The 70058-nt window shown below is 38.7% G+C and overlaps 9 protein-coding genes and 1 non-coding gene across 12 annotated transcripts; 5 read left to right on the forward strand and 5 right to left on the reverse strand.

The window, feature by feature from the left end:
• Positions 1–9488: 9488 nt before the first annotated feature.
• LOC145572688 (uncharacterized) lies at positions 9489–10758 on the reverse strand. Its single transcript, XM_081631659.1, has 3 exons — positions 10180–10758; positions 10000–10077; positions 9489–9891 (listed from the first exon to the last, which is right to left on the reverse strand). The coding sequence occupies exons 1-3, from the start codon at positions 10621–10623 to the stop codon at positions 9649–9651; spliced, it is 765 nt and encodes a 254-aa protein (XP_081487785.1). The 5' UTR covers positions 10624–10758; the 3' UTR covers positions 9489–9648.
• A 236-nt stretch (positions 10759–10994) lies between these two features.
• Positions 10995–11068, forward strand: TRNAI-AAU (transfer RNA isoleucine (anticodon AAU)). The gene has a single exon. It is a non-coding gene; the product is annotated as a tRNA-Ile (tRNA).
• A 96-nt stretch (positions 11069–11164) lies between these two features.
• LOC145570664 (uncharacterized) lies at positions 11165–20229 on the reverse strand. Of its 2 annotated transcripts, XM_081629802.1 has the most exons (8): positions 20173–20229; positions 19010–19841; positions 14127–14207; positions 13402–13476; positions 12763–12807; positions 12590–12679; positions 12081–12182; positions 11165–11519 (listed from the first exon to the last, which is right to left on the reverse strand). In XM_081629802.1, exons 2-8 carry the CDS (start codon positions 19730–19732, stop codon positions 11337–11339), a joined length of 1299 nt encoding a protein of 432 aa, XP_081485928.1. In that variant the 5' UTR covers positions 19733–19841; positions 20173–20229; the 3' UTR covers positions 11165–11336. The 2 variants fall into 2 exon arrangements, with proteins under 2 accessions (XP_081485928.1, XP_081485929.1); XM_081629803.1 differs by lacking the exon at positions 13402–13476.
• Positions 20230–20456: 227 nt separating this feature from the next.
• LOC145570666 (uncharacterized) lies at positions 20457–25537 on the forward strand. 2 transcript variants are annotated; one of them, XM_081629805.1, is made up of 6 exons: positions 20459–20600; positions 20789–20840; positions 21497–23989; positions 24096–24416; positions 24503–24602; positions 24712–25537. In XM_081629805.1, exons 3-6 carry the CDS (start codon positions 23973–23975, stop codon positions 25414–25416), a joined length of 1143 nt encoding a protein of 380 aa, XP_081485931.1. In that variant the 5' UTR covers positions 20459–20600; positions 20789–20840; positions 21497–23972; the 3' UTR covers positions 25417–25537. The 2 variants fall into 2 exon arrangements, with proteins under 2 accessions (XP_081485930.1, XP_081485931.1); XM_081629804.1 differs by lacking the exons at positions 24096–24416; positions 24503–24602; positions 24712–25537 and having other exon boundaries at positions 20457–20600; positions 21497–23973.
• A 2141-nt stretch (positions 25538–27678) lies between these two features.
• Positions 27679–30610, reverse strand: LOC145572689 (uncharacterized). Its single transcript, XM_081631660.1, has 4 exons — positions 30151–30610; positions 29919–30056; positions 29563–29764; positions 27679–28337 (listed from the first exon to the last, which is right to left on the reverse strand). The coding sequence occupies exons 2-4, from the start codon at positions 30024–30026 to the stop codon at positions 28087–28089; spliced, it is 561 nt and encodes a 186-aa protein (XP_081487786.1). The 5' UTR covers positions 30027–30056; positions 30151–30610; the 3' UTR covers positions 27679–28086.
• Positions 30421–31149, forward strand: LOC145571417 (uncharacterized). Its single transcript, XM_081630451.1, has one exon. The coding sequence runs from the start codon at positions 30421–30423 to the stop codon at positions 31147–31149; it is 729 nt and encodes a 242-aa protein (XP_081486577.1).
• A 1270-nt stretch (positions 31150–32419) lies between these two features.
• On the forward strand, positions 32420–33715 carry LOC145571419 (uncharacterized). Its single transcript, XM_081630452.1, has 2 exons — positions 32420–33205; positions 33470–33715. The coding sequence occupies exons 1-2, from the start codon at positions 32420–32422 to the stop codon at positions 33713–33715; spliced, it is 1032 nt and encodes a 343-aa protein (XP_081486578.1).
• Positions 33716–47418: 13703 nt separating this feature from the next.
• Positions 47419–48216, reverse strand: LOC145571420 (putative mitochondrial protein AtMg00310). Its single transcript, XM_081630453.1, has one exon. It carries the CDS (start codon positions 48214–48216, stop codon positions 47419–47421), a length of 798 nt encoding a protein of 265 aa, XP_081486579.1.
• A 479-nt stretch (positions 48217–48695) lies between these two features.
• On the reverse strand, positions 48696–50357 carry LOC145571421 (uncharacterized). Its single transcript, XM_081630454.1, has one exon. It carries the CDS (start codon positions 50355–50357, stop codon positions 48696–48698), a length of 1662 nt encoding a protein of 553 aa, XP_081486580.1.
• Positions 50358–53573: 3216 nt separating this feature from the next.
• Positions 53574–54341, forward strand: LOC145571422 (uncharacterized). Its single transcript, XM_081630456.1, has one exon. The coding sequence runs from the start codon at positions 53574–53576 to the stop codon at positions 54339–54341; it is 768 nt and encodes a 255-aa protein (XP_081486582.1).
• Positions 54342–70058: the final 15717 nt, after the last annotated feature.

Below are 70058 nucleotides of genomic sequence, written 5' to 3' on the forward strand. Positions count from 1 at the left end.
CTATCCGTTCCTTGTATTTATGTCTCATTGCGTATATTTGGGTCAAAATTTTAATATTTCATACTTCTAATTTGATTATGAAATCAATCATTTATTAATTTTAAATTTTAATCATTTATATATATATGCATTTATAGATTTGTTCTTTTCTAAAAAGAAAAACAACAGTGTCTTAAAGATTGTGAAAAATCAAATGAGGCAAAAAAATACTAATGAAGGATATTGTAGAGGAGTTGCGTCTTTTTTTTTTTTTTGCCATCACTTTATTAATTGAATATTCAATTGTTGCTATTTTTGTTTAGGCTTTGTTATTAATAATTCAATAGGTCACCACTCGATATGAGTTTCTAATTCACTCATTAATTAAACTCTTTTTTTGGTAATTGATTGACACTCGTTTAAAGTAATCCTTTTTTTAGACGGAAAAGTAATCCATATATGTTATGCGTAAAAGTTACTCAAATTTAGAACATGTATATTAGATTGATAGGATTTTCTTAATAAAAAATAATAATAATAATGGTGTAAACTGGCACTGCCAGAGTGGTACGGAGTAGCTCTTTATCATAGCAATATTAAAAGATTTTTATGTATACATTGAATTATTGAAAATTTGAAAGAGATTATTGTACTCTTAAGGATTAAGGAAGCTCTTCATCTTTTAATAGATATACATACAATACTTTTGTGATTTTGTCTTTCGAAAATAATACAATACTTTTGCATGCAATATCATTGACATGTGTTATTGGTATCAATCTAAATCACTCCCTTCGTCCTAACAAGAGTTGATAAGTTCGTTGAAGGACATTAGGCTAGTAAGACAAGATAAAATAAAATTAAAGTGAAAAGAAACTTTATTTTTTAACTCAACTTAAAGAGATATATTAATAAAAGATTATCCTTACATCAATATGAAATTAAAAGTGAAAAAAAACCAATTGAATTGGAATAATATAAGGCCATTTGTTTACATTATTTTGGCAAAAATATTGTACGAGTCTAGGCTCGAGGTGAGCAAACTTAACTTATTGGATGTTTCATATGAAATTTTAAACTTATCAACATTTAAAATTTAGATAAAAGTTTTTGGAATTATATAGGCTTTTTAAAATTTTATACTTTTGTTGTTTCATATTATGTGCAGTATTACTAAACACGGATGTTGCACATAATATACAACCTAACAAATATTTACATTTCGTTTTTAATTAATCTGTCATTTCTTTCTATTTCTCTCCACATCATATGTATCTCTATGTCTCTCTATTTACACTCACAAATAAATTTTGCCTAGCTAAAAACTCGTACAAACTCATTATTTGTTGCAAATATTATAAAATTGGGATTGTATAATATAACTTATTCGACATATCCATATTTGGAATTGGATGGATGGATGGATACACGCTTAAATGGACTCACCCATATGCCCAATACTTTGTATTTTTAAACTTATAATTACACTAGAAAGTAGAATTGTATTCAACTTAATAAATATACCCTTTTTAATTTCTTCCTTAAGATTTATTCTCCATAGGAAATTTTGTGTAGATCTTTAACAAACGAATTTTGAGTGCAAAAGTGAGGGATAGCTCAAGTGGTTAGAGCTTCTCTTCCGGTTTCAGGAGATTCTGGGATCAATTCTCACCCCCGCCCTTATGGCTCTCTAAACACCGAAAAAAAAACGAATTTTGAGTGCAATAGGTGAATAGGTCTCAAAGCTTTGATCCAAATTTAGGGGTCTAGAATTAAAGAAGAAAGCTAATCCACTAAGAAGGGAATACGTACCATGTATGGCAAAATGGATAAGCCCATGCAGTAGAATTATTCTCCTATTTATATGTTTGACGTGTAAAAGCAGAACTGTGAATGTGTGATTAGTCATAATACTATGTTTAATTCACGATGTTCAAGTTCAATACCTTATTATTTAAAGTTTTTATCTGATGAAAAAAAAATAAAAAAATAAAAAAAAATAAAAAAAGTTTTGTATAGATCAGATAAGAAAAATAGTAATATTTGGGATAATTAAAACTGCTAACACTATTAGCGATTTTATACTAAAACTAACTTCCATTACATGTTTGCCACCAATGTTTATGAAGGAGATAATATTTGTATACTCCCAAAGAAAATATCTTCACATTATTTTATTGGAATACATTATATATACTAGGTTATACATTAAGGCCCTGTTCTTTTGAGCTTCTGGACAGGGCAGAGCAGGGGTCAGCAGAGCAGAGCAGATTAAATTTCAGCAGATCAGATTTCAGGATAGCAGAGCAGAGTAGAGCAGATTTCAACATTATTATTAATACTATTATTATTATTATTATTTTATTTTATATCTCAAAAACAAAAGTTATACAACCTACAATAAATTAGTAGGAAGCCGAGATACAATCTAGGCCCCCACTCCTCTAGCTATAGCAAAGCCTACCCTAGTGAATATATGAGCTGCAACATGAGCCCCAATGTCTTGCGTCGCCGAGAACCTTTGAATCCGCTTCAGCAACGCAACAGCCTCCTTCTCTAAGTCCCCAAGCAAAGAAAAGGAGAAGGGAATGAAACCATATCCAATCGTCAGACAACGAGCTTCATACTTAACCCGTTTTCGATGAGCCGCATCAGCCACAACCCGTCCCGGAACAAAGTCAGATAGCCCTGTCTGTGTCAAAGGAGAGGACCCTGTGAAGTCGACACATACATCACGACCACGATCCCATGAATAAAGTAACACATCGGCAGGTCTGAGGACCCCGGCATTCCCTCCAGACAATCCTATGTCAACCTCCTTTCTTGCTGAAATCCCAGATCTGTAGCAAATATCAACAAATGTATCCCGAACAACATTGTGCCGATGTTTAATACCTACAATGCCATCACACGACACCGCATGGTCGCCGAATACATCCCCGGGAAAAACCCGAGAGCAAGCAGAGTACGGTGTCGAGACAGAGAACAATGGAACACCCATCGATAACACATCACACATCGGTATGTCTTAGCGTTCATCATCTGACCCAATCCAGAAATAGGGACTGCCCGAAGCCAAGCAGAGGTGTGATCACCCTGCTGCGACTTCCACAATGCCAACTGCCAAGGAGACAAAGAAAAGGTGGATTCTGCGGAAACGGTAACCTTTGTGAAATATATATCTGCCAATTTCTTCATGAGTTTAGGGGCATCGACCTCACAAGGATTACCTAAAATGTCAGACTCAACCATTCCAGTAAACAGACTCAACGCATCCTCGAAAGCTTGACCAAGACCCACAATACCAGTACGACGCAGAAGCTGTGTCTGCAACCCAACAGACTGCAACCGAGAAGCAAGAAAAGCATAATGACGAACATCACCTGCAGAATAAACACCAAGCCCTCCAAACGCAAATGGTAAGGTGGCAAGCTGCCACTGCCAATCACCAAACCCGGGCCCCAAAGCAGTAACAATACGCTCCAAGGAAGATCGAAGAGCCTCGTCGAAAACGCGCTGAGCCGCCTCGAAAGCACCTGGAGGACAAGTACGTAAGGCAAAGTAGAGTTTAGAAACTCCAGTATATGCCCTAAGTAACAACAGCTCACATTGAGGATCATCCAGCATAGCAACCTTATCCATAAGCGCAATGGTCTTGGTCATCCTCTGCATCACAAGCTCGCCACTAAACCTGGAATCTGAACTAACGGGACCACCAAGCAGCTTAACACCATGCAATGGTCGAGCAATAGAAGGGGGAAAAACACCCACAAGCCTGCTTCGAGGGTCTTCTGTAGGCCAGAAAACTTCAGTTTTTTCCACATTGAGATGCAACCCAAAATGAGGTCCTTCCTCCAAAATCAACTATAGAACCTTCCCTACCACCAAAGTGTCTCCAATAATAGTGCCGTCATCTAAATACCACGCCTGAAGACAAACCTCAAAAGCATCCTTGATTTTACACACAAGAGGTTGTAAAACCAAAGAAAAAAGAAGAGGACCTAGGGGATCACCCTGTTGCACCCCCTGAGACGACCATAAGGTGTGGTCCCCATAATACAATCTGGTTGGATTAGAGTAGCAGAAGTCAACCCACCGCGAAATACCCGGACAACGACGACGGACTTCACGTAACATGACCGCACGATCAACTAGATTGAAGGCATTTTGAAAATCCACCAACAACATAGAAAGACCAATGTCAGAACCACGATCCTCAATCAACCGATTCACAGCATGAAGAATGGGCTCACCCCCTGAAGAAACCCCAACGCCAAATTGAAGACCGTCAAAGTAACTGCCCAAAGACTAGCCAACCATAACAGCACCGACCTTCGAAACCAAACGTCGCCAAACAGTACCCACAGCTATAAGACGTATACCACCACCGGGCTTGATAAGTGGTGTGAGAGGAGCACTAGCAATATACTCTCCTAGTTCCATAGGACATCTGAAAACAAGAAAGAGATTAACCACCCCGGAAATAGAGGCAACCAACTCATCTGAGACAGCCACAGCAGCACCACTCAAGCAATCCATAAGGTGTTGAGCATGTAAACCGTCCCTACCACATGAAGTACCACGCGGAAAACTCTTAATCCGATCCAAAACAACAGCAGAAGTAGCAACGAGATGAAGTTGATTAACAGGTATATCAGTAGGCAAGGATGGAGCTGGAAAAGAAGGGTGTTTTGATTGTAAATCTGCAAGAGTGGCCTCATTATACGGAGCAACCCCCGAAGAAGAAAGAACCCGGACTGCATTAGTGTAATGGCCATCACAAATCTTCCTACGACATTGCTTGATATTACGCTCATCCAAATCAAGGTCCTCATCATCAACCACCGACAAAGTAGGAGAATCCTCTGCCAAAGTTTCCCTCACAAGCTGCTCACAACCACCTAGTGAACTCCAAGAGCATATAGCACGAGAAATACTCTCCTCTTGATGCCGACGCTTTACGGAAGACCTAGACTCACGACTACTCAGAGGGCGAAAGGTTTTAAGGGTGCAAAGAGGTAACACCAATAACGAGACCCAACTAGAAATGTCATCAGGCTTAGAGATCACCTTATCAAGAGCACCTTTAAGAACCCGAGAAAACCCCAAACGACATTTGGGAGGGATAGACTTCACAGTGCGAAACCCCTTTGAGAACAAACAATTAAGGAGAGCCACATCAAAACCACCGAACTGATCTCGCACTAAACTATCTACATGTCCAATATGAGCCGGAGAATAGGGAGCTTGTGGCTTGGAGAAATTATAAAGCACAAACCGAACAATACCATCTCCTTCATCAGGGGGCGACACATCCTCACCCACCCTATGACGACACTTAGCACGAACCGTATGAGTTTTGTAACAAACCCCACATAACCAAATCCCCATACGGGAAAAAGTAACTTCCGCCGTAGTATAAACGGCCAAATTAGAAGTAAGAGAATGCTGTGTGATATCCCGCGCACTACTACAACAATGGCGATCATGAAGATGCTTGATTAAAGAACTTTTAGTAAGGTCATTTCCATTTCCATCTTGACAGCCACTAAGACCCACAAAAGGACAATGAAACTGCACTATAGCAGTAGTCAAAGCTACACACAACCAACCACAAAGTTGAAAGCAAGAACCCCAACAAAAACCCACAATCTGATGGCACAAACCTGCCACAAACAAAGAGCACCAACACCCACCACTAGCCAAGAACAAGCCACACCAAAACAAAGAGCACCAAAACTATGCAAAAACCCCGAATGCACCCACAAAGAGAAGCACAACAATATATAGCAACACCAAACACAAACTGAACAGCGCAAGGGAATAACAAAGCAATGCGATAAAGTAATACCTGATCGCATAAAAAGACCGAACACCACAACTAGAAGCACCAAGCACAAGCAGTTCGAACCAACTGATCGCAAAAAAAACACCCACGCTAGAACAAAAACAGACCACAACAACCCATAACAGAACACCAGCAACTGCTACAGAAATGCACCAAAACTGCTACTGAAATGCACCGAAATTGCTACTGAATTGCACCCCGAAACTGCTACTGAATTGCACCCCAAAACTGCACCAAAACACGCCCTTAAAACTCCAGAAACTGCCACAAAATACAACCAATAACACCAAAAAACTGAACACTGCCGCAGCTTTAGAAAACCCCTGGAATAGACGCCAAAAATCAGCTTGAAAAACGCCAGAAATAGCCTGGAAATTCGCCCCTAAAACGCCTGAATTTCTACCTGAAACCCCCTGAAAACAGAACCACCGCCGAGAGACCTTCGCCGGACCTTTAAGGACGATGAAACCACCACCAGAAGCTGCCTGAATATCTGCTGGAAAACCGCCCGAAAATGAACGTGGAACCGCCCTAATCGCCCCTAACCTCTAATGTTGTTGTTATTATTATTATTATTATTATTATTATTATTATTATTATTAAGTGCATATACCATTGATTTAGGTGAGTGAAAATATAAATAAATGTGTACCATATTTAACATATGTTAATAGTAGAAATATAAAAGACAACGGTTTATTTATATTTATTTCATGAAAGTTTTAAAATAAAATGATTTAATGAGTAATAATGATTTTACTTATAAATTTGTCTTAATCATATTTTTTTAACCCTCAAATAATAATGATATACAAAGTACTACTTGAAAACAACCTCTTTTTTTAATTCTTAAATTGTATGAAAAGATTTGAAAAATAATTCAACTCAATGAACTAACAATCAATACCCACATAAAATGTTTATACACATTGTGATTCTAATATCAAATGTTTATAAAAAGAAATTGTTATTATTATTATTTATTTATTTGAAAGAATTGTTATAATTATTAGAAATTATTAATTAATAATATTATTAAATATTAATTATTAATAGTTTGAATTATTAAATATTATTATTGATAATTATTATTATTAATTACTATTATGATTAATAAATATTAATTATTAATAATATTGATACTTATTAAAATTATTTTTAATATTAATAATTATTATAATTATTCAAAATATTAAATTATTATCATCAATACAATATTAATTATTATTATTGTTATTATTAATTATTATTTGAAAATAGAGCAGAGTAGATTTCTTTTGAGCAGAGCAAAGCAGAGCTGATTTGATTTAAGTAGAGCAGAACAAAACAGAGGAGCTCTAAAGAACGGGGTCTAACTGATTTATTTCAATCCTTTGCTACTTATTAAGCAAGGCATGTGGACTGTGGAGTACTAAAAATAGAAACACAAGTAAATTTTTTAAACAGAAGAAAATAAACAGCGAGCGTTAATTACAATCATTTATTGAAATGAAAGTAGTATATACTTTGTATAAAACAATGGAATTTGTTTATATATCTACTTTTTTTTATTAACAAGAGCAAAGAGAAACTAATGAGACAGAGTAATCAAAATTAAAAAGATATTTGGCTACTAAAGGTCTGTTCACTTCAGCTTATTTTCAATTCAGTTCATTTCAGCTCCTAATCTCCTTCTCTCATAAAATATTCATTTCAGTTCAGTTTAGCTCCAATCAGTTCAGTTCAGTTCAGTTTAATTCAGTTCAGTTCACTCTAACTCATTTCAGTAAATGTGAACAAGACATAATTAAACAAGGTGATTATCTCTATTATTTAAGCCAACCAAATCTTTAATAGTTTGATATCCACACATAAAACAAGTAAGTAGCCTTGAATAGTTAAATAAACCCATATATAATGCAATCTTTGTTTTAATTCTAATGTAGACAATGTTAATATAATACGAGCTATGAGAGTGACATATAGCTCAAGTGGTTAGAGCTTCCCTCACGATCCTAGGAGATCTTGTGAGGGATCAATTCTCACCCCTGCCTTTGTGGGTTGTGAGTTTGTGACTCTCTTAACACCAAATAAATAAATAAATATAATACGAGATGAGCATACATGATCATCTTGTTGCCATTATATATGTGGCCTCCTTTACAAGTTATGTAGAAGATTGATGAAGGCAATCCCACATTCCCACTAGTCCACTACTACCCCAATAACAAAGAAAAAAAAAAGTGTCTTTTTCATTCACTAACATTATAGGCAAAGTAGCAAAATGGCAGACGCATAAAACAAGTTTGATTTGTAGTGCCGAAAGCTTTTGGTTGCGGCTCGGCTGATGTGATTTAAATTATGCGCAACAATCACAAATTCACAACCTTAGCTTGTTTCTTATTATGCCTTTTCATTTTGTATTCTCGTCCTTTGTTGCGGTTTATGTGGCTAAAAAATCAATCTTTAAATCTCCCAAATATGCAACTAAGAAGCTTGTAAAAGAACAAAGACTACATTACGTATATATACCACTATTTTTTTGTAAGATAGATTATTTTAGTATTATTTCGAATTAATAGTGCCTTCATTTTTGAATTATACTTTTTGAGGTCACGTTACCATTTGAAAATATTTGGACACGTTTTAGATTTGAGTAGGTAAAATTTTGATTGCGTTTTGTGAACAAAAAATTAATCTTTTCACCTAATTAATTCTATTTTTGAACAAATCTAACCTTAACTTAATTATTTTGTGATTTAAGCTTAATTTTTCGATTTAATCTCTTCACCTTGTATTCACTTATTTTGGATTAATAAGTTAATGTAATTATAAGATTTTTCATTGAGGGGAATTGTAATTATCTGCTAGTCTGCTAATAAGTTCAAATGTGTTCATATAAGATAAGATAAAAACTAATAATTAAATTGTAATAATATAGCTTTAGGCTTTATACGATAAGTTACGTGATACTTAAATGGATGAAGAGAACATTAGTTGCCTTATTCCCTTAAATTAAAAGCGAGACAAATATGCTTAGGAATGTTACTAAAAGATATTTCGTATAGTGTTATGTTGTTGCTTACAAGTACCTAATGTAAAATATACTTTCTCAGTTTTTTTTTTTAGTTGACACCGTTTGACGTTTACACTATTCACACAATACACTTTGACTTGCTTTTGTGGTTTATAGATATGATAAAACATTGTGAGATCTTATTTAAATCGCTTCAATGTATATTTTATTAATATCCACTTTTTATAATTTTACAATGTTGATAGTTAAAGACATTAATCATTTAAAACATGTGTTGGGAAGGGTGATAATAAAAAGGTGTCAACTAAAAAAAAAAAAAAAAAAAAAGTATATTATCAGCCACACACTAAATGCACCACAGTGACTTTCCCACTACATCCACTGACCCACCCTTTTATTAGCTGAGCTGCTGAGTTACTTGTTGGCTTGTTGCTACAGGAACATGCATGCTTGGTGCCTTGGTCAAGATGTTAAACTCCTATGTACGGTTATGGCTAGGAGGTCACAAGTTCAACTACTACCACTAGTACGTAGTCTTCGGCCTAAAGGCTATTAAGAATGATAGCATAAATAACAGGAAAACAAGTTGGCTGTGTACACAAACAACTACACATAACAAATCAAACATAATCCAAAGCAAATTGATATCACCATAAATTGCAGCATATATAACAAGATATTACATACGTTTGCCTAAGAATTAATTAGCAATTGGGAACATAATCTTAATTCAATCGATCAATCAATCAACCATGGTTGAAGTAATACTACTTGTATGTGTTTTCTTCCATATCTTTATACATTGTTACTTATCATCATCCAATGCACTTTCCAATCCCAACCCCAACCTTAACCGAATTGGCAACAATTTTGAACTCGCTGTCGACTTGGAATTGGAATTGGAATTGGAATTGGAATTGGAATTGGATGTGGAAGTAATTGATGTGGATGATTTCGAGCTCGAAAAACTCGGGGCTGGACTCTCTGAAGTGCTGTTTTCATCCACCATTTCCTCCTTATTTTCCCCTGATTTCTCAGACGACTCACTCTATAAAATTTAGAAATAATTTTACAAAATCAGCCTCAAAATAAATAAATCACAGTAATAAATAAAATGTCAATAAACAAATGTATACAACAATGAAACAACACTTACAATAGTGAGCTCTGGTTGAGATTCCTTGTTCTTCTTTTCCATTTCTTTTTCCCTCAATGACCGAATTGGAGACATCCTCTGCTTCGATTCAATTTAATAGTCCGCAAAATTTTAAAAATAAATCCAGCAATATTAAAATCATGTTGGGATTTTATTAATTTGCATAAGTTAATTACATACCGTGCAAGCGAGCTTGAGATGCTTCAATCGATAAAGTCGATCGACTTCGATTTCAAGCTCCTTCTGAAACTCTCCACGGTGATTAAGCTCAGTCATTTGAATCTCAAGAATACGGTCTCGCTCTTGAAGCAGTTTATCAGTCTTATCTTTCTCAAACTTGAGGCGTTCTAGCTTCTGCTTGACCGCGGTCAGCTCATCAGCTAAGGAAGCATCCATGGATTCAATCAGAGGGATGCTCGGATCCCAGTTCTCCTTATTAGAATCATTGACGATGATAATGGGTGATAATGTTGGGATGAAAAGTTGATTTGATTTTTGTTTTGGAGAAGGATCATAGTGATTGTTGTTGATGACAATGCTGTTTTTGGGTTGTAAAGGTTTTCGGCCACCGGGTTTTGGGTGGCGGAAGTGGGGAGATGCGGATGGGGGCTCTGCGGCGAGCATCGAGAATGGAAGACAGGAGAGAAAGGATGTGTGTAGGGAGTGAGGAGATGATAGTCAAAGAAATGAAGGTGGTGATTATGAAAATTTTGATAGACAATTTATATATGATTATTTTAATGTATAAAAATAAAGTATGATTGCTAATTTGAATTTGAATTGAGAGGGGCGGGTAACGGCTATTAGGGGATTAGCTGCAAATGTATGTCTTTTCCGTGAAACGATAATTAGTGTCCCAATGTTACGACAAAAAACACATTATTAAGGAGTATCAGGATTCTGTACTGTACAGTTTTTATAAATGAGAGAATCTGAAGAATTTGTGATATTACTGATTTACTGTAGTATGTAGCACTAGAGTATCTCAACATCAAGGCCTATTAGCTCAGCTGGTTAGAGCGTCGTGCTAATAACGCGAAGGTCGCAGGTTCGAGACCTGCATAGGCCATTTTTAATTTTTTTTTTCCAAATTAAAATAAATCATAAAAAACCAACAAAATTGAATTACAATCTTATTTGTAGACCAAATACTTGATACTTCACAGAAAAGAAATTAAATTGATTTTATTTCACCATTGAATACATAATTTTGTTCAAATAAATTAGGTAGTGAGAATGAAATTTTACACACTTATGGTTATGAAAATAATTACAAAGGGAGGGAAGGAGGAGAATATTTTTTTTTTAAAAAAATACTCCGTAATATTTTGTATTTACTACATGTAATCCATAGGGAGATCAAAGTCATTGTCCAGATCCCTAGTTCCTGGATAGTATTTTCGCTTACTCGGTTTCCTTCTTCGCTTACGATCTTTAACAGATTGTGTAGAATCTAATTCCATGTCGCGGTTTTTGAGATTAATGCTTGATGTCTCAGCGATCTTCGTGCCTAACAATCCCTGGCAAGCGAACAAGATAAGATATTCAACCAACATGGATGTGTAATGTGTAAAAACTATGCATATTCACTTTTGATCGCAGTTTAAAGGTTTAGGAAGAGCATTCCAGGGAAATTATTCCTTCAATTCTAAACTATAGCGTCTTTTGTTTATGCACATGTGATTTTCTGATATTACTTATTAGCATTAGTACTGTAGAGTGTTCCGGAACAGATAGGGAGCATTCCCTATCATCCTTAGAAAGAAAAAGGGGCGGAAGGAGTCATAAAGAATCCTAAAGGTTTGAGTAAAGTTTGCTGCAGTAATTTTCTCCATCAAAACAACTAGCCAAGTATCATTGTACATTGCTAATTTGCCGCTTCACAGCCTAAAATAATGGAAGGAGAATTGATAAGTGACAACCTAAATCCTAGGCAAGACATATCACAGCCTTGAACCCTAATATGTTGGACATGAGCCTAAAAGTTAAGGCAATGCAGTGATCTGAATAACGTAACCAACTCCTCAAATGAATGATCATAATTTTGTTCATTGCATTAGGAAAAACTCAAGAGTCATTACCTTGGTCAACCTTTGGATGCGTGAGGCTGCTGCTTCATGCACTATGATGAGATCTGAGACTACCTCAAGTACATCATCACTGAACAAGGCATAAGTACTTACCTGAAATCATCAAGATGAGTCAATAGCTCATTAAATAGGATAGACTGTATTTGATTTATATAAGAAAATCATAAAAAAAGCTTATGAAAGTTCCATTTTACATAATAACAGGTAGACATTAAATGTGGTCCCTCACTCTCGCTCAAAAATGGAAACCTTTATGCAAATCAATGAAAGGAAGAGATGATAATTGATCAACCATATGTCATAAAAAGTCATCGTCACCCATAAAATGATATTCAAGAGGTTTGTCAGCTTTTTTGTCACTTCATTATTGAAGTGCATGTTCAGAAGTGTGGTGGGCCTTGTCTAATAATCAAAGCCGGATTTATCAAGTTCCAATTAAGCCTATACTAACCAATGGTGTGCAAGTTCGAACTATGACTATAAAAGCACAAATGACCTACCAGACTTGAAGGAATAACTGAATACCCGAATGCATCAAGCTCAAGAGACTCCACAGTACCAGAGTTGATGTTGAAAGTGTAGCCACGAACCTACAAGAATGAGCAGAAATTAATTGCAATTGAGCCATGAGTAAATTTGTCCTCTAAATCAAGCATGGATCAGACACACTCACCTTTCCCAAATTTCTTTGTCCAGGTGTTACAACACTGTACCCTACCTAACAGAAAGGCAAAAGTCAGATCTCTTAACTGGATACGAATATTACAAGAATTCAAATGTATAAGTAACAAATCTCCTACAGTCCTACCTAATCACACAAATATATTTATGCAACAGATCACACTTACATTCTGTAAAAATTTATTTTGCCGTAATATTGTATTAGCAAGCAGTATTCTCACAGCAAATTTTTTTTTGAAGAGTAAATGGTATATTCCTACAAATACTGTGTATGACCCTCATCCCCCCCCCCCCCCCCCAAACAAAAGAAAAGAAAAGAATAAGGAGAGGTATCGAAAGAGAAGAGTACTTACATAGCCCCCTGCCCCAACCCTACTCCCCTGAACGAATTCAAAAAAGTTGATTGTAAATTAGTCACTTTAGCTCTAACCTATCCACCACAACATGTACTCAATGTGTAAGTTCATGAATTTAGGAGCAGATATTTTATATGACCACACTTCCATATATTGCAGTGCATGTTTTTTACCATGCTAACATCATTGTTTGTCAGCCGCATCTACCTTTTTTACTATAATTACCAGCTAGTTTACACTTCAAATGCAGTTGGAAGAGTAATCACAGAACATACCAAGGTTTCCAGTCCAACTGTTCTAAATTCATTTTGTATATAGTTTTCCTCCTGTACAAGCACCACATCACCAACCTGTAGACATTTAAAAATTCATACATAAATTGACAAGAGCACAATTACTATTACAATTAATAAAAAAAAAAGTATTGCTCCAACAATTACTTCCATTACTGTCAGAAACATGATACAAAATGGCCTGCGGGTGAAATAGGTGAATCTCATAACAAGGGAGACATAATTGAAGTCTATTCAGCATGACAATACTTGTGGTTAGCCACACAATTTGTCTCCCACCAATGTAACAATACTTAGCAGAGGGAACTGTCAAAGATAGAAAGTTTAAATCCATGATACCCTCTAAGCATATAATCTACATAGATTTCATTTGAAGAAGCATCCATGGTTGAGTACAATATGCGCCATGGCAACCCCCAGATCAGTCGCAAAACCATACTTCGTATGAAGTCATGAACAGTAGCTGAAATTTAAACAAGTGGAACAGAATCATAGGACAGGCAAACCAAAACCACGATCATGATCCAAGCATAAGTCCAGCTATAAACGTGAATAAATTACACAATCTGAAGTGGGCAGACGAAAAAAGAGAACTGTTATGGTGGTATAGGTGCATGCAACAATAGGCAGCTGAATTGTTCAAATTTGTATGCTATTTTACCTAGACATATTAAAGCCAAAACTTTCAAAAGAGAAAAGCTATATACCTTTTTAATATCTTCAAGAAGAAATTTTACTGATTCTGAAGAAAGCAAGTTTGGCCTGACTTCAACCTCCATTACTGCCCACTGAAAAACATAAGCAACAAGAGCAAAGGGGATTATAACAGGCCAAAGTACATGTCATAAAACCAAAATAAATAAATAAATAAATAAATAAATTGTGCAGTGTTTCAGGTGTGTATTTAGTCACAGAAGTACTGAATAAAATCTGCTAGAACTGAATTCAGATTTTCGATTCATACACAAAATCAAGATACAGGAGTGCCACCCCATTGATAAAATCCATAGTCAATAAAACAAACAGAGTATACTTATATCATTCAATCAATCAATCAAAGCCTTAATCCCAAAAGTGGGGTCGGCTAACATGAACCAAATTTGATTATTCCGTGTAGTCATCAACATAAATCTTTCTCCTCCATCCCTTACGATCCAAAACTTCATCCTCACGTAAATCCATGCACTTCATATCCTTCCTCACTCCTTCCAACCAAGTCATCTTTGGTCTCCCTCTTTCTCGTTTAATCCCTCCATGGTCCCACTCTTCCACTCTTCGCACCGGTGCACCCTCGGGTCTCCGTCTTACATGTCCAAACCAACGCAGACGATTTTCCCTTAATTTATCTACAATGCCCGCCACACCTACTTTCTTGCGAATAACCTCATTTCTGATTCTATCTCTTAAAGTGTTTCCACACATCCACCTTAACATGCGCATTTCCGTAACCTCCATCTTTTTAATATGCTCTTTCTTAGAAGCCCAACATTCTGTACCATAGAGCAACACTGGTCTTATGGCAGTCCTGTAGAATTTTCCCTTCAACTTTAAGGGAATGCTGCGGTCGCATAACACTCCCGTGGCCGCTCTCCATTTAAGCCACCCTGACTTAATCCTGTGGGTCACGTCTTGATCAATGTCACCATTCTTCTGGATGATCGACCCTAGGTACTTAAAACATTCACTCATGGTCAAATCCTTTCCATCCAAACTCACCACTTCATTGCTTGTCCCCCTCTGAGTGCCAAAACGACATACCAAATATTCAGTCTTACTCCAACTTAGCTTAAACCCTCTAGATTCCAACCTTTGCCTCCATTGCTCCAACTTGACATTAACCCCATCCTTAGTCTCATCCACCAAAACGATATCATCTGCGAACAGCATACACCATGGAACCTCATCTTGAATTGGTCTAGTTAATTCATCTAGAACCGTTGCAAAAAGAAAAGGGCTTAATGCAGACCCTTGATGCAATCCGATTGTAATAGGGAAATCTTTTGTCAACCCTCCGCATGTCCTCACATTTGTTGACACATCCCGATACATATCCTTAACTAGGTCTACATACCTTCGTGGGATACCTTTCTTCAACATTGCCCACCAAAGTATCTCTCTTGGCACCTTGTCATATGCCTTCTCTAAATCAATAAAGACCATATGAAGATCTTTCTTCTTTACCCTATAAAACTCCATCATTTGTCTTATCAAATGGATTGCCTCCATAGTAGATCTCCCAGGCATAAAACCAAATTGGTTATCTGAAATGCTTGTGCATGCCCTCAACCTTTGTTCAATCACCCTTTCCCACAACTTCATAGTATGGCTCATAAGCTTAATTCCTCGATAGTTAGAACAATCTTGAGCGTCTCCTTTGTTTTTATAAACCAGGACCAAGGTGCTCTTCCTCCAATCTTGTGGGATCCTTGTAGCCGTCCATATCTTGTTGAAAAGGTTTGTTAACCAATCAATACCAATCTTACCCAAACACCTCCACACCTCTATCGGTACCCCATCAGGGCCAACCGCCTTCTTAGGTTTCATCTTCCTCAGTGCAATCTCCACCTCTACTCTCCTAATCCTTCGCACATACTCCATGTTGATTTCTTCATCACTCATAGAGGTATCTCCTATCACAACTCCATTACTTCCATTAAATAATTCATCGAAGTACCCCTTCCACCTGTCCTTGATGCCCTCCTCTTGCACTAGGACCATTTGGTTCTTATCTTTGACACACTTCACCATGCCAATATCCTTCCTTGCCTCTTGTCTTCTCTTTGCCATCTTATAAATGATCCTTTCTCCCTCCTTGGAATCAAGCTTTTCATAAACCTCCTGATATGCCTTTTCTTTTGCTTGGCGAACAGCTGCCTTTGCCTTACTCTTAGCCTCCTTATACGCTGCAAAGGTTTCATCACTCCTACATTTTCCTAAGGCTTGATAGCATTCCCTTTTTTGCTTAATTACTGCTTTCACCTCTTCATTCCACCACGAAGTATCTCTCTGTACCGAAGTTCTTCCCCTTACTTCCCCTAAGACCTCTTTGGCCACTCTTAGGAAACAGTTCTTCATTCGTAACCAAGTCATGTCCGGATCCACCTCTCCATCCCAATCCGCTTCTTCAATTACCTTTTCTGTAAAAACCTTAGCTTTTGCATCCCTTAGGGTCCACCATCTTATCCTTGGTTCTTCTTGTCTAACTTTTTTCTTCGCCTTCTCTTTCAGACGAATAGTCATTACCAATAGCCGGTGTTGGGTGACCACACTCTCCCCTGGGATAACCTTACAGTTTATGCAACTTTGTCTATCTATGCTCCTTGTGAGCAGGAAGTCTATTTGAGTTGCATTTGCTCCATTCCGAAAAGTTATCAAGTGTGAATCCCTCTTCTTAAACCAAGTATTAGCCAAAATTAAATCATATGATTGGGCAAAATCCATAATAGCTTCACCACCGGCGTCCCTCTGCCCATACCCAAAGCCTCCATGGACACTCTCATAGCCATCTCGGCTCGCCCCAACGTGCCCATTTAGATCCCCTCCAATATATAACTTCTCTGAGTGGTGGACACCCTGCACCACCTCGTCTAGGTCCTCCCAAAATTGTCGTTTCTCTTCCGCATCTAAACCCACTTGGGGAGCATAAGCACTGATAACATTCACAATCTCCTTGCCACATAGCAACTTCAGCCTTATCAACCTATCGTTCTTCCGATAGACCTCGATCACCTCTTTTGCCAACCTCTCATCGAGAACCACACCAACTCCGTTCCTAGCTCCACCATTCCTTGTTCTGTGGCTCGTTTCTTGCCCAACATACCATACCTTATACCCCAAAACCAAGCCTCGAGCTCCTTCTCCTGTCCATCTTGTCTCTTGGAGGCACATGATGTTCACGCGTCGTCTTTTCATTACTTCTACCAATTCTGCTGATTTTCCCGTAAGAGACCCCACATTCCAAGAACCAATCCGCAAACTAAATTCTTTTCTCCCACGCTCCCTCCTGATCCCAACTCCAAGCCCTTGATTATTTGACACCACAATTGGGCAATATGGCGCGTCGCTTCTGGGCGACGACCTAGCAACCCTTACATACTTATCACTGCACCCGGGTCTGGGAAGTGCAGCGCGTCGCTCAGTAGGGAACGCCCCAATGGCACGCCCTTGCTCATTTGACACCACACTCGGGCAATGTGGCGCGTCGCTTCTGGGCGACGACCTAGCAACCCTTGCATACTTATCACTACACCCGGGTCTAGGAAGTGCAGCGCGTCGCTGAGTAGGGAACGCCCCCACGAAAATATCTGTTTGGCTCATGTCATGGGATGTGACGAAGTTTTATACTGGCTGTCACTGGCCTACCGTAACCCTCCTCCTTTATCCAGGCTTGGGACTGGCAGCGGGAAACCCACTGGCGGAGTTAAACAGAGTATACTTATATGCTAAACAAATAATTGCTTGGTCATTTAGCTTAAGATGATAAATTCATCATATCTGATTGACTTGTACCGCACCACTTGCTTATAAAGAAAAAACCTGAAATTTAAACAAGCACCTTATTCAATATTATCAAAGTATCAACGACCAACATTTTAAAGATAACAGTCATCCAGCATGAAATCTCTGGAAGAAAAAATATGCTAGGAACTGACATAGCTGACAGCTCTTACAATAAATTGGATGATAATTCCATTTTCAAGAGGTGGATTCTCTCCAAATATGAGCTTTCGAGAGGCTCACTCTCCCAAACCACACAATATTCAACATATCCTTCTTCTTTCTAATGAGGCCTATACATAGAAAATCCCTCCTAACATACCCTCCCCTAAATATTGATTCCTTGCAAAATACTAGTCAAAGAACAGACCAAAGTGCGAAGAGAACCACTAATGAGGCTAAACCACTAATTGTGTAGTGTAAAAAAAAAAAAAAACCATGACTGACATTATGAGAATGGAAAGTGCTAGTTTAGCTTTACTAAGAAAGTTTTTGGTTAACAATCAAAGAGAGAAGGCTGGAAGAGGAGGTGAGGGGAAGAGAGGGAAGGAAAAGGGATGGGAGGGGCAAAAGAGGGGACTTGCATTTTCCTGCTAAAAACATTAGAAAGATTTGATTAATTAGACCGGGAAAGAAAATAGATCTCTCTAATCCCCTTCCCTCCGTCAACTCTTCATCCAAACAAGTGAATATAGAGTAATGAACTCCTCACTCTCCCCTCACCAAAATTCTTCAACCAAAGCCAAACACACTGCATATTTAAGAAATTATGATGTATTGCTGTTAATTCTATGTTACTCACATTCTTTGCAGTCTTCCAATGATCTCTCTTACTGCATATTTCATGGATCAAATCTAACCTAAGTATCCATTTGAGGTGTCAAATAAGTGTTTATGTGACACAGCTGACACAAGTAATGCAATTTAATTGAAGAATGTGCATAATAGAGATAGTTCTTGCGAATCTTCGGGGCAAGATGATACTAATCAATCTTTCAAGAAAGCAAAGGGTGCATGTAAGTTATACTGAATATATAAATGGAGAATGTACTCAGATTTAAAATACATGAGGTAAAGGATAGTATGAGCATACAGTTGCAGTGTCAACCCATAGCTGTGAAACAAATCCCAAACTGCAAGCGGATTCAATCCCTATCACTTGCTTTGCAAGAATGCTTGATCTCTTTGCCAACTGCTTTCTACTCCTAGATTCTACCTTCCTCTCTAGCTTGTGTTTTGGCTTTGAGTTGGACAGTTGAAGCTCCTCAAATTGGTCAAAACCCAACTCCAAATCCTCATTCTTCCCATCACCTTTAATAGACATTAAATCTGCAGCTTTAGAAACTCTCCCTTCACCTTCCTCCTGTAAAAGTTCGTCGAAATTCAACTGCCCAAGCTCACCATTCTGATTTTTCTCACTGTTCAAGCTATCATAATTCCCCATATCATCAGAAGCTTCATCTTCACCAAACAAACCTAAGTCTTTAAGCTTTTCTTCACCATTTCGCAAACCCAATTCAAAATCCTCATCCCCTCCCTCTTTCATCCTCAAGTCAGAACCAGAATCAAATGCATTTGAACCAAACACACCCAAATTTGTAAAAACTCTTCTATCCATAATAACCTTCTCATGCCTCCTGCATTTTCTGCTTGACAGTTTATTCATAACAGAACAATCTTTGTACCCATTTAATATTTCTGGTGCCAAAAATACTGGCTTGCTATTCCAACCACATTGAGCTTGACCTAACATTCGAAATCGAATGCCACTAAATCGGTTTGCTATAATAGCAGCTGACTGAACACAGTCACACATGACTAAACTTCAGGACAATATGTGAAGATTCAAGTTGAAATATAATGCAAAATTCTTCAACTTTGAATCACAATTTCAGTTCATCCCCATATTGAACCCTCAATCCTGGCTAACAACAAGAAAAGGAGCAAACATTTAATAATTGAATAAACTTATACTACAAGATAAAGGTACCAATTACAGTATAAAAATGAAATAAATTGTCACAGAATACGTGAAATTGAAATCAAATCCCACTAACAACACAAAACTAACATCAATTTGTATTATTTAACCATCAATTTGGAAAACCATTTCAGTAATATTATACTTGTACATAATAAAAAAGAGGCATTCCAATATTATACGAGTAATTATAAACTCCAAAAACAAACTGGAAATTAAAATGGTTGATGAACTTATATTGAGGTATAGGAGATTAGGGAGGAGAGAGAAAATACCCAAGTCAGTGAATGTTGCAGCGTTGCAAAAGTAATTGATGGAAGACGAAATGAAATAATAATAATACGTAGTAATAAAAATTAAAATTGGAAAAAAAAAAAAAAAAAGGCAGATTTATAGCAATGGATTTTACCGACTGAAACAACCCGTCGGTAAAATTAAATAGCGACGGCTTAATAAATTTTGCAATTTCACTTTATTTTTAATATTCAGAAATAATAACGACCGATTTTACGATAGTTTTGAAACTATCGCTGAAATGCGACTAAAATTACTGACTCAGCAGATTCTTCAGTAGCCAAACTTTACTTCTGAAATAAAAAAAAAAAGGAAATTGAAAGTGAAGAATTGTTAGGAGAGAGAAAGAAGATATTCACCGCCGTCGCCGCCGTCTTCAGCCGCCGGATTCTGTCCTTCCTCACTCATGGTATGTAATCCTTCTCTTTTTTTCTATACAATTTTTAATTTTTTTTTTTTTTTTTTTTGGTAGTAAATTTACCCAATAAATTTTAAACCCTAAATTTTTTTGATTTTCTGATGTAGTAATTCAACTGTTTTTCGAGTTTTTTGTATCAAGCATTTTCCAAACTCACTAACCCCTATTTTTTTTGGTAGATTTTTGCAATTATATTACTTGGTTGGAGCCAATAATCCAGGTTAATTAGAGGTAAGTAATTTCTTTCTTTCTTTTTTTTTTTTTTTTTTTCAGATTTTGTTCGATGAAATGTGAAATGCAGTAATTTGTATGTTCATGGTAATTGTGTAATTGATTTTATCTTACTTGTTTATGTTATGGAGTAGTGAAGTGTATTAAAATTTGGGTGTTTGTTGACAAATTAAGTTATGTTATACTTTTGAATGGGTTAGGTTGAGTTAATATATATTCTAATTGTTAGATACAATGTGTGCTATTATACTAAATTGTGTTAGTAGACTAAGTTTTGCAATTATTTGGGTGTTAATTATGTAGTATTGTATTAAGTTGTATTTCAATTCTGTGTTGAATAGTAATGTATGGGAAACATTTAACTCGTTGTAGGAGCATCTTGAGTCAATAGTAATTACATTGAATGGTTTTATATATGCATGATTTTAGATTTTTTTTTTTTTTTTTTTTTTTTTGAAGGTAGATTTTTTGTTCATTCCTGCTCACCCAATAAGCCTGATTATATAATCAGAATGCTCTCACTGTGTTGCCATAAGTGGTGTGATATCATTACTAAAATCTAAAACACAGAGTCACTTTAGTTGGGTTTATTTCTTACATGAATTCCTTAAGTGTGGTGACACAGTGTTTTATGACATTGTTTGTGTGATGTGTAGAATTAGTTATCATGAAACGGAGGGAGCGCAGCTGGATGTATGATAGGCTTAGTGGGCGTAATCTTAAGCCCGGGTTCTTGAAAGGGGTTGAAGACTTCATGGAGCATTGCAGACAAAATCCTGAGAGCTCAAACATAGATGAAGTTAGATGCCCTTGTTCTAAATGTAAGAACTTACGTATCTACGATCCAAAGACGGTCAAAGATCACTTACACAAGAAGGGATTTATTCCTAACTACTATGATTGGTATTGCCACGGGGAAGGTTTTTCAGATCTAGACCAGGGGAATTCTTCTTGTCAGAAACTGGTTGGGAATTCTTCTTGTCAGAAACTGGTTGGGAATTCTTCTTGTCAGAAACTGGTTGGGAATTCTTCTTCTCAGAAACTGGTTGGGAATTCTTCTTCTCAGAAACTGGTTGGGAAATCTTCTTCTCATAACCTGGTTGGGAATTCTTCTTCTCAGAACCTGGTTGGGAATTCTTCTTTTCAGAACCTGGTTGGGAATTCTTCTACTAAGAAACTGGTTGGGAATTCTTCTTCTCAAAAACAGGTTGGTAATTCTTCTTCTCAGGAACTGGTTGTTAATGTTAATAAGAATAACCAGGAACTGTTGGCTAAAGGAAACTCAAGTGCCGTGGAAGAAGAACCAAATGTGGAAGCAAAGCAGTTTTTTGACCTTCTGAAGGCAGCAGAGCAACCACTTTATGATGGGATAGATGGGAGTACCATGTCTGTGTTGGAGATGGCATCTAAAATAACAAGACCGAAATGTGAATACAACTTGCCACACAAGTGTGTTGATGGATTTGCTTCTTTGCTAAGTGAAGCGATTCCGGACAGCAACAACATAGGTAGGACTTTCCTTGAAACAAAGAAAGTTATTAAGGGGTTGGAACTTCCTCGTGAGGAGATACATGCATGCCCTAAGGGTTGTATGCTTTTTTGGAGAGGTGATGCCCACTTAGACAAATGTAGATTGTGTGATAGAGATAGATACAAGAAGACTTCTAAGGGTGCCTTGGTTCCCTCAAAAGCTCTATTATATTTTCCAATCACACCAAGGTTGCAAAGGTTGTTTGCAACTAAGAGCATTTCAAAGGACATGACATGGCATTCCAAGAAACCCCGAATCCAAAACCAAATGGTTCATCCTAGGGACAGTGAAGCTTGGAAGCACTTGGATAGATCTTTTCCTGATTTCGCCTTTGAGCCTCGTAATGTTCGACTTGGTATGTGCACCAATGAATTTGCACCACATGGTAAATTTGGAGGGCAATATGTGCCCGTCACTCTAACCCCATACAACTTGCCTCCATCATTGTGTATGAAAAAGCCTTTCATGTTCCTTTCTTTGCTTGTACCTGGTTCGAAAAAATTGAAAAGAAACTTGGATGTGTACATGCAACCGCTAGTTGAAGAGCTAAAACAGTTGTGGGAGAATGACGCCACTACTTATGACATCTTAAGGAAACAAAATTTCAATCTCCGGGCAGCCATCTTATGGACCATTAGTGATTTTCCAGCATATGGAATACTATCTGGATGGTCTACTTCGGGGAAAAAGGCATGTCCTTACTGTTTGGACAAAAGCAAAGCCTTTTGGCTTGACCATGGAGGCAAAGTTTCTTGGTTTGACTGTCATCGTCAATTCTCTCTCTCCTGATCACCCCTTTCGAAACAATAAAATAGCATTTTGTAGGAATAGAGTTGAAAAGAACTCCCCTCCGCACATCATGTCCGGAGAAGAGTTGTGGCGTTGTGTGAAGGACATGCCAAAAGCTATTGATGGGCCGGAAGCACTTAAAAGGATAAAAAAGGGTTGGTTTAAACAAAGCATACTTTGGGAGCTTCCGTACTGGAAGAATTTGCTAATTCGTCACAATCTAGATGTTATGCACATTGAAAAAAAAAATTAATCAATTGATTAACACTGTGATGGATGTAAAAAAACATACCTCGGACACGGTGGCTGCTAGAAAAGACATGGCACGTGTTTGCAAACGAACACAACTAGAGCTCACGGTAGGTGACAGAGGAAAAGAAAGCATGCCAAAAGCACCTTTTACACTTGACAAGGCACAAAAGAAGGCGTTGTGCGAGTGGGTTCGAGATCTGCAATTTCCAGATGGATATGCTTCAAACTTGACCAGATTTGTTGATCTACAGACTTGTAAGCTTCGCGGCATGAAAAGTCATGATTGTCATGTCTTTATGGAGAGGCTACTTCCGGTTGCTTTGAAGGAATTGCTCCCAGAGCATGTTTGGAAACCAATCACAGAGATCAGTCAATTCTTTCGAGACCTGTGTTCCTCTACCATCAAAGTGAGTGACATGGAGCTCTTGGAACACAACATTGCTGAGATCCTTTGCAAGCTTGAAGTGATTTTCCCCCCGGCCTTTTTTGACTCTATGGAACACTTACCGTTGCATTTGCCATACGAGGCCAAGGTGGGTGGTCCTGTATAATATCGGTGGATGTACCCATTTGAAAGGTAATAGGAGCTTCGGTTTTAAATTGTTAAAATGTTCCTTACATTCTAGTTTCCATATTCAAAGTGATCCATTAAATTTCTCAAGCACTATTTACCTTTTTGTTAGGTTTTTTAACCATCTGAAACGCAAGGTCAGAAACAAGGCTCGTGTCAAAAGTTCAATATGCAATGCTTACTTAAATGAGGAGGTTGCAAACTTTTGTTCACATTACTTTCAGTCAGAAGTGGACACAAAAGCACAGGACTTAGGAAAGAATGTGAATTCAAAAGTTGAAAGACACTTGCAAGAAAAAGATGTCCCAGAATTGTTTAAGGTTTATGGTCATGCACCTAATGAAGGCAGTCGTCGTTTGTTGGAAAACGTTGAGTATCAACATGCACATATGTTTGTGTTAGCAAACTGTGGCATCTTAGGTGACTACGAGAAGTAAGTACCTAAATACATATCATTGTTTGAGATCTATATGGCCTTTCAGAGACTTACAACAATATGATAAATTTGGAATTAAATAGGAGATTTGAGGAGCACATTGTTCGTACTCGACCAGGTGTAGTTTTGGAGGACGTTTGGGAAAAATGCAAAGCTGAATTTTCTGAGTGGTTCAAGTCACAGGTGAGTGAAGTTCTAAATATTCTTGAATTGTTAATTTTTTAAACATCCATTATAATTTTATTTTATATGTATTCACATTTGTTACCATTGATTGGCTATTTCAAATTAGGTACTTCGATCAATGACAACCAGTGATGTGATGCGTGCTTTGGCGATGGGTCCATGCAAACAAGCTCAGACATGGAGTCAATTTTCTGTTAATGGTTTCAGTTTTCAAACATATGAGTATGGCAAACACAAGTCGACCATGAATTATGGAGTTTGTGTGTCCCATCAAGATGGATCAGAGTTTGGCATTTTGGATGATGTGATTGAACTTGTTTACACCGGGAATCTTGGAGTGTATAAGACAATATTGTTCAAATGCAGTTGGATGGAAGATATTAATATTCATGAGCAGTACAAGCTTGTTGAGGTCAACCATGTGAAGAAAAACCCAAACTGTAATCCTTTTGTGTTGCCATACCAAGTAAGGCAAGTGTACTTTGCACCTTATCCCAGCCTTAAGAAGGATTGTGCTCAATGGTGGGCTGTGTTTAAGACAAAGGCAAAGTCAGTGATTGATGCTCAGGTTGACTCAGACATTTTTCAAGAGGCAACTATTGAGGTTCCACCAGCTCTATGTGCTCCAGATGAGATTCCTGAATATAATGGTGAAGAATGTATTTCGCAGGATGAGGATGATGGTGTTGAGGGAATGCTAGTGGATGCTGAGGAAGAGGCTGATGACGACGAGTTTAGCTGTGATTCAAGTGATGACAGTGGTGCTGCTGATGATGATGATGAGGATGATGATTCTGATTTGTTTTGTTGAATTTAGTGTTGATTTGGATTACTTAATTTGTATTTTGACATGATTAGTGACCTTGAAATAGGATGTATTGCTTTTTTAGTATGTTGACATGATTAATGATCTCGAAAACCTTGTTTCTTCACTGTATGTTATGCTATTTTAAAACAATAAGAGAAATTAGTAGGATGCAGAACTTGTATTGGACAAAGTTAAGTCCATTGTGTCCTAGTTTTCTCCCTTTCATGTGAAATTTTTCTTGATAAAATGATTGTAAAGGTTCAGAAAATTCCAACATGGGACAATGCAGAAAAGTTTCTGTTTCAACGGAAAGCTGCCCCTTGATTCTCTACTTTGAAAAAGATACTATCTTAAAAAAGAGGTGAAGTAAGTTGAAGACTTCTTATCCCAAGGTGAACCTCAGGTTTGTTTTGCCATTTTGAGTTTTAGCAATGATGGTTTTGGGCTCTGAGATGTTGCATGTATCAAAAGAAGTAGCCCTTCATCATATTAATACTTTTTGTTTGACAATCTATGTAATATCTGTTTATCATGTGCAGTGTCTTTATTTTTAGTGTTGTAATCACTCATCTGTTCTTTAATGTTTCTGCTAATTTTTGTACGTTTCTTTACAGATGTTCCAAAACCATGATATGTCTTTGTAAATACTTTGAATCTGCTCCTCTCGATTTGGTTATTTTTTTCATTTGAAATTCAATCCCTATGTTTGATTTCTTGATTACCTGTGTTTAATTCTGTTTTGGGTTTCTTTGGTTTGATGTGATTGATCTTGATTTGGTGCTATTGGGAATTTAGGAAAACAAATCTAAGGTTTAATTGGGATTATTAGATATTTTGGTTGGAAATTTATTGCGTTGGCTGGGTAATTTCGTGGTAGCTGGTCTTTTAAACTTTGATTAGGATACTTTTGATTTATTATTTACTTTGGTTAGTAAATTAGGATTGACTTCTGTCCACTTCTTCCAAAGAAAAGCAAGCCCTGCACAATTTTAGTTGTTATCCCTGCATCTGAGAATGAGGTCCCTGTGCACTTTTCGGTTCCTGCTGACTAGAAACTTGTTTTTGAGCATAGGAAGTCTATTGATTGAATTTGGTCTTAACTTTTATCAATAGGCTATTGCTGTATTGGAACTAGGGGACTCTTTTGTTGTTATGGTTTCCATTAGCTTTGTTATGTAGCGCTTGCCTAGATGTAATGGCCGTTGCAGCTTATGCTCTTTACAAGACAATCTTGTTATGTAGTTGCTAATGCATTTTGACCTTTAGAAGTAATGTACTATATCAGATCTTATGAAATATGGGCTAGTTTTGATGTGCTTGGTTCTTTCTTTAGAATTACCATAACCCTTTAATATGTTGTTCAGCAGATGCATTATGAGTTTTCAATGGCTTTGCTCTTTCTATTGGTTTATTGTTACCAAACCACTCTCTTTGTTAAATTAAATAGTTTGACTTGGTTTTCCTCAAAAAATAAAAATAAATAAAAATAAAAAAAAGATAGTTTGACTTGGTGTTCTACGTCTGTTTCTTACTGCTTATATTAGTTCTGCATGTAGGTTCTGTACCAGAAATTTGAACCACCTACATTTTTCTTTCCTTCCAGGAAGCATGCTGAATTTCTGCAAGGTCAGGAGATCGAGGCGTATTTTACTTCCCAAAGCTGATAGCCACACCTCAAGTGTTGCCGTAGAAGGTACAGGAAAGAAACTGAAAAGACCATAGGGTTGTAAAATCTGTCCTTTCGATTATTCCTTTGTCACAAAGCCTAAAAGAGTAGATCTAAAAAGATTAAAGAGCTAAATCTGAGCGTATCTATTTCCTCCATGTCAACAACGATCAATTCTAACATTTAGCGGTCCCATAATCTCCCACGAACTCCAGATCTACAAAAGCAGGCAAAGTTCTTTTTCATACATTATATCCTAATGTCCTTCATTGAAGTGCATATTTGAGCACTATGCTTGCTGCATTTTATGCAAATTATGGGAAAAGGGAAGTAAGCAAGTATAATATTATATCAAGTGGGTTTAAATCTGCTACTTGGTGATATTATGTGATGTTCAACTCATTTTAAAGTTGTGATTGCCATGTTAAACTATGATTGATATTGATTTCCAACCCGATAGTTTGCATTCTACTTCATAATCAAGACTTGTAGAGAGTATTTAGTTACTGGGTGGGGAAAAGCATTCATTTTTTTTTTTGTAGTTTCATTTTTTATTTTAAAATCCTAACTTAAAAATTGGCCGAAAAACTGGTCGAAATAGTGGTAGGGGTGGTATTCACCTTCACAACTCCATTAGGGGGGCAAACCCAAGTAGCATCAGTACTGCCCGTACCAGAAGCAGTAATGCTAGTGTTTAAGGAGAACATATATACAGATTTGCAAACCAATACTATCCTGTTCTATTCAGCAAATGGCATGACAATTAAGGAGCACATATATACAGATTTGCAAACCAATACAAGTTTTAACTTGCAGCAAGGTCACTCAAATGGAGTTGTTTGGCAGCACATGTTAAGGGGCACATGATTGCATTCTTAGTGATGCCGCAATTGTTTGGAAGCAGAAGCTGGTCATGTTATGGGCGAAATAATAGGCAGTAATTGTTCTGAAAAGCGTTGAGCGTCATCATCAAATACCCTTGGCATCTGTCAAATTCCAGTAATCATCTAAAATAAGATGTAGTCATCATCCGAGAAGCCTCCGATATGCCTTTCATTATAGGGGAAGCTTGATAGTTCGAGCGCTGATGTTAGCTTGAACTTCCATTCGTATAGGCACCATCGGCCCTGCACCAATCTAGCAATGAGCTGCGGCATAAAGCCTAGCATTGTAGTCAGCTGACTAGTCAAGGTGCTGGCTTTGGCTTCTCGCCAATCGGATCCAGCGTGCCAGACACGATTACACATCAGGTACTGCCCTAAGAAAGTTATAAAAATATCATGAAATTAGTATAAAGTCACAAATTTATTCAAAAAAAAAAAAAGTATAAAGTCACAAATAAGTTAAAGAAATTATAAGGTACTGTCATAAACTTGTTTTTTCTGCTTTGTTTCAAAAAAAAAAAAAACTTGTTTTTTCTGCTTGATTTGAAAGAGAATGCCTTGCATCACCAACATCAACATCATACTCTTCCCACCTTTTCCAGCTGGTCGATAAAAGTACATCACCAATGTCAAAGGAGGGGCTTCCCAAGTCTGAGCAGCCTTGGGATACGAGCTCAGGCGTGTTAAACTAATCTCATTTGCCTTCTCAAACTCGCCAACCAGATTTACAGCACGTTGAATCACCACATTTGCATTCTCTAATCTCATTTGCATTCCTCTTAAGCCAAACACCCCTTAGAAGACTCCAACAAATGTCCCACCACTCCCTTTTTTTTATTATCTTTTAGAATATTTGAGCAGTAGGTTTTAAAGGATAAACTAGCCACATTATCAATTGCTAAACGGAGGGGAGAATAGTACCAAATAGCCTTGGCAGAAGAACAGGAGAAAAGAGAATGCATCAAAGTATCTGATTCTTCACCACAAACAGGACACACATCAGAATCGCAAATACCCCGCTTCTTGAGGTTACTACGAACAGGTAAACTACCATGGAGAGCTCGCCAACCAAAGTTCTTGACCTTGGGGGGACATGTGCCTTCCAGAGATACTTCCATATGTCTGTACAGAGGGAAGAAGAGGACGATGTGGCAGCAGATTTGCTACCCTTCAGCAGAGCAAAATAGGCACTCCTGACTGAGCATTCTCCAATCTTGGTCAGATGCCAAACCCAAGAATCTTCCTCCAAGAAAGAAGCCAAAGGGATCTTTTAAAACTCTCCACCCAAGTTTTGTAAGAAACGCTGAGTTAGATTGTCTAGCCAAACGAATGCCTAGCCCCTCTTTCTCTCTAGGCAGTTGTAGTGTATCCCATGAGAGCAAGTGAATTTTACTTTTTTCCTCATCTCCGCCCCAAATAAATCTTCTCGTTTTTCGATCAATATTATCACACACTGACCGAGGAATTTTTGCAGAAGTGAAGTCTTTACTTCCGATTAATAATACTAATACTAATAATAATAATAACAATAATAACATAGATTTTAAATAACACAAAACCTTTAATAAAATTAAAATAAAAATTTAGATAGAATATTACCTATCTCATCCATTTTACTTTTGATGTCAATGAACTCATGAATCTTGCACGAATTATGGAAATACAAGTATTGATCATATATTGGATTCTTTATGCCATGACGGTCCCAACGCTTCTTTCTCCATCCAGAAACTACTGGTTCTGTAGACGACACCCATCTGAAGCTCATGTCATTGTACAGCTCTGAACCTGCCGGTGGAATCTGCAAAAAATATTTAAGAAATTTCATAGAGCTACAACTTATAAGAAACTTGCCCTTAAACTTGCCCTTTTTCATAATTCTTCTAAGAAACTTCGTAATAATTTAAGGTTATCGACTTCATAAAAAAGAAAACTTACAAGTTTTAGATTCATACCTCATCATCATATGGCAGTTGAAGGTCAGTAGACGATTCGAGGTGAAGGGCAAGCCAAAGAATGTAATAGTTCTTCATATTAATTCTGATTTTACAATCAAACTTCATTCGATATAATAGCCCAAACGTCTTGGCAAACTGCAATTTTTTTTAGAAGAAATTCAAGGAACATCATTCATTGATAGAACAAGTGTACTTGATATAAAAATTACTAAGCATATATAAAAATTACTTGATGATTTGAATGCTGAAGAGCAAAACCAGGTGTGATATGTTTTGATCCGAAATCAACACTTTTTTTTCAGATTTAATACTCAGAAATTTCGCCTATTTTTAATCCTCTCTGTTAAAGATGGCTGGTGGGGATGCTGAGTAGAATGGAAGATCGGTGGTACCATATGCTGACCCTTATTATCTGGGGAGCTCAGATAGCTTCAACACACCTCTATGAGTGATTATTTTCAATGGAAAAAATTACAACAACTGATGGAGAAGCGTGAAGATGGCCCTCGGATCAAAGAACAAGTTGGGATTTCTTGATGGTAAGATTCCCAAACCTGAATTAACTTCATCAGATTATAATAAGTGGGTGAGGAAAGATTATATGGTTAGATGTTGGTTGTCTGCTACTGTTACAACCACTATAGCTGAACAAATGCTCTTAGTCAACTCTGCTAAAGAATTTTGGGATGAGTTGAGTGAAATATATGGTCAGTCTAATGCACCAGAACTATACATGTTGAAGAAAGAATTAAGTGACTTAGAACAGAACAATTTAACTGTGTCTGAGTATATGGGGAAACTGAAAGAATACTGGGATAAAATAGGAAACATAGAAGGATTTCCTGTATGCAATTGTGGTGCTATGGGAAAGTGTACTTGTGATGTAGTGAGGACAATGGTTGAGAGAGAAGAGAAAAACAGAGTAATTGAATTTCTCATGGGGCTGAATGCAGGATATGATGTTCAAAAACAGAACATCATAGGAATGGACCTTTTACCCACTCTGAACAAGGATTATCAATTAGTCTTGCAAGTGGAGAAACAGAAAGAAATATCTGGTTTGATGGAGTCTGGAATGGAAGCAAGTGCATTACTTGCAGGAAAGCAGCACATGAGTTATCCTCATCAAAGAAGCAATTTGGAAGCAATGGATATCAAAAGAGAGAGAGTAAGGAGGAAAAGAGTAGGAAAAAATGTGAACATTGCAAGTTCACAAGACATACTATAGATGAATGCTTCAAGCTCAATGGTACACAAAGCTCAAATCTAAGGGAGTGAAGAGTGGGATATATGCAGGAAACGTGAATGCTACCATTGAAAATGGAATCCTAGATAACCCACTGGAGATTGAGAGTTCTGATGATAACCATAGCAAAGGTGCTAAACCTGATGCAGAGACAGTAAGTGCAGTAGTGCAGGAGGTCCTAAGAGCAATGAGTCAGAAGCATCAACCTGGAAGCAGCTCGGGAATCAAGAACACGTGCAATTTTGCAGGTATAATATCCAACTTAAATGCATGTTCTTACTATGACATGTATGATAAGAATTCTTGGATAATTGATTCAAGAGCTTCTGACCACGTGGCCAGTTCAAAGAATTTTTTGTTGAACTTAGAAATTTGAGAAAAGAAGTGACTATTGGGATGCCCGATGGGAATGCAAGAACTGTGAAACAAATTGGAACAACTGTATGGAGTCCTGAGATTACGCTTAAAAATGTCTTATACATGCCGAGTTTAAGCATAATCTTCTTTCAGTAAGAAAATTAGTAAGAAATGGAAACGTAAAGGTATTGTTTACTGACGGTGAGGACGAATCCTTGGATATGGGAAGGAGAAAGGAGGATTATATAAACTGATGATAGTTGGAGATTCGGAGAGGTTGGAGAAGCTGAATGTTGAAAAAAAAGATCTAGATGTAGATGTATGCACTGGAAAAGTTTTGAATTGTAAATCCAAGAACAATTTAGAGTTAATTCCTGAAAGATTAGGGCATACTTCTGTGTCTAAGATGAGACACTTAACCTTTTGTGACTGTAAGAGTTTAAACGAGTATTTTTGTGATACTTATTCTTTAGCAAAGCGTCATAAATTGCCTTTTACTCCTGGTGCTTCTATTGCAAATGAAATTTTTGATTTGGTCCATGTAGATCTATGGGGTCCTTATAGAACTCAAGCAATTACAGGGGCTTCTTATTTTCTCACAATCTTAGATGATAACTCTAGAACAACTTGGACATACATGTTATCCAATAAAGAGCAAGTGAAAGGAGTTTTGAGAGATTTTCTAGCATATGTAGAGAGAATCAGTTCAAAACTAAAGTGAAAGTGATAAGAAGTGATAATGGGACAGAGATGTTTCAGAGTGAATGTAATGAGATATTTAAGAAGAATGGGATTTGTCATCAAAGGAGCGTAGCAGGGGTGCCACAACAAAATGGGAAAGTGGAAAGAAAATATAGACATTTGATCGAGACAGGCAATCAAATTACATGCAGGGATGCCAAACAATCTCTGGGGTGAATGTGTTTTGGCTGCCACACATATTATTAATTTATTACCATCTTCTGTCTTAGGATGGAAAATTCCATATGAAAAGTTAATGAAGAAAGCTCCAAGTTATGAACATTTGAGAGTTGTAGGATGTCTTTGCTATGCTCCAAATGTTCATAGAAAAGGAGACAAATTTGCACCTAAAGGTGTAAAATGCATTTTTTTAGGTTATCCTGCAGGACAGAAGGCATACAGGGTTCTCGAACTAGAGTCCAGAAGAATATTTGTGGCAAGAGATGTGTTCTTTAAGGAAAATATTTTCCCTTTCAAGCAATCTGCAAAAGAGCTTGCTAAATTGCCCAACAATATGATAGTTCTTCCTGAACTTTCATTTGAAGATGAGAATAATACACCAATTCCCGAATTTGGTGATTCAAGTCGTGAAGAGAGATTAAATGCAGAAATTGAAGAAATAGAACACAGCAATCAAGAACAACAACTCGAGCAAGAAATGACAGAGAATGTACAAGGGGACTTGCAAGATACTGCAATACCAGACAAACAAGCAGAACCAATTTTGAGACCATCCAGAAGCAGTAGAGTTCCTTTGAAATTCAAAGAATATGAGAGTGAATATCTGAAGAATAAGATAAGACAGCAGAATGATGGTGAAGGAAATGCAAATTTGATGTTTGCAGATTTGGATAATGTTATGAGAGTGAAAGAGCCATGCAGTTACAAGGAAACATCTATGGATGCGAAATGGGTAAATGCTATGGAAGAAGAATTTGAGGCAATAAAAAAGAATGAGACCTGACTTAACCATCTTAGTTCAGCAATTAAGTCAGTATGTTAGTTGTCCTAGAAAACCTCACTTACATGCTGCTTTACATGTGGTTCGATATCTCAAAGGGACAACAGATTTGGGGTTGTTCTATCCTAGACAAAACGAACACATTTTACTTGGTTACAATGATGCAGATTCAGGGAGGGTAGGTCTCTTACAGGGTTCTATGTGTTCTATGTAATTCTGGGAACTTCCTTAATCTCTTGGAAGACCAGGAAACAAAATGTTGTATCTAAGTCATCATGTAAGGCTGAGCTCCGAAGCATGTCCCAAACTACTAGTGAATTGGCATGGGTTGCAGGGATCTTTGAAGATCTAAATATTGATGTTCCTAATAAATCTGCACAATATATCGCAGAGAATCAAGCTTATCATGAAAGAACAAAGCATATCAAACTTGATTGCTACTGTATTAGAGAGAATATAGATGCGGGTTCATCTCCACTTCTTATGTGAAGTCCACCCTTCAGCTGCTTGCTGACATTCTTACAAAATCATTACCTTCTCAGCAGCATGATTTTCTTAGTGCCAAGTTAGGACTTGTGACATTATCCCAAGCTCACAAAAAATACATAAGGCATCATCATCAAGATCTACTATTGCGATTATTACGAGACAAATTAAATTAACAAAATTATGTAACTTACCCCAATGGAAATACGAAACTCAAACATGCCTTAATGGATGGATGGGAAGTAGGATTCCAGGGATCCTGCTCTGGGGCGACCGAAGAGATGAATCCGTCCTGCTCCCTTCCAGCTGACGACCAAGCTCAGCCCATCTGCTTCCCAAACCTCCTCCTTGTGATGAAATGCCCTGAATAATCAAGAAAATGAAGAATATGTTAGAACAAAATTTGGAGGAATGAACAAGAGGGACCGGATATATTTTCTAGACACGTATCATAGCCTCTTTCCTAATAGTTTATTATCAACCATCTACGAAACAACAGGGTTAACGCGATATTGTTATTGGGATACAAAGAAGAGACCATTGATTTTGGTTGTTTATCAAAATCAATCTACAAGAAGTTTGTGAACAAGTGTTTGTAAACCCAATTAAGAGAAAATACTATCGATAAATTCTCTCAAAAGAAGCAAGTTATATGATAATCTCTTTTTTTCATCCATCATATATGTCATATAAACTCCTATTTATAGAATTTATATGAAGAGTAGTTAATATCCAACGGACATATACGTTCACAAAGCAGATCGGGTAATGCTACCTTACCGAGCGCGAGCAACATCTCAATGAAATTGAGATAATTGACTATCTTACTCGTGCTCGCCCTAGAGAGCCAGGGCGAAGCACAAATTAGTCAATTTTGCCTTGTATTGTCACTTTAATACAAATTAGTCAATTTTGCCTAAGTTGGTGAAGCGGCCAAACTTTTTCCGGTGGTATTTTTCCTCTCTATTAAATATTTTGTGTAATTGTGTTTAATATGTTTCGAAAGTATCCATCTGGGCATGAAAATGCAATTTAAAAAAAGAAGGAAGATCAATTCATTCAATCACAAAAAGGTGCTTTAGATAAGTTTTTTGTAATAGTGCCACAGTCAAGTGAAAATCCTATTAATTCAGAGTTAAAAGAAAATAATGATAATGTTGGTGGTGATAATGTTAATGTTGATGATGATAATGTAGATGAAATTAATGACAATGTTAATGTTGATGAATATTAATGTTGAGCAAGATGTGAATCTGAATAATGTTGATGATTTTGAACAAAATGTGGAGGAAAATTTAGACCATAATATTCACAATGTGAAGAAAATGATTTTGTTTCTCGTGATATATATGATCCAAGGATATGGGAAGCTCTTGATGAGAAGTCGATTGATATTTTGGCTCTCAATGGCCCTAAAAGAGACTTAACCATAGTGAAAGGCCCTAACGACAAAGTATCTAGGAGATTTACTTCAAATTTATATACTAGGTATTTGCCTAATGGTGAAACTTGTGATAGAGATTGGCTTGTTTATTTTAAAGATATTGACAAAGTATATTGTTTTTGCTGTAAAATCTTCAAAAAGGGTATCGGAAAAGGCAATTTGGTACATGAAGGATATAATAATTGGTCACATGTTAGTCATAGACTTAAAGAACATGAAACAAGTGTTGATCACGTTTTGAACATGGGTGCTTGGTGTGAACTTAGAAATAGATTGAAAAATAATGAAACAATAGACAAAGTTACCCAAGACCAATTTCAAAAAGAAAAGGAGTACTAGAAAAGTGTCATTATTAGAATTTTGCTATTGTGAAGTTCCTTGGTAAAAATAACCTTGCATTTTGTGGGAAACACGAAAGGTTATATCAAAGTAGCAATGGAAATTTTTTAGGTTTGATTGAAATGTTGGTTGAATTTGATAATGTGATTATTGAGCATGTTCATCGTATTTAGAATGGGGTTATTCATCATCATTATCTTAGCCATGACATTCAGAATGAATTGATACTCTTACTTGCTTCTAAAATCAATAATGCTATCATGAAGAAAATAAAAGAAGCAAAATATTTTTATGTGATGTTGGATTGTATACCTGATGCTAGTCATCAAGAACAAATGACTTTAATTTTAAGGTGTGTTGACAAATGTTCAAATTCTTATATAGTGAAAAAAAATTTATTGAGTTCTTACAAGTTCATGATACTACCAGTCTAGGACTGTTTAAAGTGTTAGAAAATGTGTTAATATCTCATGATCTTGACATAGATAATATCAGGGGACAAGGATATGATAATGGTTCTAATAAGGTAAACATCAAGTTGTGCTAAAGAGACTATTGGATTTGAATCTTAGAGCTTTTTATTCTCCATGTGGTTGTCATAGTCTTAATTTAGTTTTGTGTGACATTGCAAATGCTTCTCCTAAAGCAAGGGAATTCTTTGGTATAGTCCAACGCATTTATACTATATTTGTTGGTTCTACCAAGAGATGGCATATTTTAAAAGAAAATGTTAAAGGTTTAACTCTTAAATCATTATCTGCCACTCGATGGGAAAGTCGTGTTGAAAGTATCAAAGCAATCAGATTTCAAATACCTGAGATACGTGAAGCATTACTTGAAGTAGCTGATGCTGACAATGATCATAAACTTCAAAGTGAAGCTAGATCTTTATTTTTTTTTTTTTTTGACAATAGCAAAAGAACAACAAATTAAGAAATATAAGACAAAGAAAGACGACATCTTCTAGCCAAGTCGTTCGCCCGTTTTACCTGGTCTCTCGGAACTTTTAATATTGCACACCTCAGAAACGTGGCTCCCAATTCCCTAATTTCCTTAATCAACCAAGTAATCGAAACATCCTTACCAAGGTTATCTTGCAAATTGTTAAGGAGGGAAATGGAATCGGAAAGCAGAAGAATACCTTGTTTCCCCTGTGCCTTAGCCCACTTCATCGCTTCCAGACAAGCCCATGCTTCACATTGCACCACTGAGGAAGCCACTCCGCATTTCCCTTTTTCTTCCAGAATGTTGGAGGACCTATTATCGACTACCACCCAACCGACCCCTGCTCTTGTAGTCCTTTTATCCCACGAACCATCAGCCTCTACGATGAAAGTGTCATAACCTGTCTTGTCTCTCCCCAACTGCACATGAGGGGAATGATAGGGTCACTTGTCCTTAATTCCTTACTAGGTCATCTTGGTTATACTTATGAGTGAAGACCTCGTGATCTTGCATTGCCTGGTTTATGAATTCCCCCACCAAACTTGCATCCCCATTTGCATTCTTGAAACACCTAGCATTTCTAGATTTCCATAGACCCCATAAGGTAGCTATGAACGGGTACCAAACTTACCATCCTCGCTATGAAAGAGCAAGATATAGTGTTGGATCCATTCCCTCAAAGAACTGGAACCAATGGAATCATGGCTCATAGAAAGTTGGGACTTACCCCAAACTTCTCTTGCCAGAGAACAATAACGGGAAAGGTGTTGGCTTTCTTCCGGGTTAGTGCCACAAAATTCACACATCTCATCAACCTGTAAACCTCTTCTTGCTAGGTTGACTTTAATAGCAATACTATCATGGAAGAGTCTCCATAAGAAAAGCTTCCATTTTGGTTGTATATCAATTCTCCAAATCAGCTTTACGAATTCTTGGTCTCTGGTAGTAAAGGAAGACGGATTTAACCCAACATCCTTCAAGAGGTAGTTGTTTTGGGGTTTTTTGTCCCTCGGGAGAGTTACAACTCGAAGACTGATCCTGCCGGCTCTGTACCTGCAAAATTAACGGAGACACCGGTTGGATGGTGCTCCGCCTCCAACGCTCAAGTTAGTAACTTGAAGTAGAGTAAAAGGTGCGGAAATTAAGGTGGGGATCTGCTTGGATTCCAAGCTCAGTTGTCTCTATCAAAGGGACAGTTTTTAGTTAATGAAAAAACGTGTACGTACCCTCCAAAAGAGGGGAATCTCCCTATTTATAGGGTCATTGGGAATTGTGCCCCTGATTAGGGTATCAAACCCTAATCATTGGTGGGCTGCGCCGATCTACGGCTTTCTCGGGATTTGGGCCTGAAGGCCGACATTTTCCCAAATATCTGGGATGACACGTGTCAAGCGGGGAATGGTCCACTTTGGACTATCCTTGGGCTGACACGTGTCGCCCTTCGATTAGGCCACATGGCGGGATAAAAATACCCTAAACATTTGCCCCTCACAGATGTGACGTGGCAATCCGCGTGGCATCTGTGACACATGTCACTCGCTGAACGATGGTAAATTTACCGCCAAAAAATTACTGTTTAACTTCCGGGTAAATTACGGAGTTGCCCCTCCTTTCACCCTCTATATATAGCCGTTTTACCCTCATGATTTTGCTACGCCTTGCAAAAATTTCAGAGTAAACTTAGAATTTTGAGAGAGCAGAAGTCATCCGTCTGAGTCAGGCGCAAAGTCGAAGAAACCCAGCCGCACCAACACAGGCGGAACCGTCTACCTTCAGATATCAAATCTAAAGGTACCGTCTCTGACTCTTTCAGCTCTTTTTTCATTTTTCCGTTTGTATATATTCCTTGCAATAAATGGATTCATCACCAACACACACGGCACAACCTAGGGTAGAACCCAGCCGTTCACCAGGGACGGCTGAGTCTAGGACTGGTAGTGCCGTCTCTGGGTGTTGGGACCACCCTCATGCTTGGATTCCGACCAGCTGCGCGTCTGTGCAGGACACAATGGCTCGGATTAAGCAGACGGCACGAGATCCAAATTACAGAAGCGATGACTCAGGCGCTCAAACGTCTGAGGGGGAGACGTCTGGCTCTGGACACCAGACGGCTCCGGAGAGATCCCCTCCGCGTGGCCCCCCAACTCCTCCTGATTCCTTTTTGGAGGAGTGTGACCAAAGCGGGGAAGAGGACAATGACCTAGGCGGGGAAGAGGCCGCCTCAGTTTCCCTTTCTTTATCAGAGGAGGAAACGAGAAGGGTTGTTGACGTCTCTTCCTCTGAAAGCAGTGACGATCTTCCCCCGTTTGAGGATAGTGAGGAAGAAGAGAGGAAGACGTGGAAGGAGAAAGATGACCCCTTTAGAATCCACGTCTCCTCAAAAGATATTGACCTTATGGAGAAGGGTCTCAAAAACTTCTTAAAAGCCCACCCAATGGGAGACGGGTGGGAGGTAAGGGTGCCTCCCCCAGACGGCACCATTTCCTGGGAAGACTCTGAACCCAATGCAAACGGCTACTTCGGCTGTTACGAAGCAGCGTTCAAGGCGGGTCTCCGCTTCCCTCTTCACCAGGCGGTGAAGGCAATTTTGAGAGGCTACGGCCTCGGAGTCTGGCAACTTTCCCCCAACTCTTGGGCAAACATTCTGGGGTACGTTGCCGCCTGTGAATTCCAAGGGGTTCACCCCGGCTGGGAAGCATTTGCCAAGATGCACTATCTCAGCCGCAACCCAGGCGGGTTCAGAGCGTGGTATACTCTGTCCACACTCCCCCAATACATGATGACCTTGGATAAGGTTTCCAAGTTCGATGGCTGGAAACACAGGTTCTACCTGTGCAAGGCTCCTACCAGGCGGGAGAATTATGAACTCCGTCTGTATAATAAGAAGCCCGACCTCATGGGGCGGAAGTGCTGTCTTCCTCGAATCCCAGACGAGGACTTCGACAGAATAATTGAGGCTGATCTCTTCGGCCTCACAGACGCAACCCTGTCAACCGGGGAAGTAATAAAGGTTCCAAAGAACTGGATCCCAAAGAGCGCCTGGTTCAGGGACGAGTGCTTCCTAGCCGCCTGCGGGCTAGGGCACATGTTTGATAGAAGTATGCGCCTGAATCATTTCCGTCTGGGGTACTTTTGTGTCGGAAATGAATTTCTTGTTAATGTTCTAACCGTTTTCCGTCTGACCTTGCAGGAGAAGCATTAAACATGTTGCCCGAAGAGAAGACACCCAGACGGTCCTCTGCCCAGATCCGCCGAGATTTGGCGGAAGCCCAGGCGCGTGAGCTCAGGGCCAAGGTAAACGCCTGACCTGCTTTTTGAGTTAACTTTAAAGTTTCCTCACGCCGTCTGCTGACATTAAGTTGTTGTATTTTCAGGGAGGCAAGGTGGACAAGACGTTTGAGAGGAATCTCAAACGGGCTAGGGAGGAGACCCCCGTCTCAAACCTAAGCAAATCCTCTAAAAAGGCCGCCTCCTCTGCTACTCCTACTGCCCCGCCTGGGAGGCAAATGAGAATAGGAGGGAGGAATGAGCAGGTGTCAGGCTCTCTTGGCCTAGACTTGGCCCATCCTCTTCCTGCAACCGGGGGGCTTTCAACGGCTGCCAGCGGCTCCCGCCTGGCCGGCTCTGCAGGTAAGAATCCTTTTGAATCCCCGCCTGAGCTGGGATGGCCGCTGCGAGTGAAATCTCACTCCCAGCAGACGTCATCCTCAGACGGTCGGAACCAGATAGGCGCTGCTTTAGTAACTCAGTCTGATGCTGATTGTGATGCAGATCAATCGCCTCGCTGGCCAGACGTCCAGAAGCATGCCAGGGCCATGCTGGGCGCTGTAAGCAAACGGGATAAGGATGTTATCCCAGGGATTGAGACGTTCAATCTTGAACGCATCGTCACCCTTTTGGCTGAGGTAGTACACTTAACCAATTTTTCAATGGCTATTTCTACACTCTTTCCCGTCTGCATCCTTAACCTTTATTTTTTGTAGGCCTTGCTGCGGGTAGACGGTCTCAAGCGCCCTTACACCCGCAAACGGGATGAGGTAAGACGGGCCAAGGAGTCCGCCTCAGTTGCCAATGATGTGTATGTGCATTCCTCCATACTTAACGAACTTGAAACTAAAGCAACCCAAATGACACAGGCGGCCAAAATTCAAGAGCTGGAGGCGGCTTTGCAGACGGCCAACCAGAGGGCCGAGGCTGCAGAGGCGGCCCAGAAGCAGGCGGAGGTGGATCTCCCTAAGCTGAAGGAGGACCTCCAGAAGGCCCAAGAGAACCTCCAGGCTCTTCAAGGAGCTTCTTCAGAGAATGCTGATCTGAAGAAGAAGATATCCCAGATGGAGGAGGCGGCGGCTAAGGCTCAGGAGAACTTCCGAGCAACCCTCCAGGCGGAGCAAGACCGTCTGGTTGCTGAGATGGCCGCCGATAATGAGGCCATGATGAAGATCGCCTGGGATGCCTTGAATCCTGGAAAGGATTACGGCGTCTGGGCCCTGGCTCACAAGTATGCTGACGAAGTTGTCTACTTGCGAGAGAGAGGTGAGCCAGAACCTGAGTCCTTCCTCGCCTGGGCTGAGACGGAACAACCGGAGCCTGAAACTCCAGAAGCTCCAGACGTTGAAATCCTTGAGGAGGGCGAGAGGAACCAGGAAGGGCCGCCTGCAGGGCAGTAGCTTCAGCGGCTGTGCGCCAAGCCTTAGTTTTTCTGCGGCAGTATGCCAAACACTGTGTTTCCGGCCTGCGTGCCGAGTATTCTTGTTTCTTTACCGGCTGAGGAGCCGGTTTTATCAAACTATTGATCCATCACAGCCGTTTGGCTGGGTGGAAGAATTTCAATGAATTCCACCGACTGAGTCGGTTTTGCAACTTTGCGCATGTGTTTGCACTTAAAAATTTTTGTATTTGCAATTTTCTCCGCCTAACTTATCAAAAGTATGCGGCTGACTTACTTATCAAAAGTATGCGGCTGACCTTGCCCCTGGACGGCTGTGTGGTTGGTTTCAAGTGGAGTTGGTTGATTGACTTGGGGACGTCTGATGCTGCAAAGAGCATGATACGTCTGTAAGTCAATCAATCACAGTAGTGATTGCCCCAAACCAAGTACACAGCCGTACATTAACAGGCGTTTCAGCGTCTAACTAGACGGTGTTGCCCGTCTGAGCAGAATTTAAATAGCGATGGCACAACTCTTTTGCCCCAAATGGGTATGTGTACAATTTAAAGATAAAAACGCTAAGTAAGAAATGCAGCCGGTCCCCGCCTGGTGTCCTTAGACATCCGGGTTCCGGAACTTGCTCTTTCCTTAGACAGTTCAGGTCAGACGGCTATGGATGGCTGATTTAGCCGTCCAATTGTGGCCGTCTGCATTGATAGAGCAGGAAGGCAAAAGCCGCCTGGGGCCAGGAGGCAAAAAAGGCCGCCTGACTCTTTATGGAGCAGGAAGGCAAATGCTTCCTGCCCTTCATGGAGCAGGAAGGCAAATGCCGCCTGCCCTTCATGGAGCAGGAAGGCACATGGCCGCCTGACCCTTCATGGAGCAGGAAGGCAAATGGCCGCCTGACCCTTCATGGAGCAGGAAGGCACATGGCCGCCTGACCCTTCATGGAGCAGGAAGGCAAATGGCCGCCTGACCCTTCATGGAGCAGGAAGGCAAATGCCGCCTGGGGCCAGGAGGCAAAAAAGGCCGCCTGACCCTTCATGGTGCAGGAAGGCAATTGCCGCCTGGGGTGATTGTAATCCAATTATACTTTCAATGTCCTTCTACCCCATTGGGGGAACTTGTATAATTTCAAAAAGTAATCTAAGTAGGAACTTCAGTCGGTCACCGGCTGATGTCCTTTGGACATCCGGTGATCGAAACTTGGTCGTTCCTTAGATTGCTCAGGTCAGACGGCTATGGATGGCTGATTCAGCCATCCAATTGTGGCCGCCTGCATAGGTACGTAGAGTAAGCAGGTTGGCTTCTCTCTGCGACGATTGCACCCGGAGGGGTGTCGCCGGACGCCTTTGTCCATGATTGGGACAGGCGATTTTAGGTCGGAGTAGCCATCCGGCCATTGGCCTCTGGTCTTGTTATAGACCGGCTGTATAGCCACTAAGCGTTTCTATGCTTAGCTTACTTATCTGGCCATTGGCCTCTTCGTCAATCAGACGTTAATTTAATTTCCAAGTGTCAAACTCAGAAAAACAAACAAGTGAACCGTCTGGGTTCAGACGGGAAACAAAGTATGATAACAAAAAGCAAATTCTCATTAATGTACTTCTTGCTTACAAAATTTACAAAATCTCAGAAGTAGTATTTTTTCAAATTATCTACATTCCAAGTTCTAGGCAGGCGCCTGCCGTCTGGAGTTTCCAGGCGATAGGTGCCGTCTCTTACTTCTTCATAAATCCGGTAGGGGCCTTCCCAATTAGGAGTTAGCTTTCCAAGCTCATTAGCCCTACCGGTTGCCTCCATTTTCCGTAACACTAGGTCGTCCACTTTCAAGGGACGCCTGTGTACTCTTTTGTTGTAGGCTCTTGTCATTCTCAGACGGTAAATCTCATGACGCAAGGCGGCATTGCCCCTACGCTCTGGAAGTGAATCCAATGCCAGGCGCATTGCCTCCCAGTTTGCCTTTTCATCATATAACATGACTCTGAGAGTCTGCTCATAGTGTTCAATGGGTAAGACGGCTTCAGCACCGTAAACCATGAGAAATGGGGTTTCTCCGGTTGACCCCTTTGCTGTTGTCCGGATGGCCCATAGGACATGGATTAATTCCTCAGCCCATAAGCCACCGGCTCTTTCAATTTTCTTCTTTATGCCGTCTGAGATCAGCTTGTTGAAGGCTTCAACTTGGCCATTTGCTTGGGGACGGCCGACTGATGCGAAACATGTTGAGATCCCTTGATCTCCCAACCAAGTTTTTAGCTGAGGCGTCTCAAACTGAGGGCCATTATCAAACACCATGGACATAGGTACCCCATACCGGGTGATGACATTCTTCCAAATGAAGGAAATGACGTCTGATGTCTTGATATTCTTTACCGCCTCAGCCTCTACCCACTTGGTGAAGTAATCCACAGCCACCAAGATATAACGCTTACCGCCTGGTGCAGGCGTGTAAGGACCTAAAATGTCCATGCCCCATTTTGCAAACGGAATTGGGCTATGGATGACCGTCAGATCAGTAGCCGGGCGGTGAATAAGTTTGCCAAATTTCTGGCACTTGTCACATTTTCTCACCAATTCCTTGGCGTCTGCCTCTAGAGTAGGCCAAAAGTATTGCCGCCTGGCTCTGACGGCTAGAGATCTGCCGCCTATGTGGGAGGCGCAGAACCCCGAGTGCAAGTCTTCGAGAACTTCCTTCCCCTTCTCTGGGGTTACACACTTCAATAGAGGCTTAAGAAACCCCGCCTTGAAGAGTTCTCCATTTCTCAACTCAAAGCTTGCAGCTCGCTTTTTCAGAACGGCTGCCTCCTGTGGCGAATCAGGGAGCGTGCCGTCTGAGAGGTACGCCCGGATGCCATCCATCCAGGTGGAGCTTCGGTCTAGGACCCCAATGGGATCTTCAAAGATGCTTCTTTTTTCAAGTACTTCCCAGAAGACTGACCGAGGCGTATCATGGCAGGCGGAAGATGCAAGCTTCGATAGCGCATCCGCCTGGTTATTGTCAGACCTGGGCACTTGATTCAGCCGGAACTCCTCAAGTGACCCAGCCTCTTCTTTGACCGCCTGAAGATATTTGATCATAGCCGGGTGAGTTGCCTCATATATTCCCTGATATTGGCTAACGACCAACTGCGAATCTGAGTAGGCGTCAATTTTTGCTGCCCCTGCCGCCTTACACATACGGATTCCGGCTAGCAGGGCTTCATATTCCGCCTCATTGTTTGAGGCCTGAAAATTGAACCGTAGTGCATACTCATATCTGTCCCCTTCAGGAGACTCATAAATTACGCCTGCACCACAACCGTTATTCGTAGAACTCCCGTCTACATACACTTTCCAAACCTGATCAAGATTATCCGGAGCCACCGGACGGGTCATTTCCACAATGAAGTCGGCAAACGCCTGACCTTTCACTGCCTTTCTTGGTTCGTAAGTGATTTCAAGACTTTGCATTTCAATAGCCCATTTTAGCATTCTTCCGGATGACTCCAAGGTAGTCATTGGCCGCTTGAGTGGCTGGTCGGTGTAAATTACCACCGGATGAGCCAGGAAGTAAGGCTTCAATTTTTTGAATGCCATGTACAAAGCAAGGCCAAATTTTTCAACCAGGGGGTACCGGAGTTCAGCATTTTTAAGAACATGGCTAATGAAGTAAACCGGGAGCTGAACGCCGTCTCGCTCAGTAAGGAGAACGGCACTGAGAGCATGGTCTGAGACGGCCAAATACATATACAACATCTCCCTAGGTAGAGGACTGACCAACCTAGGCAGAGAGTGCAAATGCTCTTTTAGCTTCTGGAATGCCGTCTCAGCATCGTCTCCCCATTCAAACCTGGTCTTCTTCCTGATTGCTTGGAAGAAGTAAAGGCATTTGTCACCTGACCGGCTGAGGAACCTCCCCAAGGCGGCCAGGCAACCAGTCAGCCTCTGGACCTCCTTGACAGAACGGGGTGACTTCATGTCAATTACCGCCTGTATCTTTTCGGGGTTAGCCTCTATCCCCCTTTGATCAATCAGGAATCCGAGAAACTTCCCAGACTCAACACCAAAGACGCATTTCTTGGGGTTTAACATGACCTTATGCCGCCTGAGGGTGGTGAATGTTTCTCGGAGATCAGCAAGGTGATCCGCCTGTTGCTTGGATTTGACTATCATGTCATCAATGTACGCCTCCACATTCCTCCCAAGTTGATTGATGAAGACCGTATTAATCATTCGTTGGAAGGTGGCAGGCGCATTCTTCAAGCCAAACGGCATCACAGTATAACAGAATAACCCCAAATCAGTGACGAAGGCAGTCTTCTCTTGATCTTTTTTCCAGAGGGGTATCTGATGGAAGCCGGAGTAGGCATCCATGAAGCTCATCAAGGCGTGACCGGCTGTAGAGTCGACCAGACTGTCGATCTTTGGAAGCGGGTAACTGTCCTTTGGACACGCCTTGTTGAGGTCTGTGTAATCAACACACATGCGCCAGGTCCCATTCGGTTTCTTAACAAGGACCACATTGGCCACCCAGTCGGGGAAGTTGCATGGCCGAATGAACCTGGCGTCTAGTAGCTTTTTAACTTCGGCAGCTGCCGCCTGACTCCTCTCCTCGCCGTGGTTTCTTTTCTTTTGCCGGATGGGCTTCTTTTTGGGATCCACGGCGAGTTTGTGGACAGCGAGATCCGGGCTGACGCCTGGCATCTCTTCCACTTCAAAGGCAAAGATGTCTTTGAATTCTTTCAGCAGAAGGTGCAAGTCTGCACCCAGAGCAGCATTAGCAGCCATCCCAACCTTCACCGTCCGCTCTGGACGGTTGTCGTCCAGAACGAGATCAATTTGTTCTCCAGCCGGTTGGGGACGGAGCTCGTCTGACCGTTCACCGGCCAGTGATTGCTATTTTTTCTCTTTTTTCACCTCCACCAGCAGAGGTGCTTTTCTCTTCTTACCAACGGCTGGTGGGGCAGTGTTGGCATCTTGGACAGCGTCAAGGTCTATGGGTTCCTTCCCTTGGCCGTCTGAGGTGTGTATGGTATAGACCCTATCATCAGCTGAGGTTCGGTGTTGACGGTATTACCGCCTGTCCGACTCTCATGCAAGGACATAGAGTTCCTTGCAGAAGCTTGCTTGAAGCTGTCTGGAAAGCTCGAAGTGGAAGCTGACTCAGACTGCTGCCGCCTCCTTCGATCGATGACTTGTCGTGCATCGAAGGTAGACGCATTTCGTGCCTCCGGCTGGGGTCGCCGGGGCATCAGAATCTTAGACCAGTCAAGTGTTGCGGCTGCCTTCTCCTTTGGATGAGGAGTTGGCTGCCTGTCCTTGACCGGCTTCTTCTTCTTTCCAGAAGTGGGAATCTTTTTAGCCGGCTGACTCTTGCTAGAGCCTGCCTTGTTTTTGTTGATCATAGCCTTGATTTCACCTTTGAAAGAGGTCATGAATCTCATGAGCTCATCTCGGGTGACTGGGGCTTGACCTTTGGCCTTCTGGGTTTCCCCGTCTGGCCTTCCAGGGGGGCGCCTGCTTGGGCCCGCCTGGTCTTCATTTCGCTCCAGTTGATCCCTGGAACGAATAGATTTAGAGATGAGAGATCCATCCCTAGAGATGTAAGTCTCAACATCATTATCTTCCCCCTCATCCTCCTCTTCAGTGAATACCTCTGGCTGAGGCTGAGGTGGAGGCTGGGGGATTTCGAACCCGACCGGTTGAATAACCGGTTGCAAGTCATCCAAGTTACCCGTCTGGGTACCCGGACGTAGAGAGGTAGAATTGAGAATCGGTACAGAGTTTTGAACCATCTTGAGGTACTCTCCCCACAGACGGCGCCAAATGTTTTGGGGTTTTTTGTCCCTCGGGAGAGTTACAACTCGAAGACTGATCCTGCCGGCTCTGTACCTGCAAAATTAACGGAGACACCGGTTGGATGGTGCTCCGCCTCCAACGCTCAAGTTAGTAACTTGAAGTAGAGTAAAAGGTGCGGAAATTAAGGTGGGGATCTGCTTGGATTCCAAGCTCAGTTGTCTCTATCAAAGGGACAGTTTTTAGTTAATGAAAAAACGTGTACGTACCCTCCAAAAGAGGGGAATCTCCCTATTTATAGGGTCATTGGGAATTGTGCCCCTGATTAGGGTATCAAACCCTAATCATTGGTGGGCTGCGCCGATCTACGGCTTTCTCGGGATTTGGGCCTGAAGGCCGACATTTTCCCAAATATCTGGGATGACACGTGTCAAGCGGGGAATGGTCCACTTTGGACTATCCTTGGGCTGACACGTGTCGCCCTTCGATTAGGCCACATGGCGGGATAAAAATACCCTAAACAGTAGTAGTAACCTGTTTTCACCGTGTATCTTACTGACTTGTGAAATTTCCAGTAGGTAAAGTCATTATCCCTTTATGTGGGAGATCCATAGCCAAGATTGCTTTTGCACTATTCCACTCAAAACAGTTCCTAACCTTACCTGTATCCCAAGTTCCTGTGTTCTTATCAATGAAGCCCTCTACCCTCCAACCTAAAGCCGCTCCCAGGGTCTGATTTGAATTCACCCTTGGAACTTCTCCTTCCACCCAAGGCATACTAATGGCCTTAACCTCTTTTCCATTGCCAATTTTCCATGCAAAACCATCCTTAAAAACCTGGGAAACTCTTTGAAGACTAGATCTTCCTAAGGATGGATTCCCCTTCCTAACATAGGGCCTGGCCATATTGCATCCCCCGCAAGATTGTAATCCTCCATGTACCCTTGATAGCAAAAGTTGAGGATTGAGATGCATCCTTGATGATTGCTTGAAAAGTAGGGCATCTTTGAGGATAGAAGTGCCTCTAATTCCCAAACCTCCCATGCTTTTGGGGGTTTGAATGATATCCCTACTAACCCAGTGCATACCTTTACTGCCTTTGTTAGACCACCAGAATCTAGTAATGAGCGAGTCAATCTTGCTAACAATACTTTGAGGAAGCTTGAGGCATTTCATCATATGTGCCGAGATACTTACAAGAACCGTGTTGATAAGAACTAACTTTGCCGCCTGTGAGAGATTGAGAGAAGCCCAAGGCAACACCTTTTCAGACACTCTATCCACCAAAAATTGGAAAGCTAACTTCTTCTTACCCTGGATATCTGTCGGCGCTCCTAAATGTGTACCCATATTATCCGTCTCTGGCATAGAAAGAATACTCTTTAACGTTGACCTTTATCACTGGCTAATCCTGGAGAAAACTTCACAAAGGATTTTGACAGGTTTAACTGTTGCCCCGAAGCCTTACTGAATCTCAGGAGAATATCATTAATACATGAGCATGCCTCTTCATCTGCCTTAAAGAACAACATCGCATCGTCTGCGAAGAATAGATGAGAGATAGAAGGAGATCTTCTTGAAACCTTCAACCCTTTGAATTGATTGATATCCTCTGCCACTGAAAGCATCCTCGAAGGGATGTCCATGCAGAAAATGAAGAGGTATGGAGAAAGAGGATCCCCTTGCCTTAGCCCACACTTCGGGGTAAAATGTTCTGAAGCTCTCCTGTTAATGACAGCCTTGAAACTCACAGTTGAGATACATTGCGAGATCATTTTTAACCAATGGCTAGAGAACCCATAGGCCTGTAGAACTTTTAACTGAAAGAGTCAGTCCACTCTATCATAAGCTTTTGACATGTCAATCTTAACTGCTGTAAAATTCGAGCCCTTTTTCGGATTTATTAAATGCATAAGCTCATGACTCAACAGTATGTTATCCTCCATGTACCTACCTGGAATGAAGGTATGCTGGTTTTTGGAGATAAGGCTTGGAAGAATATTCTTTAACCTGTTCACCAGACACTTGGAGATGCATTTATACACCGTGTTGCATAAGCTAATGGGCCTAAACTGGCTTGCCAGCTCAGGAACCTTAACCTTAGGAATCAGAACCAGAAAAGACTGGTTCCATTCTTTGAGCATGTTCCCTGTCCTCATAAATTGCTGCACACTATCCACCACTAGACTCCCTACATCTTCCCAGTAGGAATGGAAGAAATTTGCTGTAAACCCATCAGGCCCCGGAGACTTCGAACAGTGCATGCTAAACATTGCTTTTTTAATCTCTATCCCTGTGAAAGGTCTATCCAGCGCCAGCCTGTCATCCTCAGAGATTTGAGGAATATCAAGTTGTCGAAGCAGGAGATCAATCTCCTCCCCATGATTAGAAGCGTAGGTGGGGTTAAAGACCTCCTTGACCGATGTTAAAATCACCTCCTCCACCTCCCCTTGACCCTTCACCCAATCATTACTCTCATTTCTCAGTGTCAAGATTTCATTCCGGACTTGACGTTGCTTAACTTTTCTGTACATCGTAGATGTAGGTAAATCTCCCATCCTTACCCAGTTTGCTTTCATACGTTTCTTCCAGTAACTATACCCAAGCTGACTTTCTGGCACAACAAGATTTATCTGTTGGATATAGCTGTCCCCGTCTTGAAGAGATCTAATATTCGAAGCTGTGCCATGCAGGTCCTTGGTCAATTTCCTCCAATTAACCCCCCATGTCTTTTTATTTTCCAAGCACCAAAGTTGCACCTTGGTCCTTAAACAACTTAGCTTCCTTGAAAGCTGAAACATGGAGGAGCCTTGAACCCTCTTATTCCATTCTGAAACCACAATCTCCTTCACCTCCGGGAATTGGAGGCACCAATTCTCAATTTGATAAGGCCTGTTGGAAATAGCCTCTTTTGTTTGAGAATGATAAGTAATGGCCGCATGGTCCGAGCATATGATTGGCTCATGGACTATTTTCCCTTCCGGTGAGTGTTGGAACCATTCTTCAGTAATGTAAGCTCGATCAAGTCTTTCAAGAATAAGACCGTTGACTTCCCTCTTGTTGCTCCATGTAAACCTCGGCCCCGAGAAGGGCACTTCCGAGACATTACTACTAAATCTCCAATCTAGGAAAGCATCAATTCCTTTAATAAGAATCGATCCCCGCATTTTGTCACTTCCACTTTCAAATTGATTCAAATCTCCTATTGCTAAAACATCTTTGAACTCATTCAAGAACCATTGTAGTTGTTCCCATACTAACTTTCTATTTTCTAATTGAGGCTCACCATAAAGAAAAAGGACATACTTGAAACTACCATTAGATTCATAGATCTTACAAAGGATAAATTTTTTTGAAGAGTACAACCAATCAACAACATCACTAGACCAACTTAACACTAATAAACCCCCACTACTCCCATCCGAATCCCAACCAAAAGTGGATGTAGGAGCCAACACATCTAAGACTGAGGCCGTATCAACAAAGGCCATTTTAGTTTCCGAAATAAACATAAATAAAGGTAGCTTTGACCGGTAGAGCCACACTATGTAGGGAATTGTAAGGAAGTGTGGATCATTTAAACCCTACAATTCCACGCCACAACCTTCATATCTCTCTCGGGGGCTGATTTGGTACAACCTCCTTACCATTTGACGAAACCCTCATAGACTCAAGAATGGACAATTGTAGATCGATGTCCATATCATCCCTTATCTCTCTCAAAGCCGAAGTCACTTCCTCGCTCTTTTGCCGCTTTAAGGACTCGGTTGAAGAAGAAGAAAAACTTTAGTGTCTCTTGTTGTTCACCCTTCTCTTGATGTCATCATCAACTTCCACCCCAAATTCACGAGCCATATCCGGATTCGAAATTGCCTTAGATGCAAACCTGTTCAACCCATTTCTATCCTTGAGCCAAATGCTAAATCCACCCTTCTCGGACCACCTATGGAACCTTTTGAGCCTTTTTCGCTCCACCCATTCATAGTCCGTCTCACTATAGCGAACCGAGTCACCTCCAAGAGAAAGAGGCTTATGCCCCACCGCCTCTCGAATCCTTTTCCTGGTGTTAGCACTATCATCAAAATTGAATAACTCGGTGAAATTGAAAGAACTAAAGGGTGATACCGGAGTGTTAGGCGGATCAAACTCCGTGAGTGGAAGGTTAGGAAGCCCTCCCAAGTCGGCCGGAGACAACCTCAAAAAAGGAGTAGAGGACCTAACATTTTGATGAATCCCTTGAATTTCCTCCCTTCTAGCATGTCGAATACCCAAAGAAAGGATCGTGCTTGCCTCTATGATGCTAGCATACTCATCATCCGGTGGTTGCTCCCCATATTCCCTCACCGTAGCCATAATCGAAGAGTTTTCCAAAACATTACTCGGCATTTCATCATCCGAGTTGAGCCAACCTCATAATCCATGTCTTGCCGGATTGCTTCTACCAATCCCATTTGGGCTAGCTGCCCACTCCGAAATACCCAAAGTGTGAAAAATTGTCCCCGGTCCTCCCCTTTGTAGGGGTTGTTGTTGAGCCGAAGATGACTCACCCACCTCAAACCTCGATCCTTCAAAGAACCTCCTAGGAGGGTGTGGTAAGCTAGCGGCCAAGGGAGAGATGACTCCTCCCTCGGCCTACCCCTCTCAAAATCAAGAAACCTTCGAGCCATTAGCTCACCTCCAACCCTTCTCAAGCCATGATCACGACGGTTAGAGTTTGTAGTACTCACATTAGGGTTTGGAGGTCTTCTAAGCACCGTGTTACTTTGACCATGCACCTCCCTATGAGTGAATTCTGCATACGGATCTCCCACTAATCCCAATCTCCTTCCCGGAGATAACACAAGATCCGTTTGCACTTGATCTTCCTCCATTTCCATGATGCCGGAGTCTTCGTTGGGAAGATCTTCTTCCCCGGAAAAGAAATGCTCACTATCCTCACTTTCCGAGGATGAAAAAGGTAGGTCAGGTGGAAGGTGTTCATCGAAATCCACCTCCTCCCTTGGAACTCTTGCATTCAAAGGTCCTCCGACCGGACCTTCACCTTGCTTCAAATCCACGGCCGTGTTCCGATACCTATACCAATCGGGTAGGCCTCGAATGTAGTTCGAGTAGAATGGATATTCCGCCGGACCGTAAAGAACCCTAAATCCATCGGCTTCCACTTCATCAAGACGTCGCCTAACCCTTCTCCTTGCTATAGATAAATGCAAGGAGCAACGAGATGTAGAATGACCCAGACACCCACAAGCTTTGCAAAACCTAAATACCCCTTCATATCTCAAGTAAACCCAAATAACTTTATCCCCTTCCAAAGGAATGAAACATCCGGGAATTAAAGGCATCGACACATCCACTAACATTCTTGCCCTTAGCTCAGCATGCATGGGAAGATTGTTTCCCTCATGGTCCACCTCTTCAATGTACCCTATATGTCGAAGAATCTGCCTTGCCCACCCCTCAGTTAGATAGGCCAAAGGGAGACCATACACCCTCACCCAAAGCCTCGTGAGATTGAAACTCATTTGTTGAGGGACAAAATCCCTTTGATAATGACCCAAATTAATTAATCTGCCATCAAAGACTGCCGTACCAGTTTGGATCAGCCCGTCATAGTCCCTTATATTTCTGCATTCGAATAAAAAATACGGTCCTGACCTATGGACCCTAATTTCCCCCCTCCTTATCCACCTCGAGTTCACTATCAATTGCACATAATGCTCAGAGGGAGGGCGTGGACCAATGAACATCCCAATAACACACAAGTTAAAATCAATGTTACTCTCATCAAGGTTGAAATCTGCAGGTGTCGGGATGAGCGGCCCACCTCTCAGATCGTGATTTTGCTGCTCATTATGAGCGTTTGGGGGGCTGCTGTTATTACTCATGTCAAAACAGCAGAGAACAAAAGAGCAACAGCAGAAAAAAGAGTAGCAAACAGAAGAAAATTTGAGGAACGAAAGAAATTAAAGAGAAAAACAGAGAACAAGAAGAAGACAGAAGAAGAGAATTTGGAATGAGAAGCGCTGCAGCTTACAGTAGCATTTATAAGCAAAACGTTCAGATTTTGAAAGTTGAAGCAAAATCACGCATGGGAAGCAATTACTGGAAAAATGAATGCTATATTAAATATAGCCGACTCTAGCTAACAAGCACAATGCACCAATAACAAAATAGAGCATTTACTGCTCAACGCTGATTGGGAACGCTAAACGAAGGTGGCGCTCAGCCTTGTTGGGAAGAGAAAAGAGCTGATAAAAGGTTTAAAGCTTTTAGGGAAACCGAGAAGGGTAGGCAATTTTCAAGGTAAATTCCTTGGCAAACAGAAAAAACAAAGTAAACCCACTGAATATAGCAAACGATTGATATGCTCCTGCCTAGATTGAAATAAAATACAATCTCTTATGTCAGATTGCAAGGCAAGTAGGAGAATTTGAGCAATGGAATCAGGAAATCTTGACTCACAAAACTAAGAATCTTAATCATGAAATAAGAACCCTAATAAAACTAGGGAAAGCTCACTTTTCTAGTGAGAGATGCTCTCAAGTTTAGAGAGATAATATACAATCACCAAAATAATTAAGGTGAACATAATGTGGTTTGAAAATAATGAACTTGGTAGTTTTAAATTTTTTTTCTTGCTACAATCATTTGGTATGAAATTTTATGTGTTGTTAAACTTTGTTAGTAAACATTTACAATCCCAAGATATGCTGATTGATATCGCCATTGGTGAGATTAAAGGGTTGATTTCCTTTTTAAAAAAATATAGGGAGAATGGTTTTTCAAAGGCCATGGATATTGCAAAAAAAATAGCTATTGAAATTGGCATTGATCCTGTATTTCCTCAAAGACGTATAATACGTAGAAAAAGACAATTTGATGAGATAGATGGTGATGAAACACTATTATCTCCTGAGGAATCATTTAGAATCCAATATTTTATATACATTGTGGATCAAACTATTGCATCATTGGATAAAAGGTTTGAACAATATGAATCGTATGAGAATATCTTTGGCTTTTTGTTCAATTCTGATAAGTTGCATTCAATGGATGATGATAAACTTCTATCTTCTTGTTTAGCTTTTGAAAATGCTCTTAAGAAATGTGAGGTTTCTGATGTTGATGGAGAGGATTTATTTGTTGAGTTAACATGGTTTAGAGAGTTTTTACCCAAGGAGAAAATGGGAGCAATTGATTTATTGAATTTTTTAAAACGATACACTTGCTTCCCAAATGCAACAATTGCATATTGGATATTACTAACAATTCCTATTACTGTTGCTTCTGCAAAACGGAATTTTTCAAAGTTGAAGTTGCTGAAATCGTACTTAAGGACGACAATGTCACAAGAAAGATTAAATGGACTCGCTTTGATGGCTATTGAATCTGATCTTTTAGATGAAGTCGATATGGAGAATATCATCGATGACTTTGCTACAAAACATACAAGAAGAGCTACTCTTTTTAAGTGATTTCTAAGAATTTTTAGGATTTCACTTTACTTTTGATGAATTTTCTAATGTAATGAATTATTTAATCAAATAAAAATTAGGTATTAAATTTATGAACTAGAAGGCCCCATTTTAAAAAGTTGAACCGGGTCCAAAATTTTTTTGCAATTTTAGCCCCGGCACTATACAAAATTAACATAACTTGACAATTTTTGAACTGTATAAAATTCACAATCACCACGACATCATGTCTCTGCTCATAAAATCACACACATAATATTTTAATGTGTCGTGAATACCATTACAAACATGATCATACACTATTGAGATTTAATGAAAATACATATATCACTACATGGAATCAAACCATAAAACATTTCACTTATCAATAACACCAAAACTATTTAATTTCAACATCATAAAAACAGAATAATCCAACGAAAAATTAAAACGAAAAAAGAAATTTACCCCCAGAAGAGTTTCTTCTCCACTGACCTGTTCCTTCCCCTTGCCCCCAATAACCTACAATGAAAACCAACTCAAATGGATTAGAATCACTGCCGAAAACGAAATTGCAGAGTAAAATCGCAAAGATTATCGAAAATAATCACCATTTTTCGTGAGTGATACGAGCTTGCGCAGCAAGGAAGAGAGAGCGGGAAGAAAAGGTGATGTACGGACCGTACTGGTTATTGGGGGGGGGGGGAACTAGAGTCAACAGTCAGTCAAGGAAATGCAAATAGCGTGGGATTATTTTGGTTTATAGAGTATAACTAGTTTTTGGCCCGGGTGATGCCCCTAGTCATTGTTTGTATATTAAAAGTTATAACAAAATAAAGTGAAATATATTGGTGCTTTTATAAAAATAATATCATTTGTTAAATTTTGTAAATATAATTGAACATCAAAATTCATTATTTAATACGTAGTAGTCTAAATGTTATATTGTATCAGTTTGTTTTAATTGTTAAAGGATTTTTTTTATTAATCAGCTTTCATAATAAATTCATTTGAGTAAATATATTTTATGGTAAAAAGAAAAAACCTGTAAAATTGTTTTGCATTTTTGGATTACATATTTTAATTAACTCCTATATAAGTTATGGTTGAGTAACTGAAAGAAACGAAAATAAATTTGTAATCATATTATTGTTAAAATATCCACATATAAGTTCATAATTATAATTCTAGAATTTATGAACATAAATAACTCTTTTTAATACTCCCTCCATCCCAAAAAGAACGACCCATTTGGGTTGATTACGTGGGTATTAAGGAAGTTAAGTAAAAAGAAGTAAAAGTATATTGGAAAGATAAATTTACATGGGGTTTGTAAAAAAATAGAGAGAGAAAGTAATAAAATAACATGGAAAATCAAATTTTTTATATGGGAAAGCTAATTTTGCACAAATATTGTAGCAAGTTGGTGGGTGTTTTAATGCAAATGGGCCATTCTTTTTGGGACAAAGTTTTGGCCAAATGGGTCGTTCTTTTTGGGACGGAGGGAGTACAACTTTATTATCATATAAGATGTGTCGTTAGAGTGGTGATCAAAGTTCAATTTTAATGAATATAAAGGTTATGGCTTATAAGTTCAAATATTGATGCTAACAAATAATAAATTTTTGTAAAAAAAATATTAGTAATTAATATAGGTGACATGGCGACACGTGGCAAGATTGGCAACACATGGCAAGATTACAATCCTTGCCATGAGTTTTAATATATATATTGATTGATTGATTGATTGATATTAATATTGATATAATGGCAAATTGACAAGTCTGACAAATTACTACTCGTAAAAGAAATTTAGTGTTTGGGCAAACATGGATCGACCATTTTGGCCCAAAGCAAAGCCAAATTTCCATACAAGCCCACATATAATATCAATTGTTATTTTGTTAATATCACTAGTTATCCAACGTTATTATTTTGTTGCCATATTTAATAGAGCATCAACACTCGTGGTATAATTTTATACCACGGTGTAAATATTCATCAAAAAGTTGCAAATTTTTACTATCTTGGTGGCATAAAACTATAGTATATACCATCCCATGGTAAACTTTAGCTTCGTTCCACGTGAAACATGAACCAACCAGGTCACGCCATGTGGCCTAGTTGTCATACATCTTTTATTTATTTTTTTCAATTGCATTTTAAGAAAAAATTATAAAGTCAAAATTATGAAAAAATTACCATTGTTCATAATTTTTCAAGACATACACATAGACACCCATATTAATATAGTTTTATATATTTTTGAAATTCACTTTTTTCTACCTAAATTGCTTATTTTTATTTAATTAACTTTATAAATATTAATTAGTTATTTTCAACATAAAACAAAATATAATTATAATTTAATTAAGTGTATAATTCATACATATAGGAGAGAGAAAGTATGTTATTAAAAAAAATTTATACCATGGGTGGGGTGATTTTTGGAGAAAGTATATTGTATTGTGGTATAGATGATGTGGAGGAGTGAGAAAGTGGTAGAGAGAGAGGGGTGGTATAAATTTTATACCATGAGTGATGATGGTCTTAGCTTAATCGGATCGAAAAAGCTTGTGTGTACCTAGTCCATTATAATATTATTTTGAATTTGAGGGTTATACACATGTAACTAGATCTGACAATTCTAACCCAGACCCGATGACACTACCCGAATGACCCAACCCATGACCCGAAATTGACCCAATAACATCAACTCATACCTGACCCAAAAATGGAGTTGACCTGACACAAACTTGAACTAAACAAACTCGATACCCAAAATTAACCCGAACAGACCTGATATCGAAATGTCCTGAACTAAAATTACTTTATAATTAAACTAATAATGTTTGGTGCCAAAAATAACTCAAATTGATCATCTTCAACCGTAGTCAAGCTCATAATCCGAAATGATAGTTCTTATTATAACAATAACAAAATATAAAATTATTGATTTGAGTTTGATCTACAAATGAAACAACCAGAACATGACCTGGCCTGGCCTGATTTTGACCCAACTTAAATATGACCCCAAACATACTTGACCCGAAAATGGCCTAACCCGTATTGAAATGAACCGACCCGAACTCGACCCGATACCTGACCCGAATCATACCTGAAACCCGAAATGACCCAACCTAAATGTTACCTGACCCAACCTGAAATTCAATGACCCATTTGCCAAGTCTACATGTAACAGACGATACTCCTTACAATTAGGAGTATTAAACATAGTGATCCTAATTTTAAATTAGTAACCTTATTTTAAACATAATAACCTTTATTCAAACTTTCCCTCAAAAAAAAAAAAAAAAAAAACCTTTATTAAAACTTGTGTGATATTAAAGCATTGTTTGTAATTAGTCTCCCTGGTACAAAAGCACTTTGGAAATTTTTCACACTATGAAGAAAAGGAGTGGGCCGAGTATTTCACATCTCCTTTTTGCTGATGACAGTTTTCTTTTTGCAAGAGCCAACCGACGGGAATGCTAAAAAATAGATGAAATTCTCAACACATATGAAGTAGCTTCCGGACATAAAATTAATTATGAGAAATCGAAGGTCTCTTTTAGCAAAGGCGTATGTGAGTTGAAGCAAGAGGAACTTGTTGAACTTTTAGGGATGAAAAAGGTGGAGGCACATGTGAAGTATTTGGGGATTCCGGCGATTATTGGAAGGTCAAAGAGGGAATATTGTAATGCTTTGAAGGATAGACTTTGGAAAAAGTTGAAAGGGTGAAAGGGTGGAAAGAGAAACTTTTGTCAAGAGCAGGCAAAGAGGTGATCATCAAATCGGTTATCCAAGCCATTCCAACCTGTTTAATGGGAGTTTACAAAATTTCAATTACTGTCATGATTTTTGTCATTGATGAGATTCGTTCCATGACTGCAAGGTCCTGGTGGGGAAGTTCGGATCAAAAGAAAGTGGTTCACTGTATTAATTAAGTGGGATGTGCTTTGTTCTCCTAAATGCTTGGGGGTGAATGGGGTTAAGATATGGGGTTTTTTAATCTAGCTCTCCTTGGGAAACAAGCTTGGAGACTTTTGAAGCACCCTTCTTCATTATTTGGTAGAGTCATGGCACACAAATATTACCCGGAATCTGATTTGTTGGGGGTCCTATCTTGGTTAGTTCAGAAGTTATACCTGGTCGAGAATCTGGATTTCAAAGTCTATCTTGAGAGATGGGTTGATTTGGAAGGTGGGCAATGGTGAGAGCATTGATATTTGGGGCGATGCTTGGGTGGCTGAAAAACATGGCAGTAATAATATTTCTTCGACTGTTATCCCTGGAATTTCCAAAGGTTAGAGACTTGATTTGTAATACCCGTATATTTTGTGATTATAAAGTATAAAATACAAATTAGAGTTTGTGTATAATTTAAATTGTACTCCCTCCATTTTTAAATACTTGCTCCATTTCTCCATGCGCGGAGTTTTAGGAGAAATTGGATAAAGTAATAAAATATAGAGGTAGTGGGGTAGTTGAGAATATAAAAATTGTAAAAAACAAAAGTAGTGGAAGAATAGGAGGAGAGAGAGTATTATGTTGGGTCCACCAAGTGTGTGAAATTAATTAAATTTTGTAAAAGCTTTCCAAAAAAGGAAATGGAGCAAGTATTTAAAAACGGCCGAAAAAAGAAAGTGGAGCAAGTATTTAAAAACAAAGTGAGTATGAGAGTTTGATAGTGAGATTAGAGAGTGAAATGTGAGTGTCGTGGAGTGAGTCGTGAACTTATATATTAGGGGTAAAAATGGAAATCCTTTGTAAAAATGCGAACGTTCCCTTGTAAAATAAAAGCAACGTTTAACAACTCCCTTTAAATGTTGTTAAAAAAAATAGAATCCTTACCCTATAAAAGCCGGGGAGCACAAATTAGAATTGCTCAAAGGTTGGAATCCTTATGAACAGTGGCCGGACGATTTCACCCCTATATTTTGCCTTTGGTTTCCTTATCTATAATGGTCTTCCTATTTTGCCCTCCAATTATTTTGCAGTGAAAAAGACAAAACTCACATTCACCGGTACACATCTTTTTCCTCTCTCATCCTTCATCACCCAGAGTCACAGACAAACTTCTCTGTTCTCTCTCGTCTTCTCAATCTCATCCTTCTTCCTTATCTCACCGACGACACTCATGAAGAACACAACCACAGCCGCCCATAATTGCTTAGAGAAGGAATTCTTCTCCCAATTCTGTCGGATTTCTCATCAACTCTTCCGATGATGTCGACCTCAATCTTCTTCCTAATGGCGGCGAGTGATCTTTAATTTTGGAAGTATCTCACCATGCTCATCTCTCTTTCATACGATCCCTCACAAGGTGGATATGTAATGAGTAATTAACTCAATTTGTTTGTAATTTTACCCCATTTCAATCCCTAATTTCGTTCTCTATTTTCTAGGGTTTATCTCAAATCCTCTGATTTTGATTTTTCTTTTTCCTTTTTATCTTCTTGTTTTTTAGGTTGATGAGCTTCGAAAACAGTTCGAGGTTACACAAAATTCTGGTATTGAGTGCGGCGACGGCGCGTGAGAAGAAAAACTTTATCAGTTATAATTCACCCATATTTCTTATTTTGGATTTTAAAGATCTGGAGAAATTTGAGGAGATAGGGAAATGTTGGGCGAAAAACAAATAATTCTTTTTCGGCTGAGAAATTTTGTTAGTAATCGTAATTATCAGAACGTGAGATGATATATTTACTGGTAGAATTGTTGAATTTACTTTCTTAGGGTCTCAAATATTAATTTTCAGTATTGCAGTGATGATGTCAAAGTAAGTAAATGATCCATCAATTTATCGCGCTTCTACATATCAATTTAGTACAAATATATTAATTGCATTTTCTTGGCTATTTTCATCTACCGCTCCACCAATCATATACAAAGTAATACTTTTGGTTCCGAATTGCTATTTTTCAATTGATGATTTCTGGTTTTCAGAGATCTATGGTTTTTTAGATCTATTTTTGCCATAATTTTTTTTATTTCCAGTTGATGCAGAAAGGATACGACTACAGATACAGTTGTGGTCGGAATTACTGTTCTTCACTCACTTCACCTTTTCCCAGTTCATATAGCCAACCACTAAGAGGAAGAAGTAAAAAAAAGAGTATGACTTATCACAAAGCTCAAACTTTCGTAGTCTCTTATCACTACTAATGTCTTCTTTGTTTATTGTGATCCATAAATTTTGAAATTCATTCTAATTTCTGCATTTCACCCCCCCCCCCAACCCTTTTTTGTAAATGTGATTGATCTTAATTTTGTATTTAGTGAGAATTTGGGGAGACGAGTAGTCAAATTTTAAAATATATTTAATAGATGATTTTTATTAGTAGGACTTTTTGTTGGGTTTAATCTTAAATTCAATTTTGGATGTTTATTTTCCAAAGTGAAGTTTTTGGTTGGATACAAGTAGTGAAGTTGACTATGGCAGATGTAATGTTAAACAGTATAGTAATGACAATTTGTGTAGAAATTCTCTGATAGTGATTAATTAATAATACTTGTTATTATTGGGGTTCTTATATCATATATGCTGAAGTGCTCCTAAATTCTTTGAAAATTGTTGAAACCATTGTTCATAGGCTATTACTTCATGTATTAAAGTGGTAAAAGTATTCTTCAAAAATAGCTGAGGGCATTTCACATGCATTGTATTGCAATGTCAGTGAAGTCAATGAGGAGAGAGAGAAGTTGTTGAGGCAATAAGAAAGGGAAGAAGGTGATGATAAAAGTGTACTATCAGATTTTTATTTATTTGCTAATGTGAGATATTGTTAGAAATTTGTCTAGCATACGACTAAGGGCTTAAATTTAATGGACCTCATTTGGATCATTGGGCGAATGTTGACTTTAACTATAAACAGTTATGGAGTAAGAAAGTAAAATGCTTACGTACTTAGAGATAAAATAGATGTGTCTTAGTCAAATATTATCAAGTAGACATCTTTCACAACTGTCATCAATATCACAGAAATTTAGGTCACTATAGAAAAGTTTCAGGGTTATATCAGTAGCCATCTACACTATTTCTTGGAGATTAATGTGAAGAGGTGTGGAGGAGAGTTAAGGATAAAGACTAGATAATATTGTCAGTATTATAGGACATCTCTTTATCTCATCTTCTAATTGAGTGATGTCCCAATGGTTTCTTTATTAATGGGCTATTTTTCATTTCATCACAATCTCTCTTTGACATCATATGCAATTGGGAATTAGATATTGTTGTGGCTTAATCATATGCCTTTGTCCATTATTGAAGGTTAGAGACAACAAAGGCTGGGAAAGTGGGAATATTAAATTGAATAAAAGGAAGACGAAAGAGTGAAGAATAGAAAAGATATGAAATATATTATGCTATTTTCTATCCAATTACTCAATATTTTAGTGTTGTGACATATCTTTTGAGGTCCTTGATAAAAGTAAACACCACACTACAGCTGCTGGTTGTATAGTTAACTTGTATAAGTTATGGGATAGAAAAGATAGATTAACACAATAGTGTGAGGACAGTCAGTTTTGAAGACATACATAACTGAAAATCTAGATCTTTTATATTCCAGAGTTACATCTAACCATCCAGTAATTTGTCCCCAGACTAGGATATATATACTAAAAGTGCTTTTTAAAGTTGTTGCTATTGTATGCCTCTGTTCCAATATAATACTCCTTAGGAGGGATGTGTTCTGGTAGTTTAAGGTGTATTGGTTGCATGATAAAGTAGGAATGATAAGTGATTTGTGTATTAATTTAATGATAGAACATCCTTCTTAGAGTTTTCTTTTTTTTTTTTTTTTTTTTTTCTTTTTTTTCTTTTTTTTTTATCATATGCTGGTTTCACAAGCTACAAGCTAAGTTTGAGCATTTCATATTTTATACATGGGTTTTTTCATACACCGACACGAGCTAAAAAATGATTTTGGGGTGCATCCTATGCATGGTACACCCTGTTGTATATTAGACATCTTAGAAAATCTAGCCCCATCATGACACTTATTATCAAAGGGTACAATATTTTACTTTAAGTAATTTAGCAACAAGTGAAGGGTAAAAATGATACCCCCTAAAACTGGTTGTTTTTTTAGGTTGTCATATCAATATATAATGACAAGTTCATGCAATAGTTTTAAAGCTTGATTTAAGTAGCAGCTTTGTTCTGTGATGTACCTTTTTTTACCCACTTCCCCTGGTTTCGCTTACATTTGGTATATGAAGCAAAACTTCTTGCTTTCTGGAATTTTGAGACAAATAGCTCCCTAGTTTTTCTACTGTATACTAGCCAAATGCAGTGATTGGGGGTGAAGGATTCAGTTTTTGGATGGTAAGTTATCTAAGAGGAGTTGTTCGTCTTCATATCTTCTCTATTATCATTGATGTTTGTCTCGGAGTTTTTTTTTTATCATGCTAGACAATTTTCAGGGTCAATTTGTGATGTTCTTTGTTTCAATAAGATCAAAGGGCATTGCCTTACTTAAAGCAACTTCAATCTCATCCTCTCCTTGATCTCATCTTTTAGAATGGCAATTTCTGCTTGATTTAAGGCATCATTAAAAAAATTTCCAGAAACCATTAGGAAAATTTCTACTTTTGTCAATCTAGAAGAATAGACTAGGTAGAGATAAGGTATAAAACAAGCTGATTATAGGCATTATTGTCACGTATAAAAGTTAGTTTTAGGATTAACTAGGTCATGTCAATTCAAGAAAAAGGGTCATCAATATCTGAGCCGTCACTTCAGGATAAAGCTCTTGAAAGAAATCAAGGAATCCTGGGAGCAACTGGAGAAACAAATACAATAGTGCAATGAACTTGAGGTGAGTACTGACTTGGGAGTTAAAATTCAAGGATTGAAATGTAATGTGTGAATATTTGTTTTTACTTACTTGAGATAATTTAATCTGTAATAGAAAGGAAAAAATAGATGAGAAATTTTTACTACAAGATATAAAAATTACCTTGATACTATTGACATTGTAGCTCTTTTTTGGTTTTTGGGGTTGCATTTCAGGTTAACCTCGAAAAGGAAGAAATCATGTTTAGAAGTTTCCTGATCAAGTGGTTTGGAGAAAGTACGACAAATAATGTTAGAAGAATTTTTTACAAGGCTCGTCAATCAGCTACTTGCATTGTGTGATTGTGTCATGCATGCTCTTTGACAAATTTCACTCTATTATCCATGTATAGTCATACACAGTATTTTTTAAAGTATGGTTTTTTTAGAAGTGATAGTGCTAAAGTGATTATGTAAAAATGTAAAATTACATTAAAAAAAGGAAGTGTTCTGTTACAAGCTTATATATTTGTGATTTTGTGGTAATTTTTTTGTGTTTTATATTAAATGTTTTATTTGGAAGTTATTGTTCTAGAACTTTGAGTTAAATATCCATCTATGGCAAGGGATTACGTGATTATTACTATTATTAGAGAGAGAAAGTTCACTTACAAAAATAAGAGTAATTAGCTTAGGAAAAGGTTCATTGGACCAATTAAGCTAATTACAATTTCTCAAGTTAAATTCTGAAGAAAGATCATTTGAGAGAGAGAAAGAGAGAGATTAATTACAAAATAACACATGAGGAGAGTGAGAAAGAGAAATAGAAAGAAAGAGAGAGAACATTTAAGAAAGATTATTTGAGAGAAACCAATTAAGCAAAATCCCTTGACAAAAAGAGGGGGACCACTTTTAAAAAATCACTTGTGAGAATAAGTAAGATTAGCTTAATAAAATTCTAAAAAGAAAGAGGAACCACTTAAAAAATATCACTTTAAGAAGAAAAAATCACTCAAGATAAAGAAAGATCACCCAAATAAGAAATATCACTAAAAAAAAGAATGATAACTTAAGAAAATCAGGGCAATTAGTTTAGGAGAAACTCAAGACAATTAGTTTATAGAGAAACTTAGGGCAATTAGTTTAGGAGAGGGAGAGAAAGAAACCATGAGTGAGAGAGACAACTTAAGGAAAGACCCATGACCTAAGAAAGTTATTAGGATGATTAGCTTATGAAAACGTAATTATCTTAGGAAAAAGGCTTAATAAAATGCGAGAGAAAAAGAGACCACACAAAAGATTAAGAAAATCAAGGCAATAATCTCAAGAGAGAAAAAGAGAAAGAAGTCACTTAAGAAAAATCATTTATGAAAGTAAGGTCAATTGTCTTTAGAGAGGTGAGAGACCAATTAAGAAAGATCACATAGAAAAATCGAGGCAATTAGCTTAGAAGAGAGAGAAGGAGGGCACTTATAAGAAAAATCACTTAAGAAAATTAAGGCAATTAGATTAAGAAAAAACAATTATTCTAGAAAAGGGTTACTAAAATGAGTGAGAGAGAGAGAGAGAGAGAGAGAGAGAGAGAGAGAGAGAGAGAGAGAGAGAGAGAGAGAGACCACTAAGGAAAAATCACTTAAGAAATCAAAATCAAGACAACTAGCTTAGGAAGCGAACTACTACAGGTGAGGAAGATTAATTACGAAATATCACTTGAGAGAGAGAGAGAGTACTTAAGAAAAATCATTTGAGAGAGACCACTTTAAAAAGATCACTTAACAAAAAGAGGGAAATCACTTGAAATATTACTTATGAAAATAAGAAAAGTTAGCATAGGAAAAAGAGTTACTAAAATGCTAAAAAGAAAGAGAGACCACATAAGAAATATCATTGAAGAAGAAAAAACACTGAAGAAGAAAGAACACTAAAGAAAAGAAAGATAACTTAGAAATCAAGGCAATTAGTTTAGGAGAGAAACTTAGGACAATTGGCTTAGGAGATGGAAAAAAAGAAACCATTAGTGAGAGAGACCGCTTAAGAAACTTAGGACAATCACCTAAGAAAGTTAGGGCGATCAGTTTATGACAACGAAATTAGCTTAGGAAAAAGGCTTCATAAAATGCGAAAAAAAAAGACCACACAAAATAGATCACTTAAGAAAATCAAAACAATTATCTTAATTTAAGAGAGATAGAGAGAGAGAGAGAGAGAGAGACCAATTAAGAAAGATCACATACAAAAATCAAGGCAATTAGCTTAGAAGTGAAGAGCGAGAGAGGGGTCACTGAAGAAAGATCACTTAAAAATTATGGCAATTAGCTTAGGAAAACACAATTAGCTTAGGAAAAGGCTTTCTAAAATGAGAGAGAGAGAGAGAGAGAGAGAGAGAGAGAGAGAAAGAGAGACCACTAAGGAAAAACCACTTAAGAAAATAACGACAATTATAGTTTAGGAAGCGACCTATTAATAGACTAGAGAGACATAAGTCACTTACGAAAGATCATTGAGATATACTACTTAAAAAAGATCCACTTAACATGAAAAAGGAGAGACAACTTAACAAAGACCACTTAAAAAAGAAATTAGCTTAGGAAAAAGAGTTACTAAATGGTAGAACGACATCAAGAGAGATACCACTTAAGAATTTTCAATAAAGAAGAAAGATCACTCAAAAAGAAATATCACTTAAGAAAAGAAAGATCACATAAGAAAATCAAGAGACCACTTAAGAAATCACTTTAGATAATCGGGAAATTAGCTTAGGAGAGGGGCATGATAATCGGGAAAATCAATAGAAAAACTTCTTTTTTTTCCCTTACCAAAAACATTATTATCAATTTTTTAAAACAATAACCATGCTCAATATTACTTTAGACACATGTGTAACTAGCACCCGAATATAAAATTTCTTTTTAAACTCATTATGTATTTGAAAAAAAAAAAAACCTCCCACATTGCCGCAACTGTGGACAACAATCACCCCTAAAATTCCAATTAGTAACGCGCGCTTCCCTAGTAACAATAAAGCTGAAAATCTAATATATATAAATAAAGTAGGCATTTTTGGAGAACATTCGGCGCGCCACATAAGAAAAAGTATTATTTTGACCAATGAAATTTTAGATTAATAATTCGTTTTAGAATTAAAAAATTCACTCGCCACCTAAGAAAAAGTGACGAATAAGATTTAAGAATTTTGCCACCTAGGTAAAAATAACGAATAGTGAACAATTAAAATACAAATTATTTAAAAAACTAATAATTATCTTTTTTACATATATGGATGTAAATCTTTGATCGTAAATATCTTTAATCTCCCTAGCAAATATTATAAAAATTAGATATTAATAATGTACTCATCGAAACGAATAAAACTAAATCTCATATCACTATGTTTTTCCTTACATATAGAGAGAAATTTAGAAGGTTCCCCTAATTTTTTTAATAGTTAAAAGATTCTAGATGAGACTAACATTTTTGAAACATAACAAGTATACAAAAAAACGCATTTGCAAAGGACTTATTTTAACCAATAAATAAAATGATTTGCCATATATTTTTTTAAAAAATTAAATTGTCACTTAAGCAAAATTAAAGAATGAGGTTTGAGATTTTAAATTCAAGTGTCACGTAAAATAAATAAACCTACGAAAGATAACTTTAGTGTTAAAATTTTAAAAAAAAAAATTATCTTACTCCCTCCGTCCCAAAAAGGAAGTTAAGTAAAAAGAAGTAAAAGTATATTGGAAAGATAAATTTACATGGGGTTTGTAAAAAAATAGAGAGAGAAAGTAATATAATAACATAGAAAATCAAAATTTTATATGGGGAAGCTAATTTTGCACAAATATTGTAGCAAATTGGTGGGTGTTTTAATGCATATGGGTCATTCTTTTTGGGACAAAGTTTTGGCCAAATGGGTCGTTCCTTTTGGGACGGAGGGAGTATGATATTAGTAATTTTATCCAAATATCCCATGAATGATCTTCATATAAAAAAAATCTTAAATTAATAAAAAGATATACTAGAACCTTATATCTAGTATTCCGTGTATTGTAGGTTAATCACACAAGGTAGTCGGTTTTTCATGAATCGCCGTCCCCTTTCTTTCTCAAGTCCTCTCAAATCTTAGGTCTTGTTTGGCAAAAGTAGCGGTAGCGGGTAGCTTTTAGCGGTCGAGTAGCGGGTAGCTGTTAAGGTAGCGAGTAGCGGTCAATTAGTAGTGGGTAGAGTTTAGCTGTCAAAGTAACGGTTGATAGTATGAGTGTTTGGCAAAAGTAGCTGTTGCAATACCAAAATATATTAAAATTCATATAAATATTATATAAAATTAATAAAAATTTGCCAAACGCTACCCGCTATTTCTAAACGCTACTATTTTTAACGTTTGAGAAAAGCTACCTAAACGCTACCTCTATCGCTAACCGCTACTAAATCGCTACCTTGCCAAACACTCTCAAATTTTTTCTAGAAAAAGCAAGTAGAAGCAACCGAACAATCTCAGGTTAGGGTTTCTATCCCAATCGAATTTTACTGAAACTTGGTTTGATTGATTTGAAAATACTTTGATATTCATAATCATATGAAAACAAACAGGTTTAATTGATTGCATATGTATTTGTTTGTTTGATTGTTTACAGAGAAGAGAGATGGATGGTGATGAGACAGCATCGAAACCTTCGCTTGAATCAATATTTGGCAGCTTCATTGATAATGAGGAGGATTCAAAGCAAAAGAGATATAAGAAATCAGGGTTTGAGGAGTATGAAGGGGCATGGGAAGACAGGGTTGAACCGTTGTTGAGTTGTATGAATGAGATTGATCATCTGTATCGAAGGACCGGCGAAGTTGGTTTGAATGATCTCAAGGGTAAACGATACCTTCTCTTTGTTTGCATATACTTTCATCCCCGAACCGGCGTCGATTTCGAATTCGAATACTACTATCCCCAAGATTTCATTCCTGCGTGTCATGATCTCTATTCTTATAGAGATGATTTCGAGATTGTTTTGGTTAATCCTACTGACACCCATCCTGACTATCCTTTCTTATTTATGTACCCTCTCCGTCACTTTCCTATGTCCTCAATTGTCGTCCCATTCGACGACAAGTACCGTCGTTCCTCAATACGCCAACTCCTTGACCCTGTTAAGTCTGGTTTAGGTTTTGATTTTAAGTGCCTCTTTCTCGATGTTGCTCATAAAACAATGCTCGTTGGAGAACCCAATTCCATGTCTTCTTTAGTAGCTCATCTCAAGGAACTTGTGCAAAATAGCTCATTTGACGCCTTACGTTCTTATCAAAGGCTTCTGAAAAATATGTGGCCCGTCAACTCGTGCCTTCCACCAGTGACATGCCCTATAGCTAGGATTTTTGAACATGTTAAACCGGAATACTCTCATGATATCAATGCCATGGTTTCTCAGTTATCTCCTATTCAGATTGGCCAGAGTTTGGATGTTAAGATGCTCTTGTCCGCTGGTTCAAATGAGCTTGGTTACCTTGTTCGAAAAGACGGTCAGCAAGTGGAAATTGGCAAGGCGATTCAGGACAAATACTTGATGATTTGTTGTTTTCATGCTCCTGTCTTCCGTAGAGATTGGGATTCAGTGGCAGTTCAGTCTCTACTAAATATATATTTCGAACTTTATGCTTTGGGTGTGGATTTTGAGATGGTAGTGGTTGTAAAGATGAAGAAACTAGCTGATTACAAGCAGGTTTTCGATCATTTCTTGTCGGCTTTCCCCCCTTGTTGTTTTGTAATACCGTTTGAGGACTTGAAGCGTCGAGATTTTATATGCAACTACCTTCAACTCGATTATTTTCAATGCCTGATTTTGGATAAGAAGGGTACGGATATGAAGAAGAACATTCTATTTCATGGAAATAGGTTTGTGCATGATTATGGAGCCGATGCCTTTCCCTTCACTGATGAGAAGCTGCAGGAACTTGAAGCAGATGAAAAACCGAGATGGAAAACTTTTTCCACTAACAACCTTGTGGGACTTTTGAGGTGCAAACTGTCTGATGTTCTAAAAAAGACCAATGCAGAAGATGGTTGTGGCACGGTGACTATCTCAGACCTCAATAACAAGGATTTTATTGGGTTGTTCTTGTGTGTCAAAGGAGATTTCATTCCCAAGCTCAAGGAGGTATATGAACACTGCAAAACTCACCACAAGTCATTTGAAATTTTGCTGGTCTACATGCCCATGAATGACTCTCTTGACCCACAAAATTACAAGTTGTATGTTGATAATCTGCTGCAGAAGCACAATTTATCCTTGTGGTATATGCCCTTTGATAATTCTGTAAGCCACAAGCTCTATCGACTTGTTAGCCCTTCAGGAGATGAGCTTATCATTTTGGGAACCCAGGATGGATCTATTGATCCTTATGGCCGAGATGTATTGAGCACTTTTGGAATTAATGCTTATCCATTTACTAGAAAGGAACTAGTCCAGCGGGAAGTAAACAAGTTCAAAGAACTCACCTTGGAGACATTGCTGCTGTATGAGTCACAGAGTTACCTTCTTAAAGGAAACACAAAGATTCCTGTGCCAGATTTGAGGGGCAAGAATGTACTTCTTTGGATGAGCTCTCTTTCTTCCAGAAATATTTCTTTCTATCATAAACTATTATTATGGTACAAAGACAATCGGACAAAGAGTCCTGATTTTGAAGTGGTATTTGTTCGCGGACATAATTCTACTGTAGTGGATGATGATTTAGAACTGTCTGAAGTAATGCCATGGTTGGTATGCCCGTTTATCGCTGACCACTCAGCTTCCATAGAGAAGAAACTATTTCCAGATGGGGGCATACGTGGTGATGATGTTCTTGTTGAGTTTGGAACAGATGGCCTGCTTTGTTCGTTTACAGCTGATGAAGAACTTCTAGATATTGGTGTTGATGAATCTGGAAAAATTCCATTTGGTCGTTCTAATCTGCGCCGCAGT

The sequence above is a fragment of the Chenopodium album genome, chromosome 12 (assembly GCF_948465745.1).
Source record: "Chenopodium album chromosome 12, dcCheAlbu1.1, whole genome shotgun sequence".
Taxonomy (NCBI): domain Eukaryota; kingdom Viridiplantae; phylum Streptophyta; class Magnoliopsida; order Caryophyllales; family Amaranthaceae; genus Chenopodium; species Chenopodium album.

What these genes read in the sequence shown, in the direction of transcription:
- LOC145572688 (XM_081631659.1), bottom strand. Translation starts at nt 10,623, where the DNA reads ATGCTCGCCGCAGAGCCCCCATCCGCATCTCCCCACTTCCGCCACCCA. An exon ending in ATCTCAAGCTCGCTTGCACG is followed by an intron (nt 10,078 to 10,179) that starts GTATGTAATTAA and finishes GAATCGAAGCAG; the next exon opens with AGGATGTCTCCAATTCGGTC. An exon ending in CTCAACCAGAGCTCACTATT is followed by an intron (nt 9,892 to 9,999) that starts GTAAGTGTTGTT and finishes TAAATTTTATAG; the next exon opens with AGTGAGTCGTCTGAGAAATC.
- LOC145570664 (XM_081629802.1), bottom strand. Translation starts at nt 19,732, where the DNA reads ATGTGTGACTGTGTTCAGTCAGCTGCTATTATAGCAAACCGATTTAGT. An exon ending in TTCTTGAAGATATTAAAAAG is followed by an intron (nt 13,477 to 14,126) that starts GTATATAGCTTT and finishes AAATGTCTACAG; the next exon opens with GTTGGTGATGTGGTGCTTGT. An exon ending in GACAAAGAAATTTGGGAAAG is followed by an intron (nt 12,680 to 12,762) that starts GTGAGTGTGTCT and finishes TCATTCTTGTAG; the next exon opens with GTTCGTGGCTACACTTTCAA.
- LOC145570666 (XM_081629804.1), top strand. Translation starts at nt 21,508, where the DNA reads ATGAAACGGAGGGAGCGCAGCTGGATGTATGATAGGCTTAGTGGGCGT.
- LOC145572689 (XM_081631660.1), bottom strand. Translation starts at nt 30,026, where the DNA reads ATGAAGTTTGATTGTAAAATCAGAATTAATATGAAGAACTATTACATT. An exon ending in AACTGCCATATGATGATGAG is followed by an intron (nt 29,765 to 29,918) that starts GTATGAATCTAA and finishes TATTTTTTGCAG; the next exon opens with ATTCCACCGGCAGGTTCAGA. An exon ending in AAGTAAAATGGATGAGATAG is followed by an intron (nt 28,338 to 29,562) that starts GTAATATTCTAT and finishes TAACTTTCTTAG; the next exon opens with GGCAGTACCTGATGTGTAAT.
- LOC145571417 (XM_081630451.1), top strand. Translation starts at nt 30,421, where the DNA reads ATGGCCCTCGGATCAAAGAACAAGTTGGGATTTCTTGATGGTAAGATT.
- LOC145571419 (XM_081630452.1), top strand. Translation starts at nt 32,420, where the DNA reads ATGCCAAACAATCTCTGGGGTGAATGTGTTTTGGCTGCCACACATATT. An exon ending in CTATGGAAGAAGAATTTGAG is followed by an intron (nt 33,206 to 33,469) that starts GCAATAAAAAAG and finishes ATCTCTTGGAAG; the next exon opens with ACCAGGAAACAAAATGTTGT.
- LOC145571420 (XM_081630453.1), bottom strand. Translation starts at nt 48,216, where the DNA reads ATGGGTACACATTTAGGAGCGCCGACAGATATCCAGGGTAAGAAGAAG.
- LOC145571421 (XM_081630454.1), bottom strand. Translation starts at nt 50,357, where the DNA reads ATGGCCTTTGTTGATACGGCCTCAGTCTTAGATGTGTTGGCTCCTACA.
- LOC145571422 (XM_081630456.1), top strand. Translation starts at nt 53,574, where the DNA reads ATGCTGATTGATATCGCCATTGGTGAGATTAAAGGGTTGATTTCCTTT.